The sequence below is a fragment of the Equus quagga genome, chromosome 2 (genome assembly GCF_021613505.1).
Source record: "Equus quagga isolate Etosha38 chromosome 2, UCLA_HA_Equagga_1.0, whole genome shotgun sequence".
Taxonomy (NCBI): Eukaryota; Metazoa; Chordata; class Mammalia; order Perissodactyla; family Equidae; genus Equus; species Equus quagga.
Genome location: NC_060268.1, coordinates 144,201,677 through 144,273,765, shown reverse-complemented (window position 1 = coordinate 144,273,765; position 72,089 = coordinate 144,201,677). Strand labels below are relative to the sequence as shown.

At 38.0% G+C, this 72,089-nt stretch overlaps 1 protein-coding gene across 1 annotated transcript; it reads right to left on the bottom strand.

Annotated features, from left to right (window-relative positions):
• Positions 1-22,342: 22,342 nt before the first annotated feature.
• MINPP1 (multiple inositol-polyphosphate phosphatase 1) lies at positions 22,343-71,629 on the bottom strand. The gene is made up of 5 exons (XM_046654712.1): positions 70,915-71,629; positions 67,576-67,773; positions 63,275-63,372; positions 55,696-55,829; positions 22,343-23,730 (listed from the first exon to the last, which is right to left on the bottom strand). The coding sequence occupies exons 1-5, from the start codon at positions 71,552-71,554 to the stop codon at positions 23,334-23,336; spliced, it is 1,467 nt and encodes a 488-aa protein (XP_046510668.1). The 5' UTR covers positions 71,555-71,629; the 3' UTR covers positions 22,343-23,333.
• Between the last annotated feature and the right edge of the window lie 460 nt (positions 71,630-72,089).

Sequence of the window (72,089 nt, the reverse complement as noted above, 5' to 3'; positions counted from 1 at the left end):
ATGTGGTCTATGGCAAACCATGTCAAGTCCAGAGAAACAAAGGAAAGAAACGTTCTTTTATGAAGTTGAGAGGGACTGTTGTAAAGGAAGAGTCCATTGGAGGAGATTGGGAGTTCGAAGTGCAATGACTTTTCCTTGGCTGAGTTATGACCATCTCTTATTGGCTGAGCTGTTGCTGGACAAGGAGGAATTTCTTCCTTCCTTCTGCTGGGGTTGTAAGTACTATTACTTCCTGTCAGGGATGCAAAGTATATCTCTTCCTGCTGGCGTCCATAGTGTGCATTGAATGGCATATGCGTGAGAGTTCTGTCTTCTGGCCTCCTGTCTCCATCTAAATGAGTTTTCTGTTTATTAATTTTCACAGTCAGGAGCGATCACCATACTTGATTCAGAACTTTAACTTGTTCAATTCGTTCAACATTGATTTTATTGAGCCCCTATTATGTGCTAGACCCTTGTTCCAGATGCTAAAACCCCACCCACCCCAGTTTAGGAGTCAGTTAGTTACAACCACAAAGAAGATTCAAACCCTTGACCCCAGACACCTCAAACCTGCCCTCTACTCTCTCAAAGCTTAACTCCTTTCCTTCATGTTAATGGCTTTGCCCTTTACCCGGACCCACCCGTGGGGCAGGGTGTGAAAGAGGTGAGGAAAGGGAGCAGAAGGGAAGTTGCAGCTTCTAGACCTAGCAAACAACAGAGGGCATCCTGAAAGGAGATGTTTTTGGTTGTTCTCCTTGGTTTCACTTTGTTCAGCGCTGGGGTCAGAAAGCAATGGTCTTGCTGACCTCAGTGGGAATCGCCCTCACAAAGCCTATTTAGATTTTAACTCAAGGCACAAAAGCCTCAGTCCTCTCCCTCAGTTCCAAGTTACTATAAAACTCATATTTCTGGGGACAGCCCCATGGCCAAGTGGTTAAGTTCATGTGCTCGGCTTCGATGGCCCAGGGTTTATAGCGGGTTCGGATCCTGGGTGTGGACATGGCACTGCTCATCAAGCCATGCTGAGGCGGCATCCCACATGCCACAACTAGAAGGACCCACAAGTAAAAATATACACTTACATAATGGGGGGCTTTGGGGCAAAAAAGGAAAAATAAAAATTAAAAAAAAAAACACCTCATATTTCTGTCACTGGACTGTCATTAGCCCAAAATAGAAAGTTAGCATTTGACCTGGATTGGGGAAAAAGTGGCTTGCACAAGACAGAAGAATTTCAGGTAGATGGCCTGTGCTTGTTTGCTTTAGGAAATGATTTGCCTGCCTTACGTCACAAGCAGGAAGATTTTAGCGTAGGGTTAGCCAAGAGCAGTAATAATCCGCGCAAGTCTCATGAGCTTAGGTGAGGCCAAATGCTAGAGTCAATAAAATGATGCACCCCCAGACACTTCCTCTCCTGGCCAATCCAGGTCATTGGTTATGCCAACACAGGTCCCCAAATGGAGCTGAAGGCGCACTGGGGAGAGAGCTCAGCATGGGCTCCTGTAAATCATAGTAGGACTTGATTTTTCAAGCTGTTCCTTTAAATTCCCACTCACCTATCCCATGATCTTCAAAAATTAAATCAACCTACATTAACATGCTTATATTTTTACCTTGGGGTTTTGAAATTGAACTAATTCAATCGTTTGTGTTTAAAAACAAAGGATGGTGGGGCTGGCCCCATGACCGAGTGGTTAAGTTTGTGCACTCCGCTTTGATGGCCCAGGGTTTCGCAGGTTCGGATCCTGGGCGCGGACATGGCACTGCTCATCAGGCCATGTTGAGGTGGCGTCCCACATGCCACAACTAGAAGGACCTACAACTAAAAGTATACAACTATCTACTGGGGGGGATTTGGGGAGGGAAAAAAAAAGATTGGCAAGTTGTTAGTTCAGGTGCCAATCTTTAAAAAAAAAATTAAAAAATAAAATAAAATTAAAAAAAGGATGGACTTCAAAGAGGGAAAAATCCTCCAGATCTCATGATACAAGTGTTTTCCTGCTTGTTCCATCACTAACATCTTCTCTCTGGGACTCTCTTCATTTTCCAGATGAGAATAAAAAGGTGAGATGTGAAGAAGGTAAGTCACCCTCCTCAAGTCACACTGCTAGTTAGCTGCAGAGGTCACACTAGACCCCAGGGCTGGACTTCAGTCTAGTGCTTTGTTTTACTCTCAAACACAATACAACCTTCCTGTTATCCATGGACTGCTGTCTTAAGCTACTCTATAAATAGCTGTTGTTATGTCAGAACAAGAGCCTGGATTTCTTTAATTGGCTCAAAAAGTGTTACCAGTTTTCTGAAAGTTTCAGGTTTTGTGGCTTTTAAAAACTCTCTCCTTAATTGGTTTGGTTAGTAAGTAAAAAGCAACAGGTATTTTTTTTGCCAGGCTGTATTTCTTTATTTTTATGATCTAAGACCATTCCTTAATCACCTTCTCTTCCAGTTCTGCGTCAGGCATGTTGCTTACACTGATTATTGCTTCCAGGTTTCTGAGATCATAATAACCATGCTAAAAAACTTCTTTCTCAATTGTTGCCCTTTGCTCTTTGCAGAAGAACCAACTTCTGCGTCAGAGAGGTTCTACTTTTGAAACCTTATCCAATCTTCTGTTTGGAATTCCAGAAAGTTGTATAAGAACCAGCTCTGTCTGGAAAAAAAACTGGGAAAATCCCCAACTTTCTAGTTAGAAAATTGTATCAGGTGCATGTAGCATGCTATGGATTTGATTTCTTGATTCTCTGCTCTTTACAAGGGTAGCTGTGAGCTATGGCAGAAACAACTCTTGAGTCAGAAAGAAAAACACGAGTTCCAAGTCCCCTACACTCCAAATTAGCTGAGTGAATACGGGCACCATCATAGGTTGTAGGTTACATAAACTACAGAATGTAGAATTAGAATGGACTTTAAGGACCTTGGATGTATAGCCTTGTTTGACAATGAATAAACAGGTTCAGAGAAATTCAATAATTTTCCCCAAACTTGGAAGTAGCTACCAATATTAAAAATACGTAATTGGATTTCTGGTCAAGATGACTCAGTAAGTCCACACTTTGACATACCTCTTTTGCTCAAATAGTAATAAATAAAATATAAAAGTCAAAATATAGACAAGACATGAGGGGCCTCAAAAACAGGCTACACATTCCGTGAACCAGAAACAGAAGAGTGACACGGAACAGTGAGCGGGGCTGATGCTTCTGGCATGGAAGCAGGCAGAGGTGGCTGAACCTATAACTTCTAATGAGCCCTTTAGTTTAATGGGGACTAAAGTTTAACAGGGACTAAAAATGTTCCAAATTAGATGGGAAATTAATGATTTACTGCTTGAAACCAGGGTTTGGTGTTTCAAAGGATGAAAACACTGCTGCATAACCACTGCCAGGAGACATGGCCTGTGAGGAAGCAGTAGGCCTCGGCAGGCAGGAGAACAGGGAGTAACGGGCGTCGAGAATCAGGAAGACAATGCTTATGACTAGGAAAGTCTTGGCAATACAGGAGACCCCTCCACCCCCCAAAAACATTGTAAGACATGGTTTAGCACTGGGCATCTAAGTTGCAGCAACTGCAAAACCACTACACGGGTAGAGGTGAGGACAGGAAGAGTGAAAAGAGGAGAAAGAGGAAACGGAGAAAGACATAAACACAACTTCTATGCTAAATAAGTGTGCCAAAGGCATTCCAAACAAAAAGAAATCTAATGCTTAGAAAAGAAAAAAAAATCAATAAAATCAACAATGAGAACATGAATTCATTCAGGATGAAATTAAAATCAATTTCCTGTTACAGGCTGTCAAAGACCTTCAGAATGGCCAAAGAGATAAACTGAAGATTAGCTTTCATTTTAAAAGAATAAAAGATAAAAACATACAGAAATAAAACAGGTGGGTACGAAAAAAAACCAATTAGAAGTGTTGGAAATTATTTTTCAGAGGTCACTGAAGTTTTTAAAAAGTAGTAATAAAATTAAAAATAAAAAAACAACAGATTGGATAAACTCTAGACTGGACAATAGTAGTAAGGAAATTACTCAGAAAGCAGAATTGAGAGACAAAGGGTTACAAAAATATAGAAAAGCACTGAAGAGGCTCGGAGGATCAATTTACAGGTGTACAGATAGAAAGGATCCAACATACATCTAACAGGAAATTCCAGGAGAGGAGAATGCAGGAAGTGGCAGAGAAATACTTACTTATTTATTTTGGTAACTTGGTTTATAACATATAAATTTTGGATATACATCATTATATTTTTATTTCTGTGTAGATTACATAATGTTTACCAACCAAAGACTAGTTACAATCCATCACCACACACATGTGCCTAATTACCCCTTTCACCCTCCCCTCTGGTAACCCCTTCCTTCCCCGCTTCCTCTCTGGTAACCACCACTCCAGTCTCTGTCTCTATGCGTTTGTTTATTGTTATTTTTATCTTCTTTTTATGAGTGAGATCATATGGTATTTGACTTTCTCCCTTTGACTTATTTTGCTTAGCATAATACCCTCAGGGTCCATCCATGTTGTCACAAATGGCCCGATTTCATCGATTTTTATGGCTGAGTAGTATTCCATTGTGCATGTATACCACATCTTTTTTATCCATTCGTCCCTTGATGGTACCTAGGTTGCTTCCAAGTCTTAATTATTGTGAATAATGCTGCAATGAACATAGGGGTGCATGTATCTTTTCGCATTCGTGTTTTCATGTTCTTCGGATAAATATCCAGCAGTGGAATAGCTGGATCATATGGTAGTTCTATTCTTAATTTTTTTTTTTTTAAAGATTTTTTATTTTTTCCTTTTTCTCCCCAAAGCCCCTCGGTACATAGTTGTATATTCTTTGTTGTGGGTCCTTCTAGTTGTGGCATGTGGGACGCTGCCTCAGTGTGGTTTGATGAGCAGTGTCATGTCCGCGCCCAGGATTCGAACCAACGAAACACTGGGCCGCCTGCAGCGGAGCGCACGAACTTAACCGCTCGGCCACGGGGCCAGCCCCCTATTCTTAATTTTTTGAGGAATCTCCATACTTTTTTTCATAGTGGCTGCACCAGTTTGCCCTCCCAACAGCAGTGTATGAGAATTCCCTTTTCTCCATATCCTCTCCAATAGTTGTTATTTCCTGTCTTATTAATTATAGCCATTCTGACAGGAGTGAGGTGATATATCATTATAGTTTTGATTTGCGTTTCCCTGATAGTTAGTGATGTTGAACATCTTTTCATGTGCCTCTTGGCCATTTGTATATCTTCTTTGGAGAAAAATGTGTGTTCAGATCTTTGCCCATTTTTTAATTGGCTTGTTAGTTTTTTGTTGTTGAGATGTATGAGTTCTTTACATACTTTGGATATTAACCCCTTATCAGATATATGGTTTGCAAATATCTTCTCCCAATTGTTAGGTTGTCTTTTAATTTTGTTGATGGTTTCCTTTGCTGTGCAGAAGCTTTTTAGTTTGGTGTAGTCCAATTTGTTTATTTTTTCTATTGTTTCCCTTGCCCAGTCAGACATGGTACTTCAAAATATGCTGCTAAGACCGATGTTGAAGAGCATTCCACGTATGTTTTCTTCTAGAAGTTTCACAGTTTCAGATCTTACATTCAAGTCATTAATCCATTTTGAGTTAATTTTTGTGTATGGTGTAAGATAATGGTCTACTTTCATTCTTTTGCATGTGGCTGTCCAGTTTTCCCAACACCATTTATTAAAGCGACTTTCCTTTCTCCATTGTATGTTCTTGTCTCCCTTGTTGAAAATTAGCTGTTCATAGATGTGTGGGTTTATTTCTGGGCTCTCGAATCTGTTCCATTGATCTATGTGTCTGTCTTTGTGTTAGTACCATGCTGTTTTGGTTACTATAGCTTTGTAGTATATTTTGAAATCAGGGAGTATAATACCTCCAGCTTTGTTCATTTTTCTTAAGATTCCTTTGGCTATCCAGGGTCGTTGGTTGTTTCATATAAATGTTAGGATTCTTTGTTCTATTTCTGTGAAAAATGTCTTTGAAACTTTGATAGGGATTGCACTGAATCTGTAGATTGCTTTAGGAACTATGGACATTTTAACTATGTTAATTCTTCCAATCCAAGAGCACAGAGTATCTTTCCATTTCTTTGTGTCTTCTTCAACTTCTTTCAACAATGTTTTATAGTTTTTAGTGTACAGATCTTTCATCTCTTTGGTTAAGTTTATTCCTAGGTATTTTAGAAAAATAATATTTAAAGAAAGAAAAACTGAGAAGTTTCCAGAACTGGAAAAAGACTTGAGCTTTCAGGTCTACCTTCTCATTCTAAACAAAAACAATTCCACATTACATTTCAGAATATCAATATAAAGAGAAAAATCTCAAAGCTAACAGAGCTCAGGCCAAGAAAAGAGAGACAATCCAGCATAAAAATGGGCAAAAGACTCAAATAGGCACTACACAAAAGAAGTTATGTAATAGCCATTTGAAAAGGTGCTCAATTTCATCAATCATCAAAGAAATGCAAATTGAAACCACAATAAGATAACTCAACACATTGCAAAAATGATTAAAATGAAAAAGATAGATAATACCAAGTGTTGGTAGAATGCCAGCCAAATGGCATTTTCACAAACTGTTGTTGAAAGTGTAAATCGGTACAACTTCTCTGGGAAAAAGTTTAGCAGTGTCGGGGAAGTGGGAGAATTCCCCCTTGCTTTTCCTTAAGGTTCGTATGGCTGGTCAAATAATCAAAGAGGCAGGTTAGCAGGAGAAAATCAAACAAAGTTTAACAGCATGTCTACATGGGAGAAACCCAGAAGAAAGTGAGTAACTCAGCCATCTGGCCAAGGCTACCTGTTTAAGTATCTTCAGCTACAGACAAGGAGGACGCTGGGGATAGTGATTTGGGGCTTCAAAGGGGAGGAAGACAATTTACATAGGGATAGAATGCAAATGTTTGTTAAACAAGTTTTACTAGGCCAAAAAATGGGTTTGTAGGTGTCCTTGTATCGCACCTATTTTATATCATACTACAGCTATCATATGGTATAAGCGCCTTCCTGGAACAGGTGTTCTATGTTAAATTCTTTTAGGTAGTTTATTGAAGGAAGGTCAGATGCTCTTCCCGAGTCATCTGAGCCTTTTTTGTCTTCAGCTTGAAATAATCTGCATACCAGAGTGGTGCACCTTGGGGCAGCCTGCCCTGAACGCCATCAGTTCCCGCCTCTGAAACTTCCCTGGAAGTTTCACATATTAAAAGACGAGCTGTTGACTTTGCAGAGAAAAATCAAGTTAGCAGCCAAGTGGTAAGAAATCTGCAAAGTGAGAAAAGAACATAGGTCAGAATGAGGATAAACAAGCAGAAAAAAACAAATCGCAGCACATTTCCCCACACTCCATTAAACCAGTTTCCCAATCCTGGAAATAAGTCAGTCCAATAAAATGTGTGTTCATCATTTATCTGATGGAAAATGTCAATCTTTTCTTTTAATAGATGTAAGTTAGATACTACTTGCCCAGTTTCACTCACATAAAAGCAACATTTTTCACTGATGATTACACAAGCTCCTCCTTGCTGGGCAGGCAACGTATCCAGAGCACGTCGATTTTGGAGTACCACAGAGGCTAGGCTGTTAATCTCTGACTGGAGTATTTTCAAAGTTTGTATGGTGGTGTTGAACTCTTGTTCCATTTCCATGGAGAGATTTAAGATCGCCTTTTCCAACTCGTAATCTCCAAAGCTGGGGAATAAGACTCTCACTGCTGAAAAGTCATTTGAGTTTCCGTTGGAGTTGTGATACACAAGTGGATTCTCCACGATTTCCCGACTGGCACGTTTATGTTGCACAATCTTATGAACAAAGGAACCCAGGTTTGTAATTTGGCTGGCGTTTAGGGTGGAGTATTTAGTGACAGAAGGGGCCAGGTATCTGAGTCCAGAGCGTCCTGACCGATTAGGTGGGAATCCTTCATATACTTTATTGCCACATAAAATAAAAAGACCAGTGTGGTTTATAGACAAGGTTAGAATTGAATCTGTAGTTCCCATGGTCTGGAGTATTCTACGACCTATGCCACCGGTACTGTTGGTGCCTTAACATCTCCATTTTCCATGCACTCCTGTCAATCTGTGAGAACAGAACAGATTGCGGAATAGCTGGTACAGGAGGCCTGTAGTCTATAAAGCCTGGTCTCGTCACCTAACTGAATGAATCCAGATTTTTGATCCACCCATATATAGTTTGTGGTATTGGGCAGCTTAACCATGCGGGCAGCTGCAATACTCCAAGTTGTACACTGGTAGCTTGTAAGCCATCCAGAGCATTTGGTGATTTGGCAGATGTTTGTGCCAAAGGGAGTAGTGTTAGAGCCACTTATAACTCCCTTTAGAGGCTTGAAGATGCCATCTGTGGAATTAAACCACAGGGTTTGATTATAATATTGTCCTGGTATGTCATCCAGGAAAGGTCCAGTGTCATGTTTACTTTCAATGCAGAGGGAAGAACTTTCACATATTGTCTTTACCTGGGTAAGGGAGAGTCCTGGAGCTTCTATAGAGTCTTTCTGGGCCCAAATGACTCAGCAGGAGAAGAGGCAGAGTGAAGTTTTCCTTGTCGTGGATACCATACCCTGTCGTTCGTCCATCTTCCGTCCTTAGTCCACCAGGTGTTCACTTCAGCAGGAACAAAGACCAGTTCAGGTTCTTTTGTGCTATCTAGCTGTTGACATAACCAACAGTCAGACTGATCGGTTAGTGTGGCCAAGACTTGGTAAACTGACATAAGCTCAACCTGTTGAAAAAGAGAGGGTTAGTAAAAGCAAGAGTCAGGTTGGAAAATAAACCATAGTGGAAACTTAGAGAGGGGAAGTGGACAGATAGAGGCCAGTGCTCTCCAGTCAGCTTTTTCATAAATGATTAAAGGAATATATATATATATTTGCTAATAGTGTGTGTGTGTGTGAGTGTGTGTGTATGGGTGTGTGTGCAGGGAGAAATGCAAGGGGGACACAATAGGTGAAAGCAAGGTTTCTTGAGCCGTGATCTTGGGAAAAGCTGTCTACTTCATGATGTCGGCTACTTTTGGGGCCTGGAAATTGGCCCTGGAAATCCTTAGTTTAAGGTTGCCCATGAGGACTAACTCCCAGTAGTCTTGAGAGCGATGTTCTGGGCCTATTTTGGTGTGGCTTGCATGGATCCAGGATGATTTTTCCTTTATTTTGATGGCAGTTTAGGTAGTCAGTAGGACTTCATAAGGTCCTTCCCAGTGAGGTGACTGTGCCATTTTTTTCTTCTAAAGACCTTGATGTACACCCAATCTCCTGGTCGAAAGGGATGGCAAGGCTTGTCAGAAGGTGGAGGCCACACCTCTTTTACCTGTTGATGATATGCTTCAAATATACTAGTTAATTTCTGTATATAGCTAGTCATGGCATCAAATTGTTCATTTAAGTTCCCATAATATTCACTTAATCCAGGAATGGAAGGTTTAGAGACTCCAGTAGGAATCAGGCGTCCAAACACTATTTCAAAAGGAGTCAATCCATGTCTCCTATTTGGAGTGTTTTGAATCTTTATAAGGGCCAAAGGCAGAGCTTCTGGCCATTTAAGTCCTGTTTCTTGACAGACATTTCCTAAAGTCCTTTTTATGTCTAGATTTTTATGTTCCACTTGCCCTGATGACTGAGGGTGATATAGGGTATGAAATTTTAATGAGTACCCTAGAGTTTTCGCAACAAGTAGTTTATCTCTGCTGTAAAACGAGTTCCTCAGTCTGATTCAATCCATAAAGGAATGCCCAAATGAGGGATAACTTCAGTTATTAATTTCTTTACCACTGCTGTGGCGTCTGCAGGCCTAGTTGGATAGCATTCAGTCCATCCACTAAACATGCAGATGATGACCAAACAGTGAGAGTACTCTAAAGATGGGGGCAAGTCTATAAAGTCCATTTGGAGTACCACAAAGGGCAGTGTGGGCCTGGGAGGACTTCCTTGGGTATGCTGGTTTCTCCCAGAAGCTTGGTAAGATTTGCAAGTAGTGCACTGGGAAATAATTTGGTGAGAAATTTTATGAATGCCAGGGCAAAACCAATTGTCTTTTAGTTCCTTAACTACCCCCTGTTTGCACATATGTCCCATTTGGTGGGAGATAAGTGCAAGCCAAAAAGTCAAAGGAAAGGGAGCCACAGCAAGTCCATTTGGCCCAATATATAATCCATCTGACAATTGTTTGGCACCTTTTTGTATCCAATTGTCTTTTTCAGATTGTGGGGCATTTGCCTGATAGCAAATAATATCAGTCAGGGATAAAGGCAGGTTTAAAAATTGGGTGGAAAAAGGAGTCAGTCCTGTCATTTCCTAGAGATATGACATCACTCTCCTTAGTATGGGCTAAAAAACGAACAATGGCAATTTTAGAAGGGAGGTGAATAGCCTGTGATAAGGCTGCAATTAAATGTCCATTAGCAATAGGAGTTCCTGCAGAAGTTATGAATCCACAGGATTTCCAAATTGTGCCAACAGCATGGCAGACTCCAAAAGCATATCTGGAGTCTGTGTAAAGAGTGACAGTTTTTCCTTTTGCTAATGTGCAAGCTCTAGTAAGAGCAATGAGTTCAGCAGCTTGGGCTGATTTCACAGTGGGCAAAGAATAAGCTTCAAGCTTTTCATGTGGGGAAACTATGGCATAACTAGTTATTATGTTTCCCCGGAAATTTCGCTTACAGGAGCCATCGCAAAACAGAAGTAAGGCTGGATTGTTTAAAGGAATGTCTGAAAGATCCTCTTGTGGCTTTGAAACCATTTCTATAGTTGCAAGGCAATCATGTGGGATGGAGTGGGGCTCTCCATCCTCAGGCAGGGGCAGTAAAGTAGCTGGATTTAGAGTGTTCCAAAGATGTAAGATGATGGAAGGGCTGGTTAAAAGAACCTGCTCATAGGTGGTCTGTCGCCTATAAAGAGGTGTTGGGTCCTATGTACTTGCAAAATAGCGGACACAGCATGGGGAACATAGAGATGAATGGGAGAGCCTAATGTTACCTGACGCCACAGGGTCTAGTTGGCCTGAGAAATATGTTCTAGGGCGTATTTGAGAGGCAAAAGATTGTTCTAGAATGCCTGCGGCAATTCCATTATTTTCATGACCTTATAGGTGAAAAGGTTTGTCAAAATTACATAAGCTGAGAGCCGGAGGCATGGACAGAGCTAATTTTAAGGTTTCAAAGAGTTTAATGACTCTGAGGGCCTGGAAACAGACTCTGGAGTGCTATCGGGAAGAAGAGCATATAGGGGTTTAGCAAGGGCTGCAAAATTAGGAATCCATTGGCGGCAGTAACCAGCTGCTCCTAGAAATTTACATAACTGTTTTTTCGTTTTGGGGAGAGGGATGGACAAAATTGACTCAAGGTGTTTGGGGGTGAAATTTTGAATGCCTTGAGATATCTCATGCCCTAAGTAGGTAACAGGCGTTTGCACCCACTGAAGTTTAGAACTGGAGGCTGTATGGCCTCGTTCAACTAGTGCCTTCAAGAGAATGAGGGAGTCTGTAAGGGCTCCCTGCTCAGTTTGATTAGAGTTGAAGGTCATCCACATATTGAACAAGAGTGGAGCCTTGAGTAAAGGCTACAGAATTGCAGTCAGCTTTAAGGCCTTGGGAAAATATTGAGGGGGACTCACAATATCCCTGAGGTATGCGAGTCCATGTTAGTTGTCTCCCTTTAAATGTAAATGCAAAAAGAAACTGTGAGTCTGGTTGCGATGGGACTGAAAAGAAAGCAGGGCAGAGGTCAACTCCTGTAAACAGGCTGCATCAGCAGGTATTGAGGTCAGGATGACAGCTGGATTGGGGACCCCAGAATGCTGAGGAGTTACAAAAGAGTTTATGGCTCTGAGGTCTTATACAAATCTATAGATTTGGTTCCCATTTGAGTCAAATTTGCCTTCTTTTTTTACTGGCAAGATTGGAGTGTTGTTACAGGGCGAGGAAGTAAAAACTAGTACACCCTGTTGCAAAAAAATGGGTTCAATTCCTCGCTCTGCATCTCTGGAGAGCGGGTATTGGGTTACTGATGGAAACGGTTTATTCATTTTCCAAGTAATGTGCACGGGTTCTGCACTAAGCAACAATCCTACCTCATCTGCATGTGTAGCCCAGAGACTAATTGGGACACCTTTTAAAGACTCATCCTCTTCAGAAGAATTTAAATCAGGACGAGTTTCTAGCAAGGAAAGTAGGAGACTTGGGGTTTGGTCAGAGGACAAGGAGATAAAAACACCTTTTTCATTACAATTTATAGTGGCATTAAATTTACATGACAAATCTGCCAAAGAGGTTTGCTGGTGAACAGTCAGAGACCAGAAAGGCATGGTGAGTGTTAAGGGGGCCTAAAGATAGTGGATTGGGCTGAGATATGGGCAAGGAAATAGGCTGCCCAGAGACTCCAACAGCTTGAACAGAACCAGAGGTGACAGGTAGAGATAAATCCTTCGAATGGATAGTAGAGAAAGTCGCACCAGTATCAACTGAAAAATCCAGTTCCCGATCCTCTATTCTAAGTCTAATGGTAGGCTCAGGGGTGTGACTGATGATTGACTGACCCCATCATTTTAGGGAGAAATGCCCCTCAGGAGAACAAAAACGAGCTTTCTTGGGGTTCTGGGGCCAAGCGGGGATACTTTTTAAACTTTCCCTTCTCTTAAGAGAAGGACATTCTCTTTCCCAATGCCCCGGTTTCTTACAACACCTGCAATTGTCTGGGGGCCAATTGGGAGGCCTCTGAACGGGCTTCGGTTGACTTTCAGAGTTGCCTTTTTGCTTCTCAAAACATTCAACTTGTAAAGTAAGAAGAGTTGTCTTTAATTCTCTTTTTCTTTTACTTTCCTGCTGACTATTTTCAAAGAATTGTGTAGCAGCCTCCATTATTACACTTAGTGATCGCCCTGACCAACCAACCACACTATTTTGAATTTGTTTTTTTATATCAGGAAGGAAGTTTCCAACTAAAGCAGAAATTAGGAGATTCCTGCGTTCTGGGGCTCCTGGGTCTAATGCAGTGTGCCTTTGAAAAGTTTGTATAAAATGTTCAAGAAAGGCTTTTGGATGTTCCCTTCATTCTGAGTGCATAATTCAATTTTTGACCAATTAACCCAGGGAGGAAAGGCCTCTAAAATCGCTATTAAACCTTGACTATCAGCCTCTAGTTGCCCCACTGCCTGGTCATTTGTAGGAGGACCTGGGAGAGGGTCTGGCCATCTATTTCCCTGTGAGGGGGGTTTCCTCCAGGGGGTCGTCTGGCCTGTCTGATAACTACAGTGTAATCAGGGGCTGGAAGAACGCCCCTTAGCAGCCAGTCAAGGTCTCTGTGGGTGGGGTTATGAATAGCCACTAATCTTTCTAATTCCTCTCTAAATTTAGTAGGATCTTCTGACAATGGAGGCAGGAGTTTTATAATTCAATAGATCGGCTGCTGTCCAGGGGACAAGAATTCTCTGTAGCGGAGGTCCAGGATACATCCACAATGGACTCTGCATAGAAGCCTCTGAAGCTGGCAAAGCCTGATTATAGAGGCCTGGAAAGTAGGAGGAGTTGTAAGGGACAGCAAAACAAACCTTTCTGCTTTTCCTAGTGGCTTATACTAAATTCACTTCCTGGCTTTCAGCATTTACACAAGTAACCTGTATGTCACTCCTTGGAGGTCAGGCCTGAGTGCCCCCTATAAGTCTTCTAAAGAGAGAGAAGTTAAAATAGGCAGCTGAATGCCCTTTGGAGAAGGTGGGGTTCTAGGATCTAAGGGAGCTGGCTGGGGAGCTAAGTCCTGAGGGACAGGGTCTGAGCCAGGTGCCCAGAGATCCAAGAAGTCTTCTGGGGAATCAAGGACAGGGAGCTGGGGATATAGGGGAGCATAGGAGGGAGGAGAAGGAGAGTTTTCATTAAATTTGCTTTTTAATCTTTGCTCTGACTTCTGTTCTTTCAACTTATTAAGAGATTCCTTAAGGCTAGCCATTATACTTTTTTGGGCTTTCTTTTCAATTTGATCTTCCCATAAATACCAATATGGCAGCTGCTTGTTATGAGAGCTCTCTAAAATATTTTTCAAATATGTAAGTTTTTCCAATTCAAAAGATCTGTCATCTGGCTGTTGACGAGTAGGATCTCCATTTGTATATTTATTCCAATAGTGACTCAACCCAATAAGCCTTTTTAAGGAAAGACCCGGAGGTAACTTTCCAGGCTTGGAATAAATCTTTACCATGGACACAAGAGGTGTCCCTGGAGAGAGCGCAGATGATGTAGCCCCCACGATCCAAAAGTTCACTTCCAGAACTGGTCAGAGAAAGGAAAGACCTTCGTTGCACAGGCGGTAAGGATGGTGTAGTGAAAATGGTGTCTCCAATCTCCCACGAGAGTGTGGACGACTCCAGTCACAGACTGACTAATCTGTGACACCAGGCAGGTGCTACTGCAATGGGATTTTCCCAGCACTATCAAGCAACGAAGGTTGAGATGACAAAAGGCCCTTATGGACTGGACCCTTTATGACAAACTCCCCTGAGAGCTTGGCACAGCCAGACAGAGAGAGAGCTCAGAGCCCCAGTCTATTTGACTGGCCACCAAGGTGCATCCCGGTAAATGCACCTTCCGCATGGTGGAGACCAAGGAGAATGTTCTCACTGGTCAAGAAGCCAAATTCTCAGGACACAGAACAAGATGGAAGGAAAAACCTCATCTGGTTTTTTTCTTATATGCACAATGATAGCTTCAGTTAAGCCTTGGGTCTCTTGGAGCCAGAATAATACCTAGGAGGGAGGTGTCGTGGGGTTGGGGATCGTGTGTGCTTCACAGAGTACCTCGTCGTTGCACAGACATTTCTTAAAGTTGGCGGGGGACCTCTGTCATCTACCCCATTCCGTGATCAACTTATCCTTCCATGGGAGACTTCTTGACGTGGTGAGCACCCTAATGGCTCTCAACTGCTCGACCCGTGCTCACCAAAGTTGCGGCCTTTTTGGCTTCCAAGATGCCCTTAGCAACAGCTTCCACTTCATGTGCATATTAACAGCAAAGTTTGTCTAGTTAGATGCTGGTCTGGTGAGACTGCAAACTCACCAGCCTGTCAGGGTTGTGAGGGGCCTGCCCGGACAACAGGCTTATAGGGCCTATGCCTATGTCTTACCCTATAGTATTTCCTTCTTATGACACATGACACAAAAGACAAGAGACGAAAGAGAAACACAGTGGCTATCTCTGGGAGGAAAAAGGATCAATAAAGCCAAGAGTACTCTACCAAATTTACCAGAATCACACAAGAAACTATTTTCCAAAATATTTTCTCCTGCCAATCTAAATTTAAGAAGAGAAAAAAATTCTCACCACTGGCTTCCACCAGACCCCACAGATAGAGATTCCAGGAGGCTGAGGTGGTTTTACCTTTTGCCGGCTTTCGTCAGGTGACCCAGGATCTCCTCATCTGTGGTGGTCCCAGAGAGGAAGCAGTTCTTCCAGCCAGAGAAGGCAAACTTGCCACCCAATGAGGATCCTGCCGATTGCACCAAAACTGTTGGGGAGGTGGGAGAATCCCCCCCTCCGACCCCCCGCTTTTCCTTAAGGTTCCTATGGCTGGTCAAATAATCAAAGAGGCAGGTTAGCAGGAGAAAATCAGACAAAATTTAATAGCATGTACGCATGGGAGAAACCCAGAAGAAACTGAGGAACTCAGCCATCTGGCCAAGGCTGCCTGTTTCAGTATCTTCAGCTACAGACAAGGAGGACGTTGGGGATAGTGATTAGGGGCTTCAAAGGGGAGAAGGACAATTTTCACAGGGATGGAATGCAAATGTTTGTTAAACCGGTTTTGTTAGGCCAAAAAATGGGTTTGTAGGTATCCTTCTATCACACCTATTTTACATCATACTGTAGCTATCATATGGTATGAGCTCCTTCCTGGAACAGGCCTTCTATGTTAAATTCTTTCAGGCAGTTTGTGGGGGGAAGGTTGGATGCTTTTCCTGAGCCTTCAGCTCTTAATAATCCGCATACCAGAGTGGCACATCTTGGGGCAGCCTGCCCTGAATCCCATCAGCAGTAACTACCAAAACTGAACATATGCTTACCCTATGACCTAGCAATTCCACCCCCTAATGGAACTGTCTCACATAGATTCAGAAATGCATATATATGTTCACCAAAAGATACAAGAATGTTAATAACAGCACTATGCTAGCAGCCAAAAACTTTAAACTACCTTAATGTCTATCAAGAGATGAATGGATAAATTAATTATGTTATATTCATATAATACAACAATGAGAGTGAAGGAACTACTCATGAAACAACTCATGAATGAACACTGATGAAATAACATGAATAAAGCTTATTAACATAATGTTGATCAACAGAAGCCACAGACTGGAAGAAAATATTTGCAAAACATGTATCTGATAAAAGATTTGTATCCAGAATATATAAAGAACCCTTATACATCTCAGTAAACAGAAGACAAACAACCTACTTTTAAAAAGGGGCAAAATACTTGAACAGACATTTTACCAAAGAATACACATGAATGGTGATGATCCTCTAAAAGATTTAAAAAGGACAGGGGGCCGGCTCCGTGGCCGAGTGGTTAAGTTCGCGCGCTCCACTGCAGCGGCCCAGGGTTCGGATCCTGGGCGCGGACATGGCACTGCTCATCAGGCCACGTTGAGGCGGTGTCCCACATCCCACAACTAGAAGGACATGCAACTTAGATATACAACTGTGTACAGGCGGGGTTTGGGGAGATAAAGCAGAAAAAAAAAAAAAAGATTGGCAACAGTTGTTAGCCCAGGTGCCAATCCTTAAAAAAAAAAAAAAAAGACTTAAAAAGGAGAATCTGAGATGACGACAGCGACGGCATGATTTTTTAACTTTCCGTAACCCATCACCTCCCATAAAAATGGAGCAACAAAAATATAAAACCAAAAATCATAGACAACATCTACAACACAAGTTGATGTATTCCCCAATTTCCCCAAACTGAGAGGGTGAGGACAAACCACGGATAGCTACAAGGCCCATACCATAAACATCATCTTTGTGGGAAGAAGCAGAGGAAGGGAATAGGGTGACTGATGGAATGGAGGAACCCCAAGTCATCCACAGGTACTCAGTGGAAAAACAGAGGGCCAATACACAACAGCAGCCAAACCGTTGTTGTGCAAGGAGTTACCTTAAGCTCTGAAAGGACTTGAGGGGGCCCTATGAACTCTCAAACCTCACCAGCTGAAGCTCCCTTCTAGAACATAGCCCCACTTTGAGGAGACTCTCCTAGGAATGAAAATCTATATTAAATAGACAGGGACAAAAAAGGGTAAAGAAAAGAGAAGGTCCAGACAAAAAGCTACAGGAACTGAATCAGGAAATCTCAGAAAGGGCAAGGAACAGCCCTCTGACCAATTCCCATCTCCCATCCCCCACCACCCCAAGCGAGATTCAGGAAAATGAATCAGCAGTAGATATACAGGAAAATCCCACATATCATTGCACAAGCTCCCAGGTTATGCTAATGCTGCTGGTCTGCAGGCCATAGTTTAAGTGGTAAAGTCATCACTGGGAGATCAAGTTTTATCTTCATGTCCCCAGACTGGGAAATATTTTCTAGCAATGTCTGTAACAAGATTCTACTGACTTAAAACAATTGGGTGGTCATGTGGTGTTTGATGTAACACCCATTGTTGTTGCAGTGAGGATTAAAGTGACACACTCAATTTATACGATGGAGTGGCGTAGAGATTGTTGACATGGTGTAATATATGCAACTTGCATCAAATTCTTGTTATTTTCATCCCCCTTAGAATTTTGCATCATGGATATCTGGTAAAGCACCTGCCAGCTGCCATTGCCCCTGTGTGCTCAGTGAGCCTGCTTTATGGACTTGACGGGTGAGTTACGGGAGTGAGGCTATGAGGGCTGACATAGTAGCTTCTTCACTGAATGAAACAATGGAAGGGACATTAAGTACACAATGTAACTATAGTTCCCATTATTCTGGGAATTCAAACAATCTAGAACCTCCAACAAAGTCTGAATTATACTTTGCTTTGAAATACTACAAAGAGAATTCTAAGATATGGTTTGTAATACAATAATCCATTAACCTGTCCCACCCTCCTGGTTAACGCAGAAAGCCTTCTACACCAGGTGCAGTCAGCTGAGCCTGAGAAGATAGAAGGAACTGATTTGGCTTGGAGAAGGTCATATCCGAGGCTCTGATTACATTTTTCTCCCCCTTCCATTCCCTGTTAAGTGTACAACTTTTTGGCCCCAGCACTTAGTCAATGGCTACAGGGAAGGACAAAGGGTGGCAGCATCTTGAAAAGCATCTTTATTGCAGTGGTGAGCAGAACCAAGAGATTTCAGTAGTTTACGACCAGCGTGCATTACTCAATCAATCTGTACACCAAAGTGCACCAAATGAACTAGGTCCAAATTCCACTTTTATCACTGATAAAACTGTAACAAATCTGAATACAGTTTAAAGGGTAAAAAAAATGCATTTGCATTCTCAACTTCAATTTCTTCATCTGCAAAATGAGTTTCATACTACCAACTTCATAGTCTATAAAGATTAAGTGGAATAACAGGTAAAGTACTTTCTATAGTACTTGCCAGGTGTAGATATTTCCCTTACTCAATGGCAACTACTATTTCACATACGATTTATTTTATAGATGACCTAGTTAATATCAGGTACATTGCTGAGAACCGAGAATTATAAAACATTTTGTTATATTATGGCTCTCTTGCATGAGATGATTTGTCTCTTAAGACTAGACTTTACACATTTGTGTTTGGGCCAACATTAACAAATACATGTACCCATATCTACAACGTTTATAAAATACTTAGTAACCAGAGTTTTTAGGGGCTGGCACTGTTGTGGAGTGGTTAGGTTTGCGAATTCTGCTTCAGCAGCCCAGGGTTCACGGGTTCGGCTGCCAGGTGCGGACAGATACACCACTTGTCAAGCCACGCTGTGGCAGCATCCCACATACAAAAAATAGAGGAAGATTGCCACAGATGTTAGCTCGGCAACAATCTTCCCACAGCAAAAAGAGGAAGATTAGCAACAGATGTTAGCTCAGGGCCAATCTTCCTCACCAAAAAAACCCACAGAGTTTTTAGACCTGCTAAAACAGTTATTTGAAGCTTATATAGGCCCATGGATTGGAGGAAAGTCTTCTAGCCATGCTTCTATTTTTCCAAGAGCTAGGCTGTAGCAGCTAGACTCGAAAAGCAAGTATTACTTAACCTTCTACTTCCAGCAGATGACTGAGGCAAAAATTAGGAACACCTGTTTGATAAAGTGCCATACTGCTGGCTGCTCTACCCCATTTCACTAACTAGGAAGATCTGAAATCTTGTAACTAGACTAAAATGGATATAGAACCCCAGCTACTTCTGATTCCCTGTCTACATCTGGGAGTTTCATGTATTGTTTCTCTCTCGGCAAGGAAAAGGCAGAGGATTGTTTCCATCTCACTTTTTCAACCTTCTGCCCCAAGATCTCAATCTCTCCTCAGACTCTTCAGTTTTTTCCTTCCATGGATAACACTTGGTGGATTAAGGAGACTATAAAACGAACTACCTAAGAGTCAAATTAGAAAACCAGGCTCTCATCCTATCTCCATAATGCAAAGAGTGACAAAAGTTTCAGGGAGCCACGCTGCAGACAGAAGAAGAAAAGCACTAACTCATCTCACCAAGACTAGTCTCCTCACTCTCTCAGGAAGGCACAGAAAGAGAAAAAAACTGTAAGGAAAAGAAACTAACGGTCTCTCAAAGGAAGAGCAACTATGGCTAGAGCAAAATTAGTGTTCTTCTTATCTCCAGTTAAGAACACTTCTTATCAATTAAATGGAATTTTCTCATCTGTAGGTATCCAAAGATATACTTCACCAGTATATATTTATATAATTTACATTAAAACTGGATTTTTTTTCCAGAATGACAATATTTGTTGAAAACCTTTCCGAAAGCACCCAAATTGTTAAAGTTCTGTCAAAAAGTAATCAGAACCAAGGTTGGTAGGATGGACTCTAATGAAAAAAGCAGACAGAATCTACAGATTTTCATCCCAACTTAATTTTGCATATTAGCTATTTCAGAAATAATGTAAAATAAATATTCTAATGAAACTTTCTCATTATACTAGGAGGATTACTCAGTTTGGAGAGCTATCATTAAAGGAACAAATATTTGTTCTTCCAGTACAACAAACAAAAGTGTGAACATGAACCGCTTGGGTCTAAATAATGGTTTAAAATCTAGGAATAGTACATGGAAGACGTTGAATTATTTCTGAAGTTGCAGAAATAATAAAATTAAGAAATCTTCTATCTTAAAATGTATTACTTCAGTAATGATAACGTAGTTAAAGTTTTAAAAGTTAACCTCCCAAGTTGCCAGGTATAAAGCTCAAACTACGTATCTTTTTACTGGAAGAACACAACATCTTTCCTCTTGCTGTAGAATTTTCTCAAAAATACTACTGCACACACACGTCACTAAAAAAATAGCTCAATAGATGGGTGTGAAGGTGCTCAAGAGTGGATTGAGCTGCAGGTGAGTGGAAGCAAATGCCTGAGAGCAAAAGAATGGTTAGGATAGAACTGAGTGATCTGTGAAATGAGTTCAGGAGAAGAGCTAGATACAGGCAAAGTATATGGTAATGCAAATATTTATTTTCAGCTTACATTTGGTAGAAGACAGTCCGAATTCCAAGGATCATTAATGAACTACACGGAATAGCATCTTGGAGAATATTCCAAAAATTTACACTTATCTATTCTGGTTTGGTTGTGTGTAACTCAAATACTTAAGCATGCATCAGTTTTGCAGTTTACAAAAGGAAAGCACTCAAGTAAAGATATCATAAAAGTTGACTATGCCTGGAAAAAATGAAGCTCCTTTTTCTTTACAGGTTGAGTTTTGCTTTCAGTGTTAAAATTAAGATAAAAATTATACACAAAAACAGTATCAAATGAATGATTAAGTGTTTGAGAGCAGAAACTTCAAAATGATAACATGACTATAAAAAACAGTACAATGCACTGCACACATCAAGTTGCAGATTAGACAGAAAAATGGCTAATGTTCATAGGCTATTTATTAATCAACCAAAATGTTAGAAGCAATAGTGATTAAATTTTGGCTTAACTGAGTAATCTGGTCACCTACTATGAATGAACTCTTGTTAGCCAAAGATTATTTTTTGATGTTCAACTTTTTATATATTCTATTCCTATAAAGACCTTTAGTTTTTCATCATGAGATTCTTCAATTTTTGGCATTTCCTAAATAAGAATAATAGCACCAAAATAATATCACAACCTCTGTAACATTAGCAAAAATGGACCACACTTGTCTTCCAGCCTGAAATATTTTACATACCAAAGACTACAAAGATGAATATATCGTTCTATTTAACAATGAAATTAAAGAATTCCTATAAAACTTTCATAGTCTATTAAAAGCTTATGAATCAAAAATTATTTAATGTGTCATACACCAAGTAAATTTGTTTCAAGGTCTTTTAAGATAACTTCTTGAAAGAAGTAGGTTCATTCAAATTTATATGCTCATAGACTGAGTCTAGTGTTTGTACATAAAAAGTACTCAATAGGTATTAATGAATTCACGGTAGTAATTTGAGACAAATGATCAGGAGTAGAAAAAGTCTTGAAAAACAAATGCAGCAGTTAAAATAAATCACTCATTCAAAAATGATATGCACAGTATAAGTCTTTTTATAGAAAATTTTAAAATTCCCACAACACTACTACAAGTTTCCAGAGTCAAGCATGCAATGGAATGGAGAATACTGAATTTTATGCTGGTGGTTACCTCTAGGCAGGGAGTGAGGGCAATAGCATCAGGGAGGCATACGAAAGTCCCCAACTGTTCTTATTTGGATCCAAACTCAATGTTACAATGTTAATTTTGATAAAACAGAATGATGGGCATGAATGCTCATTATATTATTCTCTTCTTGTCTGCTTATTTACAAATTAAAAAAAGATAATACCAGACCTTGGCAGGAACAATCAGCAGTGTATTGATGCATCAGCAGTATTTACCAGCTCATCATCTATTTTATGAACATCATTCATTTGAAGATCAATGATCTATGCATCTTCTTTTATAATTTCACTATATAATTATGATCCTTCTTATTTAGATTTTTAATAAAACAGATTTCCATTTTTCTTTACGAAGAGAAAATTTATTTGAGGAAATGTCTATTAGAAGAAAATTGCCTTATATTGACTGATTTAGTCAAAGCTGCTTGAAATTCAAACTTTTTACCGTCAATTAATGATTGCCTATTAACACAGAAAGCAGAAAAGACCTGGTAAAGTCACAAGAATTCTGTTTATTATTATAGCAAATACTTTCACAGCATTCGACAGAACTCAGAACTATTTCTTTGAAATGGGTTCATATCTGTGAAACTAAGCCAGCCAGGATGAAGACTTTATTTTTTTTTTTTTAAAAAAAAGAGAAAAGAAATTAAACAACCAAAAGATACATTTCACAAAAGCAAAATATAAAAATAGAAGCAAAGTGAGACAATGGAAAAAATTGCTCAGCAATGGATTTAAGAAACTTTAATTCTATCCATCTGACTTGTCGCTAATGGTCCTCTGTCTTCCATAAAACAGGTATGATAATAACTAAAGAATGGCCTTGCAAGACTCACTAGGAGGTTAAAAGGAATTATTGAAAAAGTGTTCAAATACTTTATAAATACTATTAACAAAAATATTTATTTTATTAGGCTTTTTGTCTTCCTTCAGTGAAGGTGTCCTTTTAAATCAGACTGTTTCTTAACATTGTTTCCAATTCTCAACTAGAGAGATGTTAGCTTTCTTCCAAAGTGATACTCCTAGTCCATCACAACATTTCTGATTAAAAAAGACAAAACTAGAACCGTGCTACCTGAGGAGAACAGAACTGCCGCACACCTGGTCTTCCTAGACTCAGTTCCGTCAAGTACGGATTGGCCAACTCACATGCTACTTTGTTACTCTAGCATTTTCAAGTATCATTTTGAAATCATATTCTATCTCAGTGTGAGATTTCTTAGATAAATAGGAGGAATACAATTTCTGTAAACATTTGCAGTGCCAGCTATTTCTTTAAAAAGATTTTTTTCCCCTCAAGCGAGCTGCTCCAGTGAAGAATCTTTTTTTATACATCCATGTCCAGACTCAAAAAGAAAGAACATTTTTCTGTGAAAAGACAGAAATACCCAAATAATGTGATAACGAGGGACTGCCCACCTATTCCAAGCATAGGAATAATCACTCCCTATAGATTCTAGATGAATTAAAAATGTTCTCCAGTTATTACAGCTCATCAGATGTGTTGTTCACCTTTGGTAATTCACATTCTTTACTGGTATGACAATTCTGAAGGATGTCCTTATAGTGGTTCTTCAGATCCTCATACAAAGAAACAGTTTCTTGTGAGTGAGCCAATGGTAACACCTTTTCATTCAATAACATCTGCACTTGGAATTCTTCTTTAGGATTCTTAGCATTTTTACAATGGTAAAGCACAAATATTAGGTTCGAGGCATAGGGTACAATGTGACCGCTTCGGAACTTCCGATGCATTTGTTCCTTATAATTGTAAGCTGTTAGGGGCTCCTTGTCTTTGAAGTAGCCCATGAGAGAAAGCAGTGGAAGAAGTGTCTCTGCATGACCAAACTGAAGGATGACTGGGGAGGAAACTGGCTGAGACCTTAAAAGAGAAATGGAGAAAAGATATGTATATATACTCATATCATAGCACACAATATCCACACTTAGAAGTAGTATACAACTTTCTAATCTTTTTTTAACTTTACATACATAACTCAACAACATGGTTGAAATTCTGTGTGGCAGAGAACTGAACTTTTTATACTAAAAGTTAAGTTCCAAACATCAAGATCACTGTAGAATTGCAAATCCTTCTAAAACAATGTCCATACACATAATTCTTTAAGTTTAAAAAGAGAGTAGAGACTTTACTTGCAGATTAAGGAACTTGAAGCAGATATGTATTTCAAAACTGTACTGCTTTTCTATGAATGAAACTGAGCAAACTCGCTCCTAGTAAATATTGATTACTCCATGGAGCTCTTCTGATTCAACTTCCAATGTTATTTTACCTATATCTAGGGAATAAGGACAAGCGATATTCAGTAAATTTCTTGGTTAAAACCAAGTCTGAACAATGAATGCTAATTCATGTAATCCTTCAATGTTTTAGAAGACCTGATTTGGGCACCAAATTCGGAATAGAACCACAAAAGGGGAGAGATGCAAACTGTTCTGGCTGATACACTGTGTCTGTGGTTGGGAGTGGAGTTTATACACTGCCAGAAACACAACAGCTTTCAACACCATGAGCTAAGTCTCCTCCTCCTTTTTTTTTTTTCAAGTTTTCTATGATTTTTTTTCCAGTAAAGACTTTTTTTTAATATAAGCAGCAGCAAATGAATGCTTGGCCTTTTCCCAACTTTCATAGAAGGAATATGCCTATTGTTCTTAAATATAATTTGTAAACCTATTCAAACACAATTAACCATCTGACTTCTTGCTGCCACCCACACATTAGGTTACAAAGTTGGAGCATCTGGATTTTCTGGAAGGACAGGAGCATTTGCAGGAGTTTTTGAACCTTCCTTATTCCCCACATAAAAGCAGATGAAGAAAACAGACGGCAGATCCAAAACTCAAGTGAAAAATTTACAACATAACTATGTGGAAAAGCATTCTCCATGAATCACCAATAGCCTCAAGACCTGCATATTATCAGTATCAGTATGGAAGAAAACATAAGGAAGCCACAAAGCACGTGAGAAATTTGGAAAAAGGAGAATCCCAAACAGCCATCAGGTATTCACTGGAAAGTGCTGTGGGCCAATTTGAGATAGCAGCTGAAAGTGGAAAAGGCTTAGCCCATTCTAATATTTGGTGAGTGCCATGAAGGACTTCTACTAGGCTTCTCCTGGGGCTGGAGAAATCTAGCCCCTGTGAACTCTCCAAACAGCCTCTCCAAGGCACCATTCCTCGACAAATGCCACACTAGGAAGAAACTGCTGGGAGTGGTGTCAAGACTGAGCAGGAAAGGGACAGCAGAGACAAAGGAAAGAGTAGGTCCAGATAAAAGCAGGGGGAAGGGACCTGAGCTAGAAAATCTCAGAAAGCAACCCACCATATCTCTGAACAGTACACACACACACACACACACACACACAAACCAGAAAAGGGAGTTTTATGAGGTTAGAAAAGCAATCTGACATGAGCTTTCTCCTAAATCTTCAGGGAAAATAAATTCACATTAAAATGAGCAACAGAAAAGTAAATAAGAGAATAAAGAGCAGAAAAAATCACTATAGAAAACAAAAGTATCCTAGAAATACATATTCAAAAAATACACAGAAACTGTAACATACCATTTCACAATTATCCACTATATTCTCTAAAAGGTGTGAAACTTTAAAACTATTCATCCAGAGGTGATTGTAAGCCTCTCTTCTTAACAGGTATACTTTAAGAATGTCATCTAAAGTACCTAAAATCTATATTTATTTCCAAGAATCATCCCCTTAAGTCAAAGTTACAAAGCAGTACCATTCAGACCAAAGCTAAAGTTGATTTGACCTGCATAAATATTTTTAAATTTTGCATTATTTGTCAGTATTTAAAAATTGGGAGGTTTCAGATCCTTAAAAATCCAGATTTTTGGCTCCTCTTAAAAACCTAAAAGATCTGGCAACATATATTCCCATAAAGCAATAATCAACTGAACAGGAATAAGGGTTACCTTACCATCCAGAGAGAACATACACCTGTTGCACAGGACATATATCACTCCATATTGTCTAACATAGGATGGATTCATTCATTTGTTAGTTGCCTGGCCCCTTTATGCATCTGAGTATATGCAAGTCAAAGCTAATCCCACTGCCATAATGTAAATATAACAGAATTTAAAAGTGATACAAGTTAAAAAAAAGCAAGTAATGCAAAAATACTGGTTTACATTTTAAGCCCTCTAGCCAGTAACTTCAAAGCCAGGAACAACCCAAGGCTCAATGCTCCCGAAGTGAGAAAGGATAGCAGCAATACCCTCATTGTCTCAAGGAAAGACTTTACCTGTCAGTAACTTCTCCTCCCCACTGAAGAACTCCAATAAACTGGGCACAAGATATAATACAAAATATTCTAGTTGCAACATGTAATTAACATAAACATTATTAATGAACAATTTTACATTCTTTTTTTCTACCAAGTCTTCAAAATGCGGTGTGTACTGTACATTTATAGCACGTGTCAATTCAGACAAGCCTCATTTTCAAGTGCTGAATAACCAACCACATGTGGCTGGTGGCTATTGTGTCAGACAGCATAGGATAGACAGTAGTGTGGACAGCCTTACATACTTGGATTCAAAAGTGAATCAAATAAAGAGAAAATACAAGAAAAGATACAAGACAAATAACAAACACACATATGAAAAAAATGTGTGCTGGAGGAAGGAAAGAGATCAACAGGGCTATGTACAAATGATAAGAGTTCAAAGTCCTATTGATTAGAACCAAGCTACAGAAGAGATTAAATCTAGCTTGTGATTCAAATTTAAGTTCTAAACCTAAAGGTTCCTTAGGTTTATATAAAAAGCAATAAACTCCATTTTCTCTTTTGACTGCCTTACTGTCAGCCACATGTTAAAATCAGCTTTTTTTGAGAAGAAAGTTGAGGAAAATTGTGCTTTAAAAAAGCTTTTGGGAGTTTTATTGAAAATCAAATAAGTTTATATATTAGATTCACAAAGGAAGCCATATCAACAAAAATAAATGACTGTCTTCCGCCATTTGATGTATCTAAATTAAAAAAAAATTATTTTAGAATCCCAGGCAATTCTCAATAGGAAAGAAAAATGCAATTTTTAAATAAATGCCTTGAGGATTATCTTTTTATAGAGACCAATCTCTATTACAGAAGCTCACAACACACAAAAAACAATATTTTTAAAGGTCTGATTAAATACACCAATATAATAATAATAACTTAAGACAAGGATAACTACAGATCATAGGGCAAAACTAAGTAGCTTGCAACTTCAGAAGAAGCAGCTGGCTGATATTGCTTGTACTCATACAAAACAGACCCTAGACAAAATGGCTGAGCCCAATTTTCCAAAACGTAATAAAGAAGAGACTTTCCAAAGATCCATTTGTTTATTTTGTTTAGATGTAAGATCCTAGCATGCCTGCCAAGTGCCAAGTACCACATTAGTTTCTTTTCTAAGAAGGGGAGGAAAGACGAGAAAGAGGGAGAAGAAAGGCAGTAATATTAAAGAACAAAAATACAAATAAAACATGTGTCTAGCTCTTGTAGATGAGCATTTGCCTAAGTGTTAGGGGAACCCAGAGAAGGAGAGCAAATCCTTTTGGCTAGGAAAGAACTGGATGTGCTTTGCCGAGGAGGTGGTGTTTGAGCTGCCTCATGGATACCTTCTTAGTGAGTCTTACAATAGAAATGCTGCCTGGTGTGGCCTTAGTAAAGTGTAGCAGCTGGTTTACCCTATGACGTAGATAGTATCATCCTACGATCTCTTTTTTACAGACGAAGAAACTGAGGTTAACTTACTTGCCTAAGTTATCTTTGAAACACCAATTAAAATGCCATCCATTAAATTCATGGAAGTAGTTTAAAGTAAAAGATTAACCTAAATCCTTTCAAAAAAATATTAACCACCCTCACCCTGATTTATAAGTTTGATTTTTCAAAATTGTTTTCTTAAAGCAGGGCACACCTGAAATTATTCAAAAATAACTTTATAGCTTGAACTTAAATTCAGGCCTAACATAAATCAAGTTTCATGAATACAATCTACACACAAAAAAATACACTTGGAAAAATCTTAATACTTTCTTGCATAGGAAAACATTTGTATATTTGGACTGGAGCAAATAATTTAAGTCACCTAAGTTTTAATTTAGTCACCTAAGTTTACTTTCAAACCATTGCTGATTTAAAATCATTTCAAATCAAATTAGTTTTTATTTGGGGGAAGAAACATGGCATTTCAACATCCTAGCTGAGGAAAACTACATGGTTAGTGTGTGGTAACAAGGCTCCCGGCATACTAATTTGAATTGACCAATGTAAAAATACTCTTTAGCAACGTGCACTTTCATGAAAGCACATGTTAAATCCTACACGGTAAGAAAATGGATGGTCTCTTAAACAAGGCATCAATTCTCCAAGAATGTATAAAAGGCAAAGACCACATTTCCCAGGTTTTTAATTTGAAATAAATATGCAACAGAGGATGAACAAAGACAGAGAGACAAGAAATCTTGCTTTAGGGACATACTCCACGACTGCTTCCTAAAATTAGAGACACCATGTCTCTATGTACTTAGGGAGACCATGTTTTCCCAGTAACTCTAAGGGACTAGTTGCATTATACTTTCCACATTGAATTCAGTTTGCTGAGTCATACAGAGTGTATGCACCTACATTTTATTCTAGCATGGAAGAAAGGGAAGTCAACAAATGACAATTTTTAGTTTCACAGAATGGTATCTAGGCCAAAAGGGTTTCAACTCCAATCAGTAAGTAGTAGCTATCTGGAACACTTTATTGAAAAGGATTCTGAGGTTGTATCCAGACATAATGTCATCTACTTCATACTTCCTACCGCTTTCTTCTCCATACATGAACAGCTTCTCTTTGCCAAGCAATCTCCCCATCTTTTTTTATGATTTTTTTTGTGTGTGTCTGAGGAAGATGGGCCCTCAGCTAACATCTGTTGCCAACCTTCTTCTTTTTGCTTAAGGCAGATTGTCGCTGAGCTAACATCTGTGCCAATCTACCTCCATTTTATGTGGGATGCTGCCAGAGCATGGCCTGAAGAGTGGTGCTAGGTCCGGGCCCAGGATCTGAATCTGTGAACCCCAGGCTGCCAAAGCAGAGCGTGCAAACTTAACCACTACGCCACCAGGCCAGCCTCCCCAACCAATCTCCCCATCTTTATCTCTCATTTCCCAGATTTAACTAAAATCACATTGCCCATTTCTGAGGCATCTGATTAAAAAATACAGGAATAGAAGATGCTTCAAGTTTGTATTATGATGGTGCATGATTTTTTGCTTTCTGACAGTGATATCACTACTGGTCAAGTGTATTATAAAACAACACAAATATATACATAACATATAATCACCTGAAACAAATGATCACTTTAAGGACCATGGGTAAATCATTCCTAAATGTATGTGCACAAATCATTACTGGGCATAGAAGAAGACACTTAATTGCTTTGGTTTATGTCTTTTAAAAAACGTCAAGAAAGCAGACTATTAAGAATTTGGCTTAGGGAAATTTTATCTCACAGGGTAAGAGCTTATAAAATAGAAAAGAATGTCTTATAAAATTTTATAAAATATGCTATCAACATGAACCTAAAATTAAACCCTAAAGTGGCCTAAAAATTCTTTCTAAGCCACTTCCACGTTTTATACGACATTTAAAACCTTTCTTTTTGTTTTTGCATTTCAAAAGAAAGATTAGAGCTCACTAAATGTTTAGGTTGGGTTTTAAGGGTAAGAAGCAGAATTTAGCACACTCAAATAAGTTACAAGATCTAAGAAAGTGTTGAGTATTTTTTGCATTAACTCAAAAGTTTTTCATTAAACAATAGCTCAGAAAACAATCACTTGTCTCAAACATAAACTGTTTTTCTTCACTATTAGGAATTCAACTTAGTAATCATTAATGGTTCACGTGTTAAAACTAGAATAAATATAATACAGCAATGTCCTTCAAGTCTTCCTAAGAAAGTAGAAGTAAAAGATCTGACTCATAATTGAGGCATAAAATTCAAAAGAACTTAGTCAATAATTTTTCAGCCATTTTAAACTATATAGTTCAAATCAGGTGTCTGCCTACAGCTAAGAATGTCAGAATGCTTTTCTTATAAACAATGACTAAGCAATATGTAAACTGATTTCTACTTTACTGTTTGAAATTCAACTGCCAAATGTCCAACTCTGAGTGTAGAAGAACAACTAGAACTTCTAGCTTCCAGTCTGTAAGGAGCTTAGAGGTCACCACCCTAGCAACAAAGAGCTGAAGGAACTGAAAACTCAACAACTCTTCTTAGATGCGTCAGAGGAGTGAGGTCACAGGGCAAACTGCTGCCCCCCAAACTGCAGAGACAGAAAGGTGGACACAAAGAACCACAATTTATAGAAGCAGAAACCTCCATGAGAACCAGTATCAGGGAAGGATAACCTAAACTGTAATCGACAAATTGACAAGAGGCTCAGTGTGGACAAGTTTGAGAGTTAAAAACTTCAGGGGGACCCAGTTGCAAGGAGGCACCCACACTGTGAGTTTTACCTCCAGAAACCATTTGGAAACACAGCAGAGCTTTCCTGTTCTTCTTAACAAGGACTACCCTCAGGAGAAATTATTTTACCAGAGCCTAACTTGCTGGGGTTTTATCAAAGCCTAACCTACCTGGGAGAAGGGAAATACCCAACTCTAGCCCCTCTAACCATCCTGTGCCAGGTAAGGAGGGGAAAAAACCTAAGAGGCAAAGCTGAAGTTCACAGCCTGGGGCACTGTCTCATCAAAAGGCTGAGACCTAACACAGCACTATAGAATGCTTCCCCTCCCCCACACCTTACCACTACATTACTAAAGGCCTATTTACCATAGTTCCTTTTACCCAGGACATTATATCTACCTTCAACAAAAAAGTTACAAGGCATACTATAAGGCAAAAAAAAAACACTGTTTAAGGAGACTGAATAAGCATCAGAACCAGAGTCAGATATGGCAAATCTCTTGGAATTATCAGGCCAGAAATTTTTTAAAACTATGATTAACATGCTAAGGGCTTTAATGGAAAAAAAAGCAGGTAACATGCAAGATAGATGGATAATGTAAGTAAAGAGAGAAATTTTAAGAAAAAATCAAAAAGAAATACTAGAAATCAAAAACACGGTACAGAAATAAGTAATGTCTTTGTAAAACTAGCCATGGCTGAGGAACGAATCTCTGAGCTTGATCGTATAATAGAAACTTCTAAAACTGAAAAGCACAGATAAAAAAGACTGAAAAAAGTATAAAAGAATATCCAAGAACTGTGGGACAGTGACAAAAGATTTACATTAACATATCTGCAATGAGAATACCATAGGAGAAGAAAAACAGGAACAGATGCAATATTTAAAGCAATAACAACTGAGAATTTCCCCAAATTAATGTTAGGTCCCAAACCAGAGACCCAAGAAGCTCAGAGAATGCTGAGCAGCATAAATTTCAAAAATATCATGTTCAAACTTCAAAAAATGAAAGACAAAAAAACAAATTCTTGAAAGAAGCCAGAGGAAAAAAGCACCTTACCTATAGAGATACAAAGACAAGAATGAAATCTGACTTCTCCTCAGAAGCTATGCAAGCAAGAAGATAGTGGAGTGAAATATTTATGTGTTGAGAGAAAAAATCCACCCACCTATAATTTTGTACCCTCCAAAATTATTCTTCAGAAGTGACAGAGAAATAAAGTCTTTCTCACACAAAAACTGAAAGAGCTTGTTGCCAGTGGACGTGCCTTGCAAGAAATGTCAAAAGAAGTTCTTCAGAGAGAAGGAAAATGATACAGATCAAAAACTCAGATCTACATAAAGAAAGGAAGAACACCGGAAATAAACAAGTGAAGGTAAAATAAAAACATTTATATTTTTTCATTCTTAATTGATCTAATAGATAAGAGTTCATTAAAAATAATAAGAGCAATAATGTATTTGATTAGTATGCTTAGATATATATTTTATATATATACACACATACTTATGTGTGCTTACGTATAAGTAAAATGAACGACAGCAACGATACAAAGGATAGGAAGGAGGAATTAAGAATATTTTGTTATTATAAGGTATTTGCACTACCCATGAAGTGGATAGTGTTATTTGAAAGTGGACTTGGACTTGCAAACTCTGGGGCAACCACTAAAAGAAAAAAAGAAAAAAAAAGCACAACTGATATGCTAAGAAAGGAGAGGAAATGGAATCATATAAAATGCTCAATTAAAACCTCAAAAGGTGTAGAAAGTATCAAAGATAAAAACAGAAACAAAGAACAAGGGCAACAAATAGATCAGAATGACGAATATGGTACATATTAACCCAGCTATATGAATAATCACTCTCAATGTCAATGGTCAAAATATACCAATTAAAAGAGAGACTGTCAGAGTGGATCAAAAAACAAGACCCTACTACATGTTGTCTACAAGAAATCCACTTTAAATATAGACATATACAGATTAAAAGTAAAGTAACGGAGAAAGATACAACATGCTAATTAACACTAAGCAAAAGAAAGTGGGAGTAGCTGTATAAACGTCAGAGAGAGCCAAGTTCAGAGCAAGGAAAGTTATCAGGGATAAAGACATACTGATAAAAAGGTCAATATTCCAAGAAGATATAACATTCCTTAATGTGCATGTGCCTAACAACAGAGTGCAAAATGCATGAGGCAAAAACTGACAGAACTACAAGGAGAAACAGATAAACCTATTATTATAGTTGAAGACTTTAATACTCCTCTACCAGAAATGGAAAGATCCAGGAGGCAGAAAATCTTTAAGGACACAGTTAAACTCAACAATGCCATCAATCAACTGGATATAAGTGACATCTATAAACTACATCTAACAACACCAGATTACACATTCTTCTCAAGCTCACATGGAATACTCACCAATACCACATTCTGTGAAATAAACACATCTTAAAAAATTTAAAAGAATAGAAATCATACTATGTCTGCTCAAGAGAACTAAACTAGGCCATAATGGAATTAGACTAGAAATCAATAACAAAAAGAACTGGGAAATCCCAAAATATGTGGAGAATAAACAACACATATCTAAATAATACACTGGTCAAAAAAGAAATCTCAAGAGAAATTTTAAAATATTTTGAACTGAATGAAAATGAAAACACAATTTATCAAAAATTTGTGGGATGCAGAGAAAGCAAAGCTTATAGGAAAACTTATAACATTTAATGTATATATTAGATAAGGAGAAAGATCTGTAATCAATCATCTAAGCTTCCATTTTAGGAAAGCAGAAAAAAAGAAGAGCATATCAAATCCAAAGTAAGCAGAAGAAAATGATAAAAATTAGAGCAGAAATCAATGAAATTTAAAACAGGAAAAGAATAGAGAAAATCAACAAAATCAAAAGCTGGTTCTCCGAAAAGATTGATAAAATCAATAACCCTCTAGCCAGGCTAACTAAGAAAAAAAGAGAGAAGGCACAAATTACTAACATCAGAAATGAAACAAGAGACGTAACTACAGAGCCCATGGGCATTAAAACTCTACACCCATAAATCTGATAACCTAGATGAAATGGACTAACTCCTTGAAAGACACAATCTGTCAAAACTCATACAAGAAGAAATAAATGATATGAATAGGCCTTTATCTATTAAAGAAGTTGAGTCAAATATTTAATAACCTTCCAAAATAGAAACCACCAGGCCCAGTTGGGTTCACTGGTGAATTCTACCAAACATTTAAGGAAAAAGTTCTACCAATTTTCTACAAACTCTTTGAGAAAATAGAAGCAAAGGGACTCCTCCTAATTCTATGAGACCAGCTTTACAATGACAACACCAAATACCGACAACAAGAATTTTCATTCATTGCTGGTGAGAATGCAAAATGATACAGCCACTGTGGAAGTCAGTTTGGCAGTTTCTTACAAAACTAAACATACTCTTACATATGATCGAGCAATTGTGCTCCTTGGTATTTACTCAAATGAATTAAAAACTTATGTCCACACAAAAACCTGAATGCAAATGTTTATAATGGTTTTATTCATAATTGTCAAAACTTGGAAGCAATCAAGATATCCTCTAGTAGGTGAATGGGTTAATAAACTATGGTATATCCAGACGACAGAATATTATTCAGTGCTAAAAAGAAATGAGCTATGAAGCCATGAAAAGACAGGGAGGAAATTTAAACGCCTATTACAAAGTAAAAGAAGCTAATCTGAAAAGGCTATATATCATATGATTCCAACTATATGACATTCTGGAAAAGGCAAAACAATGGAGACAGTAAAAAGATCAGTGGTTGCCAAGGGTTAGAGGGGAGCAGGGATGAACAAGCAAAGCACAGAGGATTTTTAGGGCAGTGAAACTGTTCTGAATGATACTGCAATAGTGGATACACATCATTATACATTTGTCCAAACCCAGAGGATGTACAATACCAAGAGTGAATGCTAATGTACACTATGGACATTGGTGATAATGATGTGTCAATGTAGGGTCATCAATTATAACAAATGTACCACCATGGTGTGGGATGTCAACAGTAAGGGAGGTTGTGGGGGTAGGGGAGTGCCAGGGAATTTATGGGAACTCTCCGTACTTTTTGCTCAATTTTGCTGTGAACCTAAAACTGCTCTAAAAAATTAAGTTTATTAACTTAAAACAACACAACAAACTACTGCCTTGGGAATATCTGTGACCAAAAGGAGCATATTTTCCTTCCAAAGAGTTAACATAATCCCTCTTAAACAGCTGCTCATGCTTATAATTGTTTGCCTTTTTATAAGATTTACTCACATTTCAATTTTCTTTCACAAAGGTAAGTGACATAAGTGTCAAATGGAAAAACATATTACGTTTCTACGCTAAATTATATCCAAACACCAAAAACGGGGACTTTGATACCTTGAATTAGTGAAGGCTAAAAAGTGGTGGAGTTCCTGTGTGTGCACACATACAATAGGGTGTTTTGGTTTGTTTTTATAACTCTAAAGACATCAAAGCAAACACACAAGACTATTTATTTACGGTCCAATTTTCATTAGAAGCCATTAAAGGCATGTGCCAGGTTTCTGAAAGTAAATCAGTCATTTCTGTGAAGTGAGTTGGTTCTATTTTAGGACATGCTACTCTTTGCTCTGTCTCATAATAGAGAGTAAATCTTAGAAGTGTTCTAAACCATCTGCTAGGAAGTGATTTAGTACAGGCCCTTTCAAAGCTATTTCAAAGAATCAAATGCCCACTTCTCCTTAAATACACAACCAAGTCCCAAGGCTGGCATGAGAACTTTTCTGGGTTTCATTCCCAAGCTTCTTCAAAGCAAAGCTGATCTATCTTTAAGCCCAAAATACTAGCAACAGCAAAAGGGTAGGAGTGCATGTATATGTCTGAATGAGAAAGTAAAAGAGTATGTGTGTATGTGGTGGAGGGAGAACAAGAGAGAACATAATGTATGGGAGGACAAAAGGGGAAAGAATGTGAAAAAAATCACTTCTCTCTTTACTCAATTCCTAATATGAGGCCTGCACAGAATTTTGTCAGAAGATTACTGAGAACATAAAGATTGCTACGTTCCATTCCATCTATAGTCCCATATAGCTTTGTCAGGACCATTCAATAAACAGAGTTGTGAAGTTCAGGACACCATAAAAGAAAGGATCAAGTTTTTATCTTTAACAAAAGAAAGCAGTCTTTTGGCAGGAAGACGTAAATATTTTTTAAAGGAGGAACTGCCAAGGCAACCAGTAATAAGGCATATTCAATACCCACTGCATCTGTAGTTTTTACATTTTGGGAACATAAAACCATTTGAGGATCTGACTAAAGGAATAAGGACTTCATCCCAGAGAAAAGCATATACCCATAAAAACTTGAATACGAATTTGAGAGTTCAGACTGTCTACATCCCCAAAATCTGTGCTATATATTATATTACAATCTGACATCCTGAGGAATGGTACACCTACAATTCTCTCCCTCATTGGTTTATATCACCTACAATACATGTATTCCAGAGAAGTCTAAAATTTTATCCTAATGAGTCCTATATTTACAGTGTCTAAGTAGACTAAATTTACATAACATCAAATTAAGAATAATTCAGATGTTCTATAATTTGCTTTGAACTTTCCTATTTTTCTAGAACCTTTGTGTTTTCTGTATTCTGATTGCATATTATGATCCCTCAATAAACAGAGACTTCTATTAGTCACATTTCTCAAATTAGCTTATATCCTCCACTTGTAACAACTATTCTTTCCCTAGAACTCTTAGCAGAATAGTCTCCCAAAGACCAAGGAATACAAAGGCATGGAATAGGACACATTTAACTCTGCTCACTCTCTCTAATAAAAATGCACCAAACCTGGGATATCACATTTTCTGAGAAGTGACAAAATCACTTTAAAAGTGGTATATATTAGGGGCTGGCCCCATGGCCGAGTGGTTAAGTCTACATGCTCCACTGTGACAGCCCAGCGTTTTGCTGGTTTGGACCGTGGGTATGGACATGGCACTGCTTGTCAGGCCATGTTGAGGTGGTGTCCCACATGACACAACTAGAAGGACGTGCAACTAAGACATACAACTATGTACCAGGGGGGTCTGGGGAGATAAAGCAGAAAAAGAAAAAAAAGTGGTATATTTTAGCTTTAAAAAAATAAAAAAGAGGAGTGACGTCAGCAACACGGCAGAGTGAGCTGTTCCCTTTGTCTCTCCCCCTCTCATTACAATTAAAGGACATTCACTGACCAACAGATGATACCCACACAGCACAACAGGATGCCTGAGACCCACGCAGCTATACATCTGAAGGTGGATGGACTAGATCCCTGGGAAGCAGTGGAGATAGCTGAGTGCACCATCTCTGTCCCTGGCAGCAGCAAGCCAGGTCATGGGTCTCCACAAAGCAGCCGGCATGACTCTAAGAGGAGGAGGGGATAGCCCAGCCTGCATGCGAACACTATCCCAGCCTGTGGGAATGTCCACTGTGCCACAGCAGCCCTGCCAGTGGCAATACTCCCCACCAAGTAACCACAGCTTGGCCCACACAAAGGAGTCCACTCACCAAGCACAGTGGCCGTCGTGACTGTAACAGGAGGCAGTGGCAGCCCTGCACACATGCAAATGCTATCCTGGCCTACAGGAATGCCCACCATGGTGAGGCAGCCCCACCAAGTGGCCCTGGCTCATTCTCTGCAAAGGAGCCCCACTCAAAAAGCACAGTGGACAACGAAACCATACAAGAAGGCAGTGGCAGTCCAGCATGCGTGTGAATGCTATCCCAGCCTGTGGCAGCACCCACAGTGCTGCAGCAACCCCGCCAGTGGGAAGGCCCTCCATTGAGTGGCCACGGCTCAGCCCCTGTGAAGATGCCCCACCCACCAAGCACAGTGGCACAGTGCCAATCTGCACTTGAGCAAGCCATCTGCTGAGCACAGAGGCCCCGCTCCCATGAGAGTGACCCGCCAAGCATCTGGAGCCACCTCAGGCAAATGCAGAGCAGCTGTACACACACAACATCCAGCAGATGGGGTGGGATCAGAAAACACACCTCCTGTGCCAGCCCCTCAGTGGTGAGCAGGTGGAATCTGTGACCTGATACTACCACAGATGCACTGGCAAAGGATCAGTTCATCAAACATCATGAGAAACTACAGTAACACTTCAGAGCAGAAGGAAAATGACAAGTCTCCAGAAACCAATCCTGAAGTCACAGAAATTTACAATGTAAATGACAGAGAATTCAAAATCGTTGTCATAAAGAAACTCAACGTTTACAAGAAAACTCAGAAAGATAGTTCATTGAACTCAGGAACAAAATTAATGAGCAGAAAGAACACTTCACCAAAGAGATTGAAATGCTTAAAAAAACCTAAACAGAAATTCTGGATATGAAGAACACAAGTAATGAGATAAAAAATCATCTAGAATCTTTAAAAAGTAGAGCTGACATTATGAAGGACAAATTAGTGATTTAGAGGATACAAATAGAGAAATGCTTCAGGTAGAGAAGGAAAGAAAACTAAGATTTTTTTTTTAAATGACATAACACTTATGAATATATATGCACCTAACAAAGGAGAACCAAAGTATATAAAGCAACTATTAACAGACTTAAAATGGAGAAACTGACAGAAACACAACAACAGCAAAGGACCTCAACACTCCACTTACATCACTGAATAGATCATCCAGACAGAAAGTCAACAAGGAAATGGTGGCCTTAAATGAAACACTAGACCAGATGGACTTTTGGATATATAGAGAACACTCCATCCAAAAGCAGTAGCACACACATTCTTCTTAAGTGCACATGGAACATTCTCAAAGATACATCATATGTTGGGAAACAAGGCAAGCCTCAATAAATTTAAGATTTAAATCCTATCAAGCATCTTTTGTGACCACAATGCTATCAAACTAGAAATTAACTACAAGAAAAAGGCTGGGAAACTCACAAATATATGGAGACATGCTGCCAAACAAACATGCTACTGAACAACCACTGGATCAGGGGAAGAAATCAAAGGAGAAAGTAAAAAATACCTAGAGACAAATTAAAATGAAAACACAACATACCGATTCTTATGGGATGCAGCAAAAGTAGCATTAAGAGGGAAATTCATAGCAATACAGGCCTACCTCAACAAACAAGAAAAATCTCAAATAAGCAATCTTAAACTACACCTAATAGAACTAGAAACAGAAGAACAAAGCCCCAAATCAGTAAAGGGAAGGAAATAATGAAAATTAGAGCAGAAATAAATGAAAGTGAAACAAAAAAAATCAGTAGAAAGGATCAATGAAACTAAGAGTTGGTTAACTTAAAATAAAACTGAGAAAGCCTTAGTTAGACTCAGTAAGAAGAAAGAGAGAAGGCTCAAATAAATAAAATTAAAAATGAAAAGAGGAGAAATTACAACAGAAACCACAAAAATACAAAGGATTATAAGAGAATAATGTGAAAAAGTATATGCCAACAAATTGGACAACCTGGAAGAAATGGATACATTCTTAGGCTCATAATAAATGGATAAATTCTTAGACTCAACCTCCCAAAACTGAATCAAGGAGAAATGGAGAATCTGAATAGACCAATCACAAGTAAAGAGATTGAAACAGTAATCAAAAACCTCCCAAAAAACAAAAGTCAAGGACTAGATGGATTCTCTGGAGAATTCTACCAAACATTCAAAGAAGACTTACTACCCATCCTTCTCAAACTATTCTAAAAAATTGAAGAAGATGGAATGCTTCCTAACTCATTCAATGAGGCCAACACTACCCTGACACCAGAGCCAGACAAGGGCAACACAAAGAAGGAAAATCACAGGCCAATTTCACTGATGAACACAGATGCAAAAATGCTCAACAAAATATTGGCAAATTGAATACAGCAATACATTAAAAGGATCATACACCATGATTGGGTAGGATTTATACCAGGGATACAAGGATGCTTCAACACCCACAAATCAATCAACATGATACACCACAATAACAAAATGAGGAAAAATGACATGAACATCTCAATAGATGAAGAGAAAGCAACTGACAAGATTCAACATCTATTTATGATAAAAACTCTCAATCAAATGGGTTAGAAGGAAAGTACCTCAAAATAATAAAGGTCATATATGACAAACCCACAGCCAACATCATACTCAGTGGGGAAAAACTGAAAGCCACCTCTCTGAGAATGGGAACAAAGGTGCCCCAATGCCCATTCTTGCCAGAGTACTGAAGGTTCTGGCCAGAACAATTAAGCAAGAAAAAGAAATAAAAGCTATCCAAATTGGAAAGGAAGAAGTAAAACTCTGTTTGTGGACGACATTATTCTATACGTAGAAAACCCTAAAGAATCTACCAGAAAACTATTAGAAATAACAAGTACAGCGAAGTTGTATGGTACAAAATCAACTTACAAAAATCGCTTACATTTCTATACACTAACAACGAACTAGCAGAAAGAGAAGTCAAGAATACAATTCCATTTACAATCACAGCAAAAAGAATAAAATATCTTGGAATAAACTTAACTAAACAAGTGAAAGACCTATAAACTGAAAACTATATGACATTATTGAAAGAAATTGAAGACCTAAAGAAATGGAAAGATATTCCATGCTCATGGATTGGAAGAATAAACATAGTTAAAATGTACATATTACCTAAAGCAATCTAGATTCAATGCAATCTCAATCAGAATCTCAATAACATTCTTCACAAAAATAGAACAAAGAATCCTCAAATTTATACGGAACAACAAAAAACCCCAAATAGCCAAACCAATCTTGAGAAAAGGGAACAAAGCTCGAGGCATCACAATCCCCAACTTCAAAATATACTACAAACCTACAGTAATCAAAACAGCACGGTACTAGCACAGGAACAAACACACAGATCAATGGAACAGAATTGAAAGCCCAGAAGTAAAACTGCACATCTATGGAGAGCTAATCTTTGACAAAGGAGCCAAGAACAGACAATGGAGAAAGGAAAGTCTCTTCAATAAATGGTATTGGGAAAACTGGACAGCCACATGCAAACAACTTAAAGTAGACCATTATCTTACCCCATACACAAAAACGAAATTAAAATAGGTTGAAGATTTGAATGCAAGACCTGGAACTATAAAACTCCTACCTAGAAGAAAATATAGGGAGTACCCTCTTCGACATTGGTCTTAGTAGCATCTTTCTGAATACCGTGTCTACTCAGGCAAGGAAAACAAAAGAAAAAATAAACAAATGGGACTACATTAGACTAAAAAGCTTCTGCACAGCAAAGGAAATCATGAAGAAAACAAAAAGACAACCCAACTGGGAGAAAACATTTGCATATCACATATCTGACATGGGTTAATTTCAAAAATAGATAAAGAACTCATACAACTCAACAACAAAAAAAACAAACAACCCAATCAAAAAATAGGCAGAGGATATGATCAGACATTTTTCCAAAGAAGATATACAGATTGCCAAGAGGCATATGAAAAGATGTTCAACTTCACTATTAGGGAAATACAAATCAAAATTACAATGAGATACCACCTTACACCTGTCAGAACGGCAATAATTAACAAGACAAAAAGTTAACAAATGTTGGAGAGGATATGGAGAAAAGGGAATCCTCAGAAACTGATGGTGGGAATGCAAACTGGTGCAGCCACTATGGAAAACAGTATGGAGATTTTGCCAAAAATTCAAAATAGAAATACCATATGAGCCAGCTATCTCACTACTGAGTATTTATCCAAAGAATTTGAATTCAACAATTCAAAGAGATCTATGCACCCCTATGTTCACTGCGGCATTATTTCCAACAGCAAAGACGTGGAAGCAACCCATGTGCCCATCAACTGATGAATGGATAACTAAGATGTGGTATATATACACAATGGAATACTATTCAGGAATAAAAAAGACAAAATCGTCCAATTTGCAACAACATGGATGGACCCTGATGGTATGATCTAAGTTAAGCGAAATAAGCCAGACAGAGAAAGACAAACATCACATGATTTCACTCATATGTGGAAGATAAACAAACACTTGGATAAAGAGAACAGATTAGTGGTTACCAGAAGGGAATGCGGTTTGGGGGTTGGCAAAAGGGGTACAGATGTATGGTGACGGATAAAAGTTAGACTATTGGTGGTCTATACAGAAAGTGATAAATAATAATGTACACCTGAAATTACACAACTTTATAAATAATTTAAAAAATTAAAAAGCACCTAGAAAATGTAAATTATTAATACCAATATAACAAATGAATAATCTATACGAATAAATATATATGTATATATACACACAGCTGGAATCACGTTTTAGGGTTTAGATCTGGTCAAGTCCTCTCATTTTAGAAATAAGGAAAAGACAAGTAGCAAGATAAGAATGCAGCTCTCCAAATTTCAGCCGTCTTTTACTTACATAAGTTGATAAGGCAACTTTATTAAATGTTCAACTAAAATTAAAATTTAATTTCAAGTCTAAAATTATGTTGTAAAATGAGTATTCATGAATATGTGTGTTTAAACTACGTAAAACACCCCAAAAAAGTACTTAAAGTCTTTCAAAAAGCTCAACCAGAAAAACAACTAATAATTGCATGTTTTTCCCCTAAAGGTACTCATCTTAGATCTTTCTAAGCTCTTCATGTTTCACACTCAACTAAAGTTACACAAAGTGTGTTTTTAAACATGATCCAGGAATATCAAATAGAGCTTTAGACAACTCATATAATTCTCATACTTACGTAAGTGCACACATAAGCAACATGAACTGCCAGAGATATGAGCTGCTTTGGGGAAAAATTACCAGGCAAAAAACAAAAAACCTTTTAAAGTCTTCTCATACATCAACTCTAGTGAGGCATTTGGAGAAGCATCAGTTGAACACAGCTTAACACAAATGTAGAACTAAAATGACTCAAGCATAAAGTGCTTTTTCAAGCAAAAGTATATAAAAAACTTCTGCTTCCAGTCAAGATGGAGTAAGAGGGACTGGATTTACCTTCCTGCCTTAAAGCCAGACAAAATATATGAAGCAGCAGTTTTCAGACATCTGACAAGAGAGTAAGAGTTAAGGGGAAGCATATGAGGCGAACCCCAACAACTGTCTCAGCTTACTGCCTACAGTTTCCAGGCTGCAGCACAGGGAAGGGGAGCCCAAACAGAGCAAGGCAATGTTCCTAAATAGACGAGAGAGAACTGAGAATTTAGGGAGACCACACTGGCAGAATTCACAGCACAGACGACCAGAAAAGAGAGATCTGCAGGGACTCCTTGCAAGTTTTCAGATAGTACTAATCAGCACATGCATGTGAGAAAACGATCCAAATCCAGGGAAAAAAATTGGAAAGGAACAGGTAAAAGAATTCCCAAAGCTAACACAGGGCCAGGAATAGTTTGTGTTCCCATAGCCAGACTAGGAAAACCTCAAAATATATAGGGTACCAAATAGATGATCCAGAGGAATTGCCTCAACAGTGGGGCAAAATCAGCCCATAAAACATACTATTATAGAAACAAAAAGGCAAACCACAAACTAGGAGAATATATTTGTAAAGCATAAATCTGAGAAAAGGACTTGTACCTAGAATAAATATATAAAGAACTCATAACAACAATAATAATAAATGATAAACCCAGTTTAAAAAATGGCAAAAGATTTGAACAGACACTTCACCAAAGTAAACATATGGATGGTACATAAGTACATGAAAAGATGCTCAATATCACTAGTCTTTAGGGAAATGCAAACTAAAACCACAATGAGCTACTACTACACATCCATTAGAATGGCTACTATTAAAAAGACCTACGATGCCAAGCATTGGCCAGGACATAGAATAACTGGAACTCTCACTCACTGACAGGAAGAGTTTGGCAATTTCTTAAAAAGTTAAACATATACCTACACACGACTCAGCTATTTCATCTCCAGGTATTACCAAAGAGAAATAAAAGCATATGTCCATACAAAGAGCACAAATGTTCACAACAGCTTTATTTGTATTAGCCTCAAACTGGAAACAACCCAAATGTCCATCATAAGGAGAATGGATAAACAAATTGTGGTGTTATCTGTATAATGGACTACTACTCAGCCTTAAAAAGGAATGTACTACTAATACCTGCAACAACATGGATGAATCTCATAACCACTATGCTGAGTGAAAGAAGCCAAGCCAAAAAATGTATAAAAAATGGAATGTATGGTTCCATTATATAAAATTCTAGAAAATACAAATTAATGTAGGGCAGAAAGAAGATCACTGGTTGGCCTGGGAATGGAGGGTGGGAAATGGATTAGAAATAGTCACAAAGAAATTTTTGCATATGATAACTGTTTCATTATCTTGAGTGTAGTGATGGTTTCATGGGTGTATATATGTGTAAAAAGCTATCAAATTGTACACTTTAAATATGTGCCATTTACTTTACATTACACCTGAATTTAAACCTCAGTTTTAAAAAATCAAAACAAGTCTTAAGGGCTGACGTGCTGAGGTTAGTGAAAGAAGTCTTCAGAGACCAACCTCAAAGACTCTTCCTCCCATCATGCCCTACCAAACTCACAAGTCAAATTACTTCTCCTTCAGCACTTTTCTACCTGTTTTAGTGCTGTTATATAAATATTCTCCAAATTAGGACATGAGACAATAATATAAATGTATTCATCTTTGTATACTCTTTATTGTTGGTGCAATGTGTATTGGAGTGGAATGAGAGTAACACTGAAACCATGGAAGCACTTAGAAGGCAGTTGCTAAAATCTAGAGAGAAGACATTAGCCTGAGTTGAGGTGGTAGCAGTGGGGGTGAAGAAACGTGGAAGGAATTGACATAAAACTGAAAGCAAAAAAAAAAAAAAAAACCACCATACGATACAGTGAGTAGATGCAGAAGGTGAGGGAGACAGTCAAGAATGACGCATAGGTTTGTGGCTTGGATGCCTGGGAGGATGATGGTGGCACTGACTAAAATAGAGACTACAAGGGAAAAAGGACTCTAGATATTCCTTCAATGCATACTGAGTACCAACGGCATCCCAGGCTTGTTTTAGGCACTGAGGAGAGAGCAGTGAAATAAAATTCCAGATGTCACAGACCTACAGTCTACTGAGACATCACAGTCTAGCGAAAGTCAAAAAGTGTCTTTCTAGCGGCAGCTGGACATTTGGCTCTGAATTCAGAGCATACTCAGAATAGTTATACAAACTTTTACCTTATTTAGCAAGTATCTTTCAACAACTAGCAGTAAAAGAGATTCCCAGTACACCCAGTTAAACTCTATGGAACCCTGACTTCAGAAAGTTAGCAAAAAGAAAAGAACAGGTTCTGAGGACTTAAAATCTGTTAATACATTTCTAAGAACTTTAAAAGACAAAGCTGTCCCATTAGAGTGGGCTAAATAATTGACCAAAATAGCTACTTAAAACTAGTTGGTGCCACTACACATTTATTTCAATGCTGCCATCTCATGTTAAAATAAGGAACTACACAACCTTAAAAAGCCATACCCTTATTCAACAGTGAAATCTGAAAACATCAAGTATTTGAGAGCTAATGAAAAGGTAGAAAAAAGGTTAATGAGAGTTATTTTATGATAGTAACAAATATTTACAGCAATTAATTCTGGTGTCTGAGAGTATCCACAACAAAAGGGAAGGGCTCATGAGGCAAGCAATTATAGAGCAGAATATAAACCTTACTTTCAAAAAGGAAATGACTTCTTGAATTCTCCCAATCTAAAAGATAAAAATATATTAACAGAGAGAATAAGGAAGGAAGGCAAAAGCAGAATAAAATCCAGAGACAGCTCATTTCTTCAATAAATTCAATCTGCTTTTCTAATTGCAGCTGCTTAAACAGCAAGCATGCTTTAAATTTGCTTAAATAGTGAATTTACTAGCTTTAACTTTAATCCTAACACTGTAGTGATAGTTTAAGAAGGCAAACAAAAGTCAAGATCCTAATAAGAGTCAAGGACCCTGAATTTGGAAGGCTGGTTACATTTAACTGAAATGTTGACACTTGTCAATTAACATTATTTGCAACCTTCAATTTTCTGTAAAATAAAATCATGCTATTAAAAGTATGTTGAAAAATATTCAGAAACGTTGAAGAATATCTCTGATTTAATGTTAACACAAAAAGACAATCTGTGCACACAGTACCACCTCAATGTGGGGTGGAGGAGGAACGGAGAAAACAAAACATAGCCTGCCAACTCTAGAATTAAGTGAAAGACATTTCTTCAGACAACATTAACGACAAAATATTGCTGATATATCTCCATATATAAATATACTCACTTACAAACTCCAAATCCAAATACAAAAAAGACTTTAAGAAACAGGAAGAAAAAAAGTGAATGTTTTGATAAATAAGAAAAAATACAGGGGCCAGCCCCGTGGCCGAGTGGTTAAGATCACGCGTGGCTGCGGCGGCCCAGGGTTTCAGCGGTTCAGATCCTAGGCGCAGACATAGCACCGCTTGTCAGGCCATGCTGAGGTGGTGTCCCACATGCCACAACTAGAAGGACCTGCAACTAAGATATACAACTATGTACCAGGGGAGATAAAGCAGAAAAAAAAAAAAAAAGAAAAAAAGATTGGCAACAGTTGTTAGCTCAGGTGCCAATCTTTAAGAAAAATAATAATAATAATAAAATACAAAGATACACTATTCTATTAAAATCTTATTATTCTACCACATTGCTGTGTGATGTTAATGGTGGAGGAGGCTGTGTATGTGGAGGACGGGGTGGTACATGGGAACTCTGTAACTTCCCCCTAATTTTGTGAACCTAAAACTGCTCTAAAAAATGAAGTCTATTAACTTAAAAAACCCTATTATTCTCTCTCTGATGAGCATATGTTCATTTTTTCAGAAGTACTCAATTTTGGCACTGCTCATAAAATTGGTCATTTTGGTTTTTGGAAAGAAATCTGACAGAAGTCTCTAAATACACTTTTCTTACCTTTACCCATTTAATAAGATTTAATCTTGATTCAGCCAAGTAAATACTTTTTAAAACCCTAATCAGTCTTTTAGTATAGCGATAACCAGTTCCTGGAAAGTACCTGCCAGTTTCTCCACAATCACCGCTGACTCTTCTTCCTCAATCGGAAAAGGAGGCAGTGGCCAAAACGAGTTCCTGCTTTACAAGGTCAAACTCTCCTTCCTTCAACTCTTCATACTGTTTCACAATCTTACATAAACAGTGACACGATGACTCATGGCTATTACGTTTATTTCTATTTTCTCTAGATTGTAAGAGTCACAAGTGCAATGACTTTGTCTTATTCATCACTGTATCCAGCTCCTCAAACACTGCCTGCCACGCATTGTTGAATCAATCTTCTTTTCAACTCACAAATAAAGTAGTAAGCATCCAAAAGAAGTAGGGATTTTCTCCATCTTGCCAATGAAAAGGAAATTAGTTTAATAAATGAGCTCAAAGCTATGAAAATTTGAAGAGAATAAGTCTTACAAAGTACTTGTTTCTATTATTTGAATAATTATGGGGAGGGAGAAGTGTGTGAATGTCTGACAGGACATTAAGGACATGTTTTAACCAGAGAACTCTCATATACAATAACAATGCCATATTTGTATATCTCATTATACTAAGTGCTTTAATAGACATTATCTCATTTGATTGTCACAACAACCCCATGAGTCAGGAGAGATATTCCCCTTTTCAGAAGTGAGGAATCTGCAGCATCAATAAAGCAGAACCAGGACTCAAACCACATCCATGCATCTGCCTACCACATCACATTGCCTTTATATTACTAGATCTGATTCCACAAGCCATGCAAGAAAATTCACCTCATTGGCTTCTAAAATATAAAAGCACAATCAGCTGCTACTTAACATAATGGAGTACTCAATTAGTTGCATTTTCCTCTCTGAACTTCACTTGTGGGAGAGAGAAGCAAATTATAAGGAAATAAGCTAAAAAATTGGAATTTCATTTTAAGATAAAATCAAAACAAATAAAATGTCCCATTGTTTCCCCTGCCTGGTGAGACATGGTATTTGAAAAGATGCTGCTAAGACCAATGTTGAAGAGCATACTGCCTATGTTTTCTTCTAGAAGTTTTATGGTTTCAGGTCTTAGATTCAAGTCTTTAATTCATTTTGAGTTAATTTTTGTGTATGGTGCAGATAACGGTCTACTTTCATTCTTTTGTCTGTCCAGTTTTCCCAACACCATTTATTAAAGAGACTTTCCTTTCTCTGTTGTACTAAAAAGCTTCTGCACAGCAAAAGAAAACATCAACAACATGGAAAGACAACCTAACAACTGGGAGAAGATATCTGCAAACCATATACTTGATAAGGGGTTAATATCCAAAATATATAAAGAACTCACATATCTCAACATAAGAAAGGCCAGCCCGATAGCATAGTGGGTTAAGTTCACACACTCCACTGTGGCGGCCCAGGGTTTGCGAGTTTGAATCCTGAGCATGGATCTACACACTGCTCACTGAGCCATGCCGTGGTGGCGTCCCACATGCAAGGTGGAGGAGGATTGGCACAGATGTTAGTTTGGTGACAATCTTCCTCAAGCAAAAAAGAGGAAGACTGACAACAGATGTTAGCTCAGGGCCAATCTTCTTCACCCCAAAAAAAGAAAAAGTCAACATCAGAGAAACAACCAACCAATTAAAAAATGGGCAAAAGATCTGAACAGACATTTTTCAAAGAAGATATACAGATGGCCAAGAGGCACATGAAAAGATGTTCAACCTCACTAATTATTAGGGAAATACAAATCAAAATTACAATGAGATACCACCTTACACCTGTCAGAATGGCTATAATTAACAAGACAAAAAATAACAAATGTTGGAGAGGATATGGAGAAAAGGGAATCCTCAGAAACTGATGGTGGGAATGCAAACTGGTGCAGCCACTATGGAAAACAGTATGGAGATTTTGCCAAAAATTCAAAATAGAAATACCGTACGAGCCAGCTATCCCATTACTAGGTATTTATCCAAAGAACATGAAATCAACAACACAAAGAGATCTATGCACTCCTATGTTCACTGCAGCATTATTCACTATAGTCAAGATGTGGAAGCAACCCAAGTGCCCACCAACTGATAAATGGATAAATAAGATGTGGTATATATACACAATGGAACGCTACTCAGCCATAAAAAAAGACAAAATCGTCCAATTTGCAACAACATGGATGGACCTTGATGGGATGACGTTAAGTGAAATAAGCCAGACAGAGAAAGACAAACACTGCATGATTTCACTCATATATGGAAGATAAACAAACACATGGATATAAAGAGAATAGATTAACGGTTCCAGAGGAGAAGGAGGTTGGCGGGTGGGCAAAAGGGGTAAAGGGGCACGCATGTACGGTGACAGATAAAAACTAGACTACTGGTGGTGAGTATGATGCAGTCTATACAGAAGCTGATATATAATAATGTAAACTTGAAATTACACAATGTTATAAACCAATATGACCTCAATAAAACAATTTTAAAAAAATGCACGTCAAACTAAAGAAATATGTACAGCCGTTGTGAGGTTAAAAAGTGTTTTTAATTGTCCATTAAGTATATTGATTTAATAAACTTGGACCTTGTCCATTTCCTTAAGTAACAGGGAGACTACAGTCCATTAACGTTGAAATATTGAGAAGTGACACTAAAATTGAACAGAAGGCAGTGAAGCAATATCTGTAAAATGCAAGCTCTGCATTTCAACAGCTGTTAAGCATATAACCAATATATTGTTCCAGATAACATTTAATATTTCAAATGACACACCTCCTCTAATCAAGTTACATTTCATCTCCTATCTGTTCCCCTGAACCCAGAGATAAATATAAATACACACACTCATATATATAATGCCTATGTACAGACTGAAATCCATTAAAAACTAATGATAAAAGCAAATCCTACGTACCCCTCCCTAGTCAGAGTAAAAGGCAGATTACCAGTAATCTTGAATTCTCCTGAATGTTCCTCCACAAGTTTCCATTTCTTTCATCCCAGAGGCTAACTAACCACTTATAAATTTCATACTAGTAACTGGTTTGCACATTAAATGTTGTGCTACATTAGAATTTATCCTTAAGTGCTAGTATTAATTTTATCTGCTTTTGATCTTTATATAAAGAGAAACATACTTTGTGTATTTCTCTATGATTCGACCTCTTTTCTGCTCAAAGTCATACATCTGTCATTCAACACTGTTGATGCATGTAGCTCTAGTTCATTTATTTTATTTTTCCCTCTGTGATTTTTCCATTGTACTGCTAATGAAAAGACGAACTGTTTCCTGTGTTCTTTATTTTTCCTATTATAAAAATACTGCTTAGAGCAGTTTTATCCGTGCTTTTGGAATTGCTCGTTTTTCGGGTATATGCATCTTCATATTTATGAAGTAATGCCAACAATTTTCCAAGGTGGTTGTACTTATATACACACTAAGATGGTCATTAAAATAAAAATTTAGATAGAGAGTTAAGCATCAGATAACAATGAAATGAAAAATAAATTAGTAAACTGTAAAATAGATTTGAGGTAAAAAACAAATTCAGTTCAAAGGTTAAAGAAATGGAAAAATATTAATGAGAAGGTTTGACGTGCCTATGATTAAAAACTGTAGAAGGACAAATTAGAAAGAATGAAGAAAAGGTAATATTCAAATAGATGTTTGAGAATTTTCACAAATTAGTGAAAGACAGAAATCCTCAGGTTCAATAGGAAAGAAAATCCTCAAGTCCTTATAATAAGTAAAAAATAATATTCCACCAAGACACAATATGGGGAATTTGCAGAACATCAAAGACAAAGTAATATCTACAGCATAATCCAAAAAAAGAAAGATAATCTACTAGGAGGAAACAATTAGGGATTATTAGATACCAAAGACACTGGAAGAATGTTTTCAAAGTGCTGAGGAAGAGTAACATTTCACCTGGCATCCTGTACTGATCCAAGTCATCATTCCTTTATAAGGATAAAATAAAAACATTTTGAAAAAATAAAAAGGAAAAGACAGAGAAACTTTACTACTCCCTAAATCTTGCTAAAATAAACTAGTAGGGAACTTTTTCATTAAGAAAGAAAGAAGTAGAGCCAGCTCTGGTGGCCTACTGGTTAAAGTTCAGCATGCTTCACTTTGGCGGCCCAGGTTCAGTTCCCGGGTGTGGAACCACACCACTCACCTGTCAGTAGCCATGCCATGGTAGCGGCTCACACAGAAGAATCAGAAGAACTAAAAACTATACACAACTGTGTACCGGGGCTTTGCAGGGGAAAAAGAAGAAAAAAGGAGGAAGATTGGCAACAGACGTTAGCTTAGGGCAAATCTTACCCTCCAAAAAAAAGGAAAGAAGTAAAAATAAACAGTGGCGGTGAAATCACTAACATATGGATATCTCCATAGAAGTCATGATTTCTCTAAAAAATGATAAAGAACAAGCGTGAGTAATTTAGAAATAAGGTAGAATAAAATGGTAGACAATACAAAAGCATAATCAATGAAAGAAAAACAAGTAGGACAATTTGAATTTTTAAAAACTTCTGCTCTGTGAAAGATACTGTTAAGAGAATGAAAAGACAAGCCAAAGACTGGCAGAAAATATTATTCAAACATATATCTGATAAAGAACTTGGATCCAAAATATACAAAGAACTTTTAAAACTCAACAATAAGAAAACAACTCAATTTAAAAATGGGCAAAAAGCACGAATAGACATCTAACCAAAGAAGATACACGGATGACAAATAAGCATATGAAAAGATGCTCAACATCACTTGTCATTAGAAAATTGAAAATTAAAACAATGAAGTACCATTATACATCTATTAGAACGGCTAAAATGCAAAAAATCTGACAATATCAATTGCTAATGAGGTTGTACAGCAAGAGGAACTCTCATTCATTGCTGGTAGGAACGTAAACTGGTACAACCACTTTGAAGACATTTTGGCAGTTTCTTCCAAAGCCGAACAAAGTTAGACCACATGATCTAACAATTGATCTTCTAGGTATATACCCATTTGATTTGAAGATTTATGTTCACACAAAAACCTGAATGCAGATGTTTATAAGAGTTTTATTCATAATCACCAAAACCTAGAAGCAACCAAGATCTTCTTCAGAAGGGGAATTAATAAACAAAATGTGGTACATCCACACAATGAAACACTATTCTCTGATTTTAAAAAATAAGCTATGCAGCCACAAAGAAATAGATGAATCTTAAATTCGCACTATTTCTAACTGAAAGAAGCCAGTTCAAGAAGACTACACACTGTATGCTAATAATCATATGACATTCTGGAAAAGGCAAAACTATAGACACACAAAAGAGATCAGTGGTTTCCAGTGGTTTAGGGGGCAGGGAGGAGAGGGATGATTGAATAAGTGAAGCCACAGGATTCTTAGGGTGGTTTAACTATTCTGTATGATACTGTAACCACTGATACATGACACTATGCATTTATCAAAAATCCAGTGAACTTTATGCACAAAGGAGACAAAATTAGTGTATTCAAACTTAAGAAATCATTTATAAGGCTGGGGGAATTCCAGAACTGAATGTAGAATGTGACAAAACAATCTAAATGTACTACAAATATATGAAACAACCTCACTGAAGGGGTAGGGGGAAAAGTTACTGACCTAAGCAACTTTGGATAGGACTGGAATCTGTAAAACCAAAGACAACAAACTGCACATAAGCAATGTAGTGCAGTTGCTAAATTCGCATCCCGTAGGGTAAAGGTTCGTAATTCTCATACTATTAGACGTGTATAAGGGACTGAACAATTAAGTGAAAGTGTGGTGGATGGTGGCAGCCAGATTTCTTATTGTTGGCATGAGAATTTATGGATAAGCAGGAGGAGGAGCCCAGAACAATCTTCGTAGTAATGGATTACAGTTGGAGATATCAGCATGAACTCAGTCATCTATTTTCCTAAATATTTATATATAAAAACGTGTATTACATATATTCTTAAAAATATTTTCACTTAATTAAAATACTTCATTTAATATCAAGGAGACAGAATTTGGAGCTGTCACTTTATGTGATATCAAAAAGCCAGCAAGGGGGGGGGTCATGTGATGAAATATACATTGATCATGGAAAGTAAATGAAAAATGATACTTTCTTGATTTCTGACAACTATTGATATTTCTAAGTTTCCGTTTTGGTCTTTTTTTGGAAAGTGACGTTATGAAAGCTTTGTATTGGCTAAAGAATGTAAACTATTATTACACTGGCAGTAAATATTTGAAAACAAGAGGACAAACTGTGGTAGAATATTCACTTCTCCCCAAATAATAGAGGATCCACACCCTTTTCCACATGACTTGTCCTTTGCACTAAAGAGATGGACTATCTTTCCTAATCCTTGACTTCAGGTTCATTTATGTAACTTACACTGGACAACAGACTAAGGTGAAGACTAAAGTGGCAGTTCTTTTTTTTTTTTTTTAAATATATCTTTTTTTATTTTTCCATTTTTCTCCCCAAAGCTCCCCAGTACATAGTTGTGTATTGTTAGTTGTGGGTTCTTCTAGTTGTGGCATATGGGACGCCGCCTCAGCATGGCCTAATAAGTGGTGCCATGTCCGCACCCAGGATCCAAACCGGTGAAACCCTGGGCTGCCAAAGCGGAGCACATGAACTTAACCACTCAGCCACGGGGCTGAGTCCTAAAAGCCCCTAAAGCAGCAGTTCTGAACACAGCCTTAAGAGAACCTGAGTATTCCTTACTCTCTCTTGCACCTCAGCCATCAATGTGAGGGAAAAAAAGGCTTGGGCTAGTCTGCTCTTCCCAGGAGAAGCACACAGAGCAGAATTAAGCAGCTGCAGCCAAGTCACAAAAAGCCAGCTCCAAGTGTATTAGCAGATGCAGACATGTGAGCTAAAGAAATGCTTATTGTATGCTGCTAATTTTTTTGTGGTTGTTTGTTATACAGCATTATTGTAGTTATAATTTACACATAAGGTCACTCACATCGACAATAAGTTAGAAAATGAAATGGCATAAACTAGTTTATTTATATCATTACACATAAATATGGCCAGCCCTGGTGTTCTAATGGTTAAGATTCAGGTACTCTCACTGCCCTGGCCTGGGTTCATTTCCCAGTCAGGGAACCGCACTATCTGTCTGTCATTTGTCATACTGTGGCACCGCGTGTTGCTGAAAGCTATGCCACTAGTATTTCAAATACCAGCAGAATCACCCATGGTGGACAGGTTTCAGCAGATAAGACAGACTAACGCAGACTAGGAAGAAGGACCTGGCCACTCACTTTTGAAAAAACTGACGACAAAAACCCAGTGAATAGCAGTGGCGCATTGTCTGAGACAGCACCAGAAGGTAAGAGGACGGTGCAAAAAGGCCAGGGCAGGGTTCCGCTCTGCTGTACACATGGTCACTAGGAGTCGGAATCGACTTGATGGTAGTAATAACAACAGTTTTAAAATAAGTTTGAAGTAAGGTATTTATAAGTCCTTTTGTTCTTCTGTTTCAAAATTGTTTCAGTTCTTCTAGGTCCTTTGCATTTCTGTACACATTTCAGAATAAGCTTCTCAATTTCTACAAGACCTCCTGGGACTGTGACAGCGATTGCACTCAGTCTACAGATGATCAATCTGAATCTTCCAATCCATAAAGATAGTGTATCTCTGCATTTATTTGTGTCATCTTTAATTTCTCTCTGTAATGTTTTGTAGTTTTCAGTGTACATAAATACTCACTTATTTTAAAGCACCAATGATAAACTTCTTACTTAAGCTTTAAATCTATCAAATTATAATAGCAAATCTTACAAAAGTTATCTAAGAATCTTTCGGACACCGTTTTAAGTTTGCATACCTCCCATTCAACAATGGGACAAACAGTGAACAAATAACAAAGCTCTGTTATCTCATAAAGTCTAAGGGTTTTAGACCATTCATAAAACCAAGGAGGAAAGAAGTTAATGCCTGTCTCAAAGACAGAACTTGCCTTGGCTTTGTGCCCCACAAAAGTGTTTGGTCGCAGTAACTAAATACTCAGTCTGGTTTTCTTCCCTAACTCCCATCTAACCCAAGAAAATTCCACAAACTAGTCTTATCCACACACACACAAAATTTCTCTCTCTCTCTACATATATATATACACACACACATACATACATATATAAAAATACTGCAAACACAATCAAATACGCCATCTTCAGTCTTCTTGTCTCAATCTTTACAGCACATTTTCATCTCCAGTTGTGAATGTATAAGTATTCAGGGAAGCATATTTGTCAAATAAAATAGGGGTTAGGCTCTTATCAAAGGTTCAAATTATAAAAAGTTTTTTTAAAAAATCTTGAAAAGTATTGAATGTTAACAAAGGCTTTTCAATGAGACATTCTCATTTAAAATAAAAACATTTCATAATTCATATGAGGAGCCATGTACAATTATACTGTTTATAATAGCAATAATAGAAACTACCCAAATGCCCACTGACAACAGAAGATGGTATAAATTGCCATATTTATTCACTGAATATCACACATTATTGATATTGCACTACAGTAAAAATGAATGAACTATAGTATATGCAACACAACATGATGAATATCATAAACATAATGTTGAGGGGGAAAAAAAACAAGTCCTAGAAGACAATAAGCATAAGAGTCTAAGCAAAACTAAACATATTGTTTGGGGCACACATGCATTCATAATAAAAACTTAAACCAAATTTGGAATAGTAATGACAGGGGATAGGGAATCGAGGGGGCAAGGAGAGGGAGGAAAATGGAACTACTGAGGAACACATAAATAAACAAATGTAAATTATTAGTAATGTTCTAGTTCTTGGGTTGAATGGAGAATTTATAGGCTTTATAACTTACATATGTCATCTAATTCTTTTGTAAGTGCAATTATTATACTAAAATATTTCTTAAAAACACAAGCAAGGGGCCGGCACAGTGGTGCAGTGGTTAAGTTGGCATGTTCCGCTTCAGCGGCTCAGCGTTGACCAGTTTGGATTCCAGGTGCAGACCTATGCAACACTTGTCAAGCCACGCTGTGGCAGGCGTCCCACATAAAACAGAGGAAGATGGTCACAGATGTTAGCTCAGGGCCAGTCTTCCTCAGCAAAAAGAGGAAGATTGTGGCAGATGTTAGCTCAGGGCTAATCTTCCTCAAAAAAAAAAAAAAAACCCAAGCAAAATCTATTTTTTTAAATCCTCTATTATGAAACATTTTCTAGAAGCTTAAATGGGCACTCAGAATATACATTGAAAATTTTTTTTAAAGTTTTTACCTTTGTTTCTGTTCAACTGCTTTGTCCAAGTGCTGAAAGATATCCTGAAACAGGGTGCAGCTGGATCGACTATTAATAGTATACCCATATCCTCTTTTCCAATATTGTTTCAGATCATTTAAATATTCTAATACCTAAAAATAAAAATTTCAGAAGTCATTACTAGTACATCTTATTAATGTAACAGATTCCCTGATTTAATAATGATTCTCTCAGAAAAGGTTCATTACCATTCTGCACAAAGTGCAGCAGAATTCTAGCATTCACAGAGTTTGTATTTGCCATTTCTAGCATTTAATAGTTGGCCCCAGAGGTCCATAACACATAAAGATTGAATTGTGGGAATGTAGAGGCTGCCATGCAAGAGTAAGTTAGTAGTACTCATAGCCGATAATCCAGCATCCATGACAGTTCAGGATAGTGCGTTAATAACATTTGTTCCCTTCCCCTGTCTTCTAAGTCATATTAAGATGATAGCAAAGATATATATGGAAAAAAGAAAAACAATGTATATAAAATAATATTCGCTACAGCACAGAAAGATGCCAACAGTGGGTAGGAATTTTTAAGAATTTTAGGAAGGTAGAAACCAGATAGAGAATGAGTTACTTTGATTCATGTATTAGTTTGTCAAAAATAGTAATAAAACTAGACCAAAGATATCAAAAATTGGTATTGCTGGAAGAAATGTATACTGGTACAGACGTTCTAAGAGGCAAACTGGCAAAACCCATAAAAAAATACATCTCTATGGCCCATTTAATTCCATTTCTTATAAAGTAATATCTACAGAGGGGAAGAAAGAATGTCTTACAGCAGCAGTGCTTATAGGAGTACAAAAAAAATTCCTGGAAATACCTAAATTTCATTAATAAGTAGATGTTTACATAAACTATGGTATACACATACCATGGAATACTATGCAGTTACTAAAAATTCTATATTGTGGATTTACATGTATTGACATGGAAAGATCTGCAAGACATACTGCTGAGTGAGAAGAGAAGGTTAAGAATAACAAATACAGTATAATACCATTTATTACCAAAATACACATATACACACATAGACATTATGCTGTTTACATTTCTAAGAATGATATAGATTATAAATAGCAGCATAGAAAAGGGTCGAAAGGCACATATCAAACTGACAGCAGTGATTAATCTTGAGAGGTGGAGAGGTCTTGAACTGGAGACAGTGACTAAGTTAGCGATTTTCTGAACATTAAGCTCTGTACTCATGTATCATTTGATCAGATAAACACTAATACTAGAGGGCTAAATTTGCAATCCAAAAGAGGTACAAGAGACAACTATGCAGTAGTTATGAGCCCTTCTTCCCCCAAAGAACCCCTAGAGAAACTAAGTGCAAGCCATAAGTTTAAGAGCAAGAGCAAGCATAGGCCAGTGCCATATACCAAAAATAAAACCAAACATATATCAAAGAGGCAATTAAATCAAGAAGTTATCAAAAGGGACAAAGTAAACATTAAAAAAAGTAAAAAAGGAATTAAAATAAAGAGAATTCAATAAAGTTCTGCCAAATCTACTGAAGAAATAAAAATAGTTTGAGAAATGAAAAAAGATATAACTGCAGATTTTTTTTAAAAATCATACATGCACACTGTTAAAACTTTATATCAAAAAGACTTGAAAATGTAAATGAAATACGTGGTTTTTCTAGGAAAATATAAGTTACCCAAACTGACTCAGGAAAATCTGACTATACAAAATAACTACAAGTCAAAGGCCTACCTAAAAGATACTAGGAATAGTTGGTTTTAAGCATGAGTTCCACCAAAACTTCAAGGAGTAGTTCCTAATATTTAAATTATTCCAGGGTTCAGAAAAAGATGGAAAGCTTCTCAACTCATTTTAGAAAGCTTATAGAAGCCAGTTACCAAAACTGGACAAAAAAGCACAAAGAAAAGAGGTGAGGGGAGAAAATTCAGACCACTGCATTACAAGACATTGTATCCTGTGCTCTCATCCACTAAATGCCATCTGTGACTCCCAGTCATTGCTACAAACAAAAGTCCCTCTTACATTTCTAATCTTCCCAAAGGGAGAGGAGTAGAGCCAGGCCAGTAGTACTACTCACAAATGAGCGCCACCGCCATAAACCAACCTCACTATAAACATGATTTAATGAATCTGAAATAAACCATTACCAAATAAAATTCAGCAGTATATTAAAAGGATGTATCATCTGCCATGATGGAATAACTGATACCAGTCATGCCCTCTTGACACAGAAAACTAGAAAATGAGACAAAATATATAAAATAGATATTTTCAGGCATTGAGTAATAAGCACTGAACTGTGATGACCAAGAGGAACAAAGTAAACTCAACAGCTGCCCCAGCTTTCTGCCTGGAGGCACTTTAAACTGTGGCACAGGGAAAGGAAATGCAGCAGTCTTGCTGAGTTGAGGAATCAGAACTCCGTTTACTAAGTCTGAAGCGGCTGGAATTAGCATGGTAGAGTATCAGTGAGGAGGAAGCTACACAGAAAAAGAGCTCCAGAAATCTGGAGAGTCCCCTTGATTCTGTTGCTGAATGTTGTGGGAGTTGTAAGCTGAACAATCGCAGACATGTCACAAGGCTAGGAGATATTCAAGTTCCATGCAGCCTAAGCAGAGAGAGCTTCAAAAGACACCCAGGTATCCAGGACTTCAAAACAGACCACAGGAGGGTCATTCTTTAATAGTATAAAGCACGGGTATAAGTGCAGGTCAAGAGTCTAAAACTCAGAAAGAAGGCTCAAAAAGGTCAAGCTGACCCACAAGTAACTTAACTGCAAAATAAAACAAATTTCAACACTCTTTAAAGGAAGACAACAAAATCCAGGCATTCAACAACATAACATTCACAACGTCCAGTATCTAATAAAAAATTACTAAAAATACATGAAGAAACAAGAAATGCAACCTAAAATTAGGAGAAAAATCCATCAATAAAAGAATTTATCTAAAGAAAGAAGAAATGCAAGGATGATTCAATTTTAGAAAATATACTAAATAATTCAATGTTAGAAGATTAAAGAAGAAAAAAATACCATCATCCTCCTAGATGCCAAAAATTCAGCACACATTCCTGATTTTAAGAACAACAAGCAGGGGCCGGCTCTGTGGCGGAGTGGTTAAGTTCGCGCGCTCCACCTGGCCGGCCCAGGGTTCGGATCCTGGGCGTGGACATGGCACCGCTCATCAGGCCACGTTGAGGTGGCATCCCACATCCCACAACTAGAAGGACCTGCAACGAAGATATACAACTACGTACGGGGTGGGGCGCGGGGGGCGGTTGGGAAATAAAGCAGGAAAAAAAAAAAGTTGGCAACAGTTGTTAGCCTAGGTGCCAATCTTTAAAAAAAAAAAAAAAAACAATAAGCAAAAGAAGGTTTTAGTAAGGAAAAAACAGAAATTTCCTTAACTTGGTAAGGATAACTACAAGAGATTACACCAAACATCACAGTTTATGATGAAACATTAGAAGTGTTAATTAGAAAATATAAACAAAACTTCGAGGGTTTTTGGGGGGGTTTGTTGTTTTTGCTGAGGAAGATTGTCTCTGAGCGAATACCTATGCCAATCTTCCTCTATTTCGTATGTGGGCTGCCATCACAGTATGGCTGATGAATGGTGTAGGTCCACACCTGGGACCCAGATCCATGAACCCAAGCCGCTGACGAGGAGTGCATGGAACTTAACTACTACACCACAGGACCAGCCCCAAAGCTGAGTTTTAAGATGGTAAAATTGAGATACACTTGCTCTCTTCTCTCAGAAATCACCCTATAAATAAAAGAATAAAAAAATAGAAATGTAAATGCCTTCTTCAAAGAGATTAGGAGACCTCTGTACCCTGAAGCACCATAAATGAGGAAGGACCGCCAAATGCAGTGAAAATCAAACAAAGTACCTCAGATAAAACAAGCAGAGGACAGATCTTCAAAGCACATGGTACACTTGGAGGAGCAAAACCAACAATCCTTTGCTTGAAACAATGAGAATGAAGTCTGAGCAGAGCGCCTCACAGGATAGCATATACCACCACCACAAGGAAACACACATTCCATCTTTACAGGAAGCATGCTGCAAAGGATCTCAGAGGAGAACAACTCTAAATTGGAAGGAACACTACTCATCTCTGCTCATTCCTGCTGGCTGGTTGGGGAGAAGTAAAGCTAAACTCACAGCACAGATGAGTAATAATTAAAAAGGAGGTTAGCATGGCATCTATAAAAACGTAAAAAAAAAAGAAGACTGCTATACAGATAAAGTAGCCAGGAAAAAAAAACCTCTCAACGAAGAAATTCTGCCATAAGCAAATGAAAATTGTGATTAAATAAACATAGTATCGTGAATTCCAAAGACTTAATAAAATAATCATTTAAAAAAAGAAAGAGAGTCAAAAGTAACGGGAAAAAAATGAAAAAAAGCATAAAGACAGAAATACAAGCTGGAACAGCTCCAAAAATAGTATGGTGTTATCTAGTAAATTTCAGGTTTTGCATATCCTCTGATCCAGCAATTCTAGCATACGTCGACCTTCAGAAATATATGTGTATTTGCCCCAGACATATACAAGAATGTTCATAATAGCACCAAAGTGAAAATAACCAAAAGTATAATGAACTTGTCTACCAACAAGATAATGGATTAAAAAACTGTGATAACTCACATAATGGAATATTATACAGAATGAAAACAAGTGAACTATAGTTACATGCAGCAACATAGATAAACCTTAAAAACATAATGGACAAAAACTAGAAACCAAAAAAACTACATAATGACTGATTCCATTATATAAAGTTCAAAAATATATAAAGTTAAACTGTTCCTTGGGAAAAAAATAATACATGAGTAAACACGAAACTAATGTAGTGAAGAAAACTGTGAAAGTACAAACACTCACATGAGTAATAACAGGGAAATAATCTCAGATACAGAGGGAAAACATTTTTTTTAAATCATGAGATAAATCTGCCAAACTCTACAAATAAATCTGAAAACCTGGATGACATGAGTGACTTTTGTAAGAAAACATTAAATACCAAAATTGACTCCAAAAGAGATAGAAAATCTAGATGGACCCATTATAGAAGACATATACAAAGTTACAAAAACACTACCCTACAGAAAAGTACCTTCGTGTGCCATTTCTTTTGTAAAGATTTACCTGACTGCCAATAAATCAACTTTCTCCCTGTGCTATCACTATACCTTATATATACTTCTATTATAGCCATCCCATTGACTTACAATGGTTTATTTGTGTCTTTCACTCCTTGTGGCATTCTTTGAGGACAATGCTTATCGTATGTTGATATCTTTAGTTCCAACCAAATGCCTGGCACAGAGCAGGCACTCAAACAATATCTGAGGAATGAACGCACACAATGGTCCAGCATTTCACAAGGTTTTGGATAACTAACAATCTCCATAATCCTCAGAACTTCATAAATGTCCGTTCATTTCTAATTTTTTAACACTTTAATGGAGAATTTAAAATATATAAAAAATAGAGAATAGCATAATGAACCCCTGTGTACCCATCATCCAATTTCAACAATAATCAACATTTGGCAATCCTGTTTCAGTTATGTCCCTACCAACACCACTGGATTATTTTGAAGCAAATCCCAGATAACATTTTATTTCATCTTTAAATGCTTCACATTTAAAACTATTTCACAGTGAAAAGTCCTAAGCAGAGGGAGATTATTTTGTCTCAAATAAGTGAGAAAGAAAATAATCACAGTAAATATACCAAGGGAATTTCTTTTGGGAGGGGGGCGGTGAGGAAGATTGGCCCTGAGCTAACATTTGTTGCCAATCTTCCTCCTTTTGCTTGAGGAAAATTGCCACTGAGCTAACATCTATGCCAATCTTCCTCTATTTTATGTGGGATGCCACCAAAGCATGGCTTGATACATGATGCTGGGTCTGCACCTGGGATCCAAACCTATGAACCCGACCACAGAAGCAGAGTGCACAAACCCAACCACTACATCACCGGGCTGGCTCCAAATCTGCATTGTTTTAAACCACTAAGTCTGTGGTAATATTTCAACAACTATAATAACTTGGGAAAACAAGCTGTTCCTTTGTTAAAAGGTAAATTTCCCTTTTGCCAACACCCATCAGTCATTTACACAATACTTAAAAATCACTTCAGTTATGTTTACTGGTCTTCCCTAGAGCAATCTGGGTAGGGAGAAAAGGAAGATGAAGTATTTTGACACGAATGGTGACCGTAGTCTCAGGTTATACCTATACCGGCATAATTATCAATGATGCCTCTTTCACTTTAAAAGTATTCCAACTTAGAAGACGAATTTTATGGTCATCCTAAGCACAGGGCATTTCAAAAGAGGACAGGCCAGCTAGCTTCTGAAGTGATGAGGTATGGACAGTTAGAGGAGATGAGTAGGGAATCTGGTAGTTGGGACAGAGAAAAAGTAGGTCATCAGGAAGCAATTCAGGAGCACAGAGAGGAAATACAATACACCTATTACTATTGGTGCTCAGCATCCTAGAGCAACCATCCATCAAGGGCCCTTCTCCCCTTCCTGCAGCTCATCCGCTAAACCCTACTCCTGCACTGGCACAACACTATGTAAAATCACCTTTAATCTGGTTGCTGGTCACTTAAATCTTTGAGTAACAAAATGAAGCACTTGTTTACCTTTAAATGTACATTAGCTCTAGCTTAAAAGCCTCCTTCTATCTGGCAAATAGTATACTTTTTTTCAAAATGTGAGGTTAAATTCTGAAGTTAATAATGAATACTGGATAATGAATACTGGATAATGAATACTGGATAATGAATAAGGAATACTGAAGGTTTCATACGTAGGCAAGGGATGACTAAATTTTCAAAAGTCCACATTCCTGAATGATCCATACATACAGACACATCCTACTCTCAACCACCAGAATTCTACCCAATGCCACTGTCCTCAATGCTTAAGAAGACACTAAACACTCTCCTATCCTGCCTCTGGCTCCCAGCATCCCAGAATTGACCAGAATTTGCCTGCACTTATCTTCCTTGAGTCTAAAAGTCTACAAATAAGCCATACAAATGAAGGAGGAAAAACAGGGAATATGAAGCAGGCAGACGGAAATTGTAGATGAATTATTCCCATCACCAGGTGGAACGCAGAACTCAATTTATCATGAAAACTGTTATAAAAGAAATAGTTAGGTTTTCGGAAAAGCCTTCATCCTCTCTGAACTTTGGCTTCCTACAAAAAGACGACTTTGGATTATATTAGCTCTATAATTCTTTCCAGCAGTAAAATTTGATGATGGATTACATAGGTTTTTAACTGGGTGAACCTAGAAATCAAATCACCATGGAAAGATGTTTTCCAGAGTTTTATGAACCCAAACTATTTACAAGTAGGTAGGCCCTATCTGAACAATTAATCCCATGTTATGTAAGGAAAATTTCGAGTTAAGGAAAGACAGTTAATGTTCCCTACTCTGCTTATTTTTTGAAAAGCTGCTTCAAGTAACAACAACAACAAAAAAATCACACACAAAACCTGCAAAAGTAACACTTACCTTTGCATCATCTATGTCAAAAACATCACACCAAGGAGATTTAACACCTTTAATTGCCAGGTCAAATGAACAGGTAAAAAAAGCTACCTGAATTAAATCTGAAAAAAAAAGAAAGGTAAATTTGTGGGTTACTATTTTCTGCAATTTTCCAAAGGCTAAATTTCTACAGAATGCCATGTACAGCACAGCTGAATAAACTGGATATGTTTAATTTGGAGAAGAGACGATTCAGTTTCTTCCTGGCTATCAAAGAATTGAGTTACTCACTACAATCCAAAGGGGAGGAACTGTCCAGAAGAAACCATGAGGAAGTATAAATTTCACTCCAATGAAACTAAGAAACTTTTTCTCTGTAAAACTGTAACTTTCTCTGTTTTTAAAAGTAATATGTTTGTTAAGAGCATTTTTATCCACCAAATCCAACAAAAAGTTTAACCCAAGGACTTACTACCTGAAACATAATTTTATTTTGTTAATTTTAGAGGGTTGGAGGAAGGGAAATAAAGTTATAAAAGGTTTTAGTCCCCAACTTGAAAATTAGGAATAACAAAGCACAATTATTGAAGAGTTCTTTTAACTACACAACAATTCATATTATAACTATTAAGAAGAAGGAAGTATGGAGAGAAAGATATAAAAGGGAAGAGAAGACTGCAGAAGGCAGAGAGGGAAGAAAGGGCAGAGTAAGTGAGGGTCAGGAGGAAGGCGAAACAGAGTGAAGACGGAGAGAAACAAAGAGAAAAATCACACTGAAGAGGGAGAGAGGTTGATAGCAGCAGGTTTTCAAATTTAGCTGCTCCGTCAGGCAGTGGATTTCAGAGTAAGTTACACTGCTAATTAGGTGATTGCATTATGTTTAGATACATATGAGTTTTGAAGAGAAGGGATAAGGGAATGAGTACTTGGGCTATAAAAGGTAGCCTTTGTCAGGACCAAATAAAAACACTGCACTCTAGGCAAGGGAAGTGGGTGATCTTTGACGCTACAGAGAGAGAAGTCAACTGCAGGAGTCGCCTCCACTGCTTCGATTTTTCTTTAACTTCACTGCGTTTCCTCTTTCCTAAGGAAAACAGGACCAAAAAATAATTGATCTTACATGCTTTTTGCAGTAGTTTTGAGTAAAAAGAACTTCCCTGAGGCAGTATATAGTACAAAAAGAATATTTAATTGGGAATATATGTAAAAGCCATTTTAAAACTTTGCCTATATAAATGAAAGGGTTTATAATCCTAATACTTAACATAATATAGTAGCTTTTAAGTACGATATATGTTTGATGAAAGGACCTGGCTCATTAACACTTGAAGTTCTACTTCTGAAACTATGAGTGAGTCCAAATGGTCTGTTCTTTAACCAGAGGGGAGTTGACTGAAAAAATATTCACCAAAAAACTTTGAAGTACTGGTACAGGGAGAAAAAGCGTAAGATAACGACTGAGGTTATGAGACCTGACTGCCGCTAATTATCCTGGGCAAGTCACTCTAGGCTCTCTGGGTCTCAATTTTTCCACCTGCCTAATAGGGAGGTTAGACAAGCTTTCATGACAAGTAATGGCTCTCATCCATCTACTAAGACCATTCCGACTTTTTGGTCAATCTTTTGGAACCTCAAAACTATTTCAGATGGATTAAAGATTTAAACATTAAAAAACAAATTAAAATTAAAATAATAAAATATAATAATCTTGGGGTAAGAGAATATTCCTAGGCAAAATACAACACCCAGAAGCCATAATGAAAAGACAAATATGACTACATAAAAGATGTAAACCTGTGTACAAAGGCATCAAAAACAGACTAAAAGACGACCAACAAAATTAAGAGAAAATGTTAGCAACATACAATAGGCAAAAAATGTATCCTTTGTCAAGGAAAATGAAAGGATATATAATTAATATATCCATAACACATAAAGGGTACTTATGATCAACATAAAACAATAATAAGAAAAAACAAAAATAATTCAACAGAAAATGGACATTAAGAGGCAATTATAAAGAGAAATGCAAATATCTAATAAACATATGAAAAGATGTTCACCTTCACAAGTAACCAAAGAAATGCAAATTAAAGTTAGATTCCATTTTTTATTAATCAAATTGGCAAAAATCAAAATGACCAGTAATAGCCATTGTTGGATGAGATAGGAGAAAATGAGCATTCTCATATATTATTGATATAAATTTTTCTATACTTTCAGAGAACAATTTGGAAGCATATGTCAAGATGTAAAATATTCATGCTCTTTAACCCAAATTCCACCTAGTTATCTTATAGATCCACTCTCAAGTACAAAAACCAGACTATAAGAATGTTCACTGTAGCATCATTTGAAACAGTTAAAAACTAAGGAAAACCTCAGTAGGAAAATGATTTCCTATAAAAAGAACTTGGATTGTTTTAGCTCTAGTCTCTCCCACCAGTAAAATCTGATGACCATTAAATAAGTTTTAAACTAGCAGTGACCAAGAAATTGAATCACATATCCTACGAAATAACATAAAATGTAAAAGAATGAGAGAGCTATAGGAGACAGACATATTGCTAAACGAAAATACATACAGCATCACATCTCTACATAAAAAAAAAAATTTAAATAGCTAAAATATTTTGAGCAGTTACTCTGTGCCAGGTACTGTGCTAATGCTTTGCATGAATTAATCTCATAAAATCTTTGCAATAATTCTATGAGGCAGGTACAATTCCTATACCCATTTTACAGGAAAAGAAACTATGGCATAGAGATATTAAGGAACTGGCTGAAAATGACAGTTACAATAGCATAACAGAGGCAAAATTCAAACAAACAGTCCAATTCCAGAACCCACAATTTTAACCACTATGCTTTAATTGCCTCCAAAAAGTTGTTCTCAGTCACCCCATCAGTCAAACACAAATAATCCTTGTCCATTCAGAGACTAAAAATAGTTTTAAAAAAATCTTCTTCAACAATCTAAATGCTCACTAACAAAATAATGGCTAGATACTGGTATAGTTATATAATGGAATTCTGGACAAAAGTTTAAAATATAGGACTAAACTACATACCTTAAAAATAAAAGGAATTAAAATCAAATTTTGGACTGCTATCATACAGTTTGATACTATTCTTAAAAGTTTAAAAATTTGCAAAACAATATCCCATTTATATATAGAAACATAAATATAAATATAAAAACTGGCCTGAGATGATTTAAATGCTCAATTCATGACAATGGTTATCACCGGAGTAAAGAAGAGGAATGAGGTCCTGGAGAGGGACCAACAGACCTCAGTTTATTTAAAGCATAATGATAAAATTAGGTTTGTGGGTATAAATTTTATTATCTATATGCTTGAATTACTTCCCAATAAAATAAATAATTTTTAAAGCTCTGCTGATGATCCCAATGTACAGCCAGTTTAACAAAGAGAAAACATTCAATTTTAAATGCTGGTCTAGGCATTTTCACTTTTCTGATCCTTATAAAGTATTTAGGCTCCATGATTGACAGATTCTAGTTCACTTTATTTTTTTCCCCAACATCTGTTACTTCTAGTCTTTTGGAAATTTATTCATGATATAATGAAATCCATAATCTTTGTATATTTGTCAACATCTGCTCTTTAGATTATAAATTCCTAAAAAACAGGAAAATCTTAATTTTTTCTTAATTTCCTATTGCTAGGCGATCATGTGCCCTGGTTTTCCATTTGCTTTCCCAGTGTAATTATTAATAGTGTCTTCCTTTCACCCTCAAGAGTCCCAGGTTGCATGGTAATTTGCACAGTCAGCCCATCCACTGCAGTACTGTATGACAAACACGACTGCTCATTTTCTCAGCATCTCTAGGTTGAAGAGCCTCAAAAAAAAAAAAAAAAAATCACACTACTCCACCTTTCACTTTCTAAAACTTATCCCTCTCAAAACACTAGCCTGTACTTTTGAGCTGCTTCAAAGAACTTACATGATTTTTCCATCTGTATCACTTTATGAGGAGATAATTCAGAAAGTTTCTGTTTTACAAATAGTGTTTAGCATTGAAACTTTATATACCTCTGCCCTCAAAAAAAAAAAAAGATTCCAGGATATAGCAAGAATCTTGTACATTACTTCACATAAAACTCAAAGAAGAATATGAATCTAAAAATAGTAAGCATGAGGAGTACAATTTTCTTGATCTAGAACATATTTTCTTAATGTAACATAAACTGTGGGTCTTTAAAAGGAATAACTTTATACTTCCATAGTTTTTCATTTTCAGAGTTCAAAAATCATTTAAACTATTTCAGAGTTCAAATGAAAAATAACAGGCACATTACCTGCACTTAAATTGCTGACTGGTACTTGCAAAGTAGCTGCAACTTTTTTTACAATGTTCTGCATTTCTGGTCCAGTTTTGAAGGCTTCTACATGATAAAGAGAAGTAGCATTCCTTTCCACTTCAGTTAAAAGCTTCTCACAATGATCGAAGAACCTCATTAGTTTATCATTAATTCTTGGAGTCCCACACTCCATGTCTGAAAGGGGAAAAAAATTATATATATGCACACACACATATATAAATCACTGACATAAAAGACAATTTCAAATTATTGAAAATCTTGTTTCAAGTGTGAAAAAGAACACTAAAAACCTATTTACTCGTCAGCATGTCTGAAATAAGCCCACACGGATTAAGAAAGAACAAAACCATTCCCCATTTGTCATGATTGTAATTCATGAGAGCATAAGCTAGAAAAGACTAAAGAAACAGAGAGTATCAAACACAAAACAAAATGTGTGATAGCAATACTACACAATGAATTAAAGGTAAGTGAAATTTTTCTTAAAACAAAAATAATTAGACACGAAACTCATAAAAAGAGCAAAACTGTGTTATATAAGTACTGTTTCTGTCAGGCACAAAAACCTGAGGGAGCAAACTAAAAATCAGCAAAGTTTCTAATTACAAAGTGAGAGATAATTCAACAGAATGAATCTGTTTTTCTACTCTAAGCCAAAGTCTAAATAGAACATTTTATTTTCTCAATGAACTTTCCCAACCCTGTGTTGCTTTACAAAAGACTCTGCTTTGGACAAAAACTACTGACAACAGCACAAATTACATTAACGCTTCTGTATTTCATTGTGCCGGGTGCTTCTGATTTGGTCTATTTTCTAACTGAAGCTCCCAGATAACTTTCCACTTAGAATTCAATGTTGTGTTATTTCCCCAATTTGGCAACAAATATGTATCGGAAAAGCATTCATGAGCATGCTTCAACTACTGGGGTGCCTTTTAAGTTTTTTCAGAGTCATATTCAAAGCACACAGATTTCAATCATCTTTTCTCTCAAAATTTACCATGAAAAGAACACCAAGTATACTATTTCTGTATATGAAATGAGAAAATTAAATCTAGTTACACTGTTTTGCTTTGGATCTGTGTGTGTGAAAATATACATATATATGTTGGATCTGTGTGTGTGAAAACATACATATATATGTATGTGTATGTATCCATTTCAGGAGATCCTGAAACGGATAATTCTGCCCACTTTAGTTGCCAATTGGATTGTAGTTCTTTTTTTTTTAAAGATTTTATTTTTCCTTTTTCTCCCAAAGCCCCCCCGGGGTACATAGTTGTGTATTTTCAGTTGTGGGTCCTTCTAGTTGTGGCATGTGGGATGCTGCCTCAGCATGGCTTGATGAGCAGTGCGATGTCCGTGCCCAGGATTCGAACTGGCCAAACCCTGGGCCGCCCAAACAGAGTGCGTGAACTTGGCCACGGGGCCAGCCCCTGGATTGTAGTTCTTAAGAAAACATCTTGACTGTGAAAATAAGTTATCATTGTCATCTTTTTCTATGGCCTCAAAATGAGACTTCCCAAGTGGATCTAGATATTTCATCCTTGCTACTATCTAATTACTGCTGATCTTTAAAGAGAAACAATCATGTTCTGTAAGAACACAAAATGTAATTCAGTGATCTCCCTCAAAAGCCCGGATGTACACAACAGGCAAAACAATTGTTTACAGGTAATAATGAAGCAGCTAAGCAAAGAGTTTAATCTATGAGACTGAAAATGGTGAGAGGCGGGCTTATCCTGAACTATTCTGATTCCTGGCTTCATACTTTGAGGCAAATGCCAATCCTCACAATGCCAGCTGAGGGCAAAAGCTCATTCACAGCAGGAGGTCCAGTAGCCTCCCTTTTTGGTATACACTATATATACTGTGCCCTATTGAAGTATGTTCTGCTTTCAACATTCACTTAATTTAACAGATTTGTGGGGAATTTTCACTCATATAAATGGAAAAAGTTTAGCTATAACTAAAAAGCACAGTTCACAAGGGACTAAACACAAGTCAGCCAACTGAGTTATTCACAGAGCAGTAACAAGACACATAATGGAAGAAAGCCTTGGAGATGGCTGAACTACTTCAGAGAGGATACTACTGGAGAAATGACAAACCAGTATACTTCTAATTTATTTTTCACTTGGGCTTCGAAGCTAAGTGATGTCTCATCTCAACTCTAACTTTAAAAATTGATCAAGAAAGTATTTAACACTTGTTCATCTCTCTGGCACAAAAGTGTTATATGCTTTTACACTTATCCTTAACTTACAGGACAAATGGAAGCTGTATAATGTAACAGTTAAGAGACCAAGCTATAAATCAGATTTCCTGGGTCCATATCTAGCTATACGAAATTAAGCAAATTCTTTAATGTTTCTGTGTCTCAATTTCCTCATCTGATAGGGGGAAATAATATGAACCTCAGAGAGCTGTTGTAAAGATTCAGTGACATAAATGTGAGGCATGCCTGGCACACGGGAGGCATTAAGTCTCTGCTACTATTATTACCTGTGACTATGGAAACATTTTCTGAGGGGGGGAAAAAAGCACAATTAGGGTGAAAACAAAAGACCTGGATTCTGAGCCTGACTCTAGTCCTCAAACTAACAAGGGACAATCATCAAGGCATATTCTTGGGCTCAGTTTCTTCACCTGTGAAATTCAAAGGCCCCACTAGATGATCTCCCAAATTTTGCAAAAGTATAAGTAATGGAATAAATTAGTATTGTGTGTGACCAGTGTCCACAACAAAGAGTGTAACTCTATAGTTAGAGTTACATACAAGAACATACCAGAACAAAACAGAGAGAAAAGAAAAGTAGTAAAGAAAGTTTGAGAGTAGCTTCCGACAATAGGATGTTGGTCTGGAAGCAACAAGTGAAAAAGTCGATAAGCAAAAAAAAACCCAAATAGTATCCGAAGCCAAAGCCTGAGGAAGAAAGTTCTAGACTGTATTTAAAAAGTGCACCCAACAGTAAAACCAGCTGCCAGGGAGGGAGGAAGGGAACGGCTGGTGCTCAAAGGGCCAATTTGGGATGGGAGATTAAGAACTGCCCTCGTCTGTCTCCTCTCCTGTTGGATCCCCCCAATGTCTCCTGCAGCGTCCGGCACGTAGAACGTGCCAAATTCATACCTGATGAACGAATAAACGAACGTACGTATGAGGAGAAGGGAGACGACCAAGTCCTGAACATTCTATGGGATGGGGGCCAGAAGGAGGGAAGTGAGAAGAGGCTGGGGAAGTCCGGGATCTGGGGAGGACTTAGGACAAGGGGGAGAACGGAGGCAGGGCACTGGCCCGGCGGCCCGGGCGGTTACCTGCGATGTCCGGCGGCGGCAACCCAGGGTGGTAGTGCTGCCACAGCCCCTGCAGGAAGGCGGCGCCGCTGTCCACGCAGCGATGCTTGGAGCTGGTGATGAGCTGCAGGCGGCAGTAGTTCTCGAAACTGAAGAGGGCCGGGAAAAGGGAAGCGAGGCGCAGCGCCAGCTGTCGCATGTCCTGCCACCCCTTCTCCACCAGCTGCCCGTCCATCCATTCCGCGTACCCCAGCGGCCAGGCGGCCAGCGCGGCCCTCAGGTCGTGACTGCCGGCAGCGCAGGTCTTGTCATCCCCGGGCTCGCGGGCCTGCAGCAAGCCGTGCAGCTGTCGCAGCTTGCGGATCTGTTTGGCCGTAGGGTAGCGGGTGCCATGGCGGATGAGGGCGACCAGCTGCACCGGCGTGCAGGTCTCCTCCAACAGCTCCGGGTCCCGCCGCGGCGCCTCGGGGTCCAGCAGCAGCCCGGGGTTGACATCCTCGTAGCGAGTCTTGGTGCCGAAGTAGGGGCTGAGCGCCGAGATCACGCAGTCCTCCGGCTCCAGGAGGGAGCAGCGCGAGAGCGACGACAGCACCGCCACAGCCAGGGCCGCCGCGGGGGCCACAGACACCCTGAGAAGGCGGCGGGGGTCGCGGAGCATCATGCGCTGCGGCCCGCGGAGGGCGACGTACCGACGAAGCTAGAACTTCCGGCACCGGAGGGCAGGAGGCGGGGCCGAGGCGCTTCCGGCCTGTGCTCCGGGATTTACCGCGGCTGGGCGGCGCTTCTGGTGAGAGAAGGCGGGAGCGGCTGGAGAGGGTTGCGGGTGCCAGAGGGAAGCTCCGAAGAGCCCTGTAGCTCCGTGGCTTAGGTGAAGCCGGCAGAAAACCCCGAGGAGCTTCGGAGGCCTGCGACTTAGGGGGAGCCGGCGTCGCCTGGTCCCGAGCGTGGGCGAGTTTCGGCGCAGCGGGCGTCTCAGTCAATGACTCAACGACACCCCGACTTCCCTAATTCTCTAGGGTGTAAATAAGCGCAGACTAAGCCTTGGCCTGCAAAGCTGCCGAGACAGGACACCTTTAACAGCTGACTCTTGTATCACCATCCTTACCTCGTTCTACTCTGTTGTTCAAAATGTAGTCTCTCAACCATCCCCATCAAGTTCACCTGAGGCGGTTGTTGAAGCTGAGATCCCTGGGCCC

Excerpts from the sequence above, each read along its gene's own strand:
- MINPP1 (XM_046654712.1), bottom strand. The coding sequence starts at position 71,554 with ATGATGCTCCGCGACCCCCGCCGCCTTCTCAGGGTGTCTGTGGCCCCC. Across the intron at positions 67,774-70,914 it reads GCCGCCGCCGGACATCGCAG|ACATGGAGTGTGGGACTCCA; the intron begins GTAACCGCCCGG and ends TTCCCCTTTCAG. Across the intron at positions 55,830-63,274 it reads TTGACATAGATGATGCAAAG|GTATTAGAATATTTAAATGA; the intron begins GTAAGTGTTACT and ends TTTTATTTTTAG.